Source organism: Andrographis paniculata, unplaced genomic scaffold, assembly GCF_009805555.1.
Source record: "Andrographis paniculata isolate CXL003 unplaced genomic scaffold, ASM980555v1 Contig46END, whole genome shotgun sequence".
Lineage (NCBI taxonomy): Eukaryota > Viridiplantae > Streptophyta > Magnoliopsida > Lamiales > Acanthaceae > Andrographis > Andrographis paniculata.
This window is the reverse complement of record NW_026137580.1, coordinates 3,584,377-3,654,723: the sequence shown is the minus strand read 5'-3', so window position 1 is coordinate 3,654,723 and position 70,347 is coordinate 3,584,377. Positions and strand designations below refer to the sequence as shown.

The following is a 70,347-nucleotide window of genomic DNA, read 5'->3' as shown; positions in this document are numbered from 1 at the left end:
TTTTAGGGGTTCTTTGTTTTTCTTATTTTGGATACAAATTTATATTATTTAAATATGATTTTCAATAAAACTATATTTTCTTTGTCTCAGAAGAATGTATCCCTTTGGGGTTTTGTAGTATATTAAAAAGTAATAGTATTTTATTGGTTAATGAAAGTATGAAAAAAGCTTTGATAATTTTGTCCTTTGACTTTATGTGTAAAATAATTGTATGTGTAATGGTATATTTGTAAATTGAGTAGAAGTTAAGAGTATTTTGGTATTAGTGTATTGACAATACGATTTTTTATATATATTCAAATACATGGAATTTTAGTCAAAAATTTAGATGTAATGGCTTATTGTGAGCGATAAGATATAGCAAAAGTTTGTGGTTGTAGACCCTGAATCGTTTATTATAATTATTTATACTTTTTAACTGGTGAGTTTCCAGGTCGAACACAGGGATTTTAAGTCGCAAAATCAAATCAGGTGCTAATCTAGTGAAAGCGGAGAAAAAACAATAAAGAGACTCGCTTGAAGGCGAGCCTGGATCTAAAACTACAGATAGCTGGAAAACTAAAGAAAACGGTGAAAGTGAGTGGGGGTGAGTGGAGCGGTGGTGAGCAGGACTGGTGCCAGTGATGGGTGAGCGAGAGGGGCATGAGAGGAGCGGCACAATATATTTATATAGATTGAGCAGGAGAGGGTGATAGAGAGGTGTTGTGTCTGAATTGTGCGTTCCTTAATGGCTAGATTGTCTCGGATGAAATGAGCGAGTAATGCTGGTCTTTAATCGAAACATACATGTATAATGCGAAAGCGGTAAGAGAGAGTAATGTAATTATATAAACTATATTATAAGGAACTTTGATCACTGGTACTTGACCTTAAGGGAGTTACAACAAGACTTCAATGACGTCCAGAATCATAATATTATATGAAAGAAACCCTACTGTCACTAGGAATTTCTGTGACCCAATAGACCACCGCCTATGCCCCGTTAATTATCTCAATTTCTGTTTCATTAGTGGTTTTACCCTCCTGTTACCTATTTTTAATCAAAATTGAATTTAGACCAGTAATTAAGCAGGTCGACAAGGCTCCCGCGTAGTTAACTACATTGAATTACCTTGAATTTGTTTGTGACAAAGAGACAAGACTTGGATAATCAATTTTTCTGCGTTCTTTCTCAGCGACCTAGAGTTCCTTACAACTAAAGTTTATATAAGTGTGAAAATATGGAATATGTGATGACGAAGAACAAATGATATTTCATTACTTACTACCAAAACAGTAAAGTTCTATTGCTACGAAAACTGTAACTTAAAGCGATAAATTAGAACTAAGTAAGCAGTAAAGTGCGGCCAAGGGAGAAGAGAGATCTCAACTCCCTTGGCCATTTCTGCTGAGAACTCCCTTACAGAGTTGGAGCTCTCTGGAGGCAGGAAGACAACTAAGAATGCACGTAAAAAAGAGTGCTTGTATACTCCTCTCGAAGTATCTTTTACAAATGAATATCTGGCCCTATTTATAGCTAATGAAAGTGGTAGTTGCAAGCAGCTAAGACGTGGTTCCAACTGCTGGGCAGTTAGGCAGTTGGCGGTAGTTATTCTGTTGGAGCAGTTGCTGGCCGTAACTTCCAGGGTGCTCGCTTCGCTTGCTTCGACTTGTAAGGCACAGATCTTCCTCGGTCACCCAGATGGTTGGAGGGCATCACCGCAGCTGAACGACGTCATCTATACTGGCTGGTAATGGAATGGCTGATCCGTTGCGGGTTGGACACTTAGGCATTAATTTCAGTGAGTTGTCGTCGCTCTGCTGCGGTGAGTGTCTGGGTCGCTGGCATGAGCGATGATGTCTTCGCTGGTGGAGCTGATGCGGTTGTCGGTTGCTTTTCATGCCTTAGCTTTTCTAGACCTGAATCACCTCTTAAAAGGGTAAAAATTGTTAATAATCTCAACAAACCAATTATGGATCATGCCAAGCGGGATAGATGAATAAAGTATGCCAAAATCAGATATTGTGATAATTTATATATAGAAATTCAAGTAATACAAAGTTTTGTTAAGCGGAGAATATACTCATATTTGGAGTCATCATGTGTGATTACTTTTACTAAAATAGAAAAGTGATACTTTTAAATGAGACGAATGAAATATATATTTTGCATTCATAAAATATCATATCAAAATACTATTTAAACTAAATATAGAATTAAATCTCAAACTCAAATCAAAATCAAACACATCCTAGTGTTTTATTCATTTAATGTAATTAGGTAAATATATGTAGTAGGTTAATTACATAATTAACAATGCATGTACAATTCATTACATATAATAAAATTAAATACAATAAAAATACAAAAATTTAATGAAACTTTTACATAATATATGTTCTAATTCACCACCTACATTACATATAATAATAATTAAAAAAATCCTAATTAACCACATAATACAACGATTCTTCCTAATTTAAGAAAAAAAAATTACAGTGGGAAACTTTTCCCTCTCCTACTAAACGTGTTCCCTCCAAAACACCAATAAAATCACTCCTAATTTAACCCAATTACCCCCAAAAACTTCCTATCAAATTTTCCTCCTGATAAACAACACATAAATCACAGCTATAAATACGCCATTAATTTCTATTCATACAACCTTATTTATTTCTCTTCATACACAGCTACTACACTAAAAAGATGGCAAATAAACACCTTACAACAAATGAGCACCACAAACTTGTCGAATTTATTTTGGGAAGGTGCGATCCATTCAGAGAGCTGATTAAAGGTACGTTTCTTGAAAGCTGCCAAGAGGTTTAAAATATACACCAAGACCGTTGCTAGGTGATGGAAATCTGCACAACAAAAAATATCAAAAGGTGAGGATTTTAGTGTCCAAAGAAAAAAAGGAAGTGAGAGGAACGATAAAATCAAACCTGATTTTGAAGCAATCGAGAAGTTATATGTGCTACCACGTTCTTCCATAAGAACTCTAGCAAAAGGGATGAAATGCTAAAAATTAACAATACACGGATGGGTAAAAGAGAAGCAAATCAGATCTCATACAAATGCAATTAAGCTAGAATTTACCGAGGCAAACAAACACGCATGGTTAAACTTTTCCTTACAATGGTTGATGTTTTCCGATGCATTGAAAATTCAGAATTTAAGAGCATGCATAACATAATTCATATTGATGAGAAATGGTTTTACATGTCAAAAGTTAGTCATCGATTTTAGTTGACACCACTAGAAAATAAACCACATAGATCATGCAAAAGAAAAAAGTTTATTACAAAGATCATGTTCATGTGTACAGTATCTCGTCCTATCTGGGATAATGATGGGAAATTATTGTTTAATGGGAAAATTCGAATTTTCCTATTTACTAAAAAAGTTCCAGTTGTTAGGTCTAGCAAAAATCGATTGACAGACACATTGGAAACAAAATCAATGCATTATGTAACAAAAGATGTTATAAAAAGTTGTTTAATTAATCAGATTAGCCATAATTAATATTTTCAAAGACATTAAATGTAAGAAAACTTAATATGGAAGTCTTATACTCTATGATTTAAAGTAGAAGACCCAATGTTTTCTTTCTTTAATGTTGCATCACATTAGACTGATATTTACAACAAACAAATATGTAATTGTCTTTTTTTTTGGGGGGGGGGGGGGCATGTCATCCCGAACATTAAAGAAAGTGGTCATAAAGTTTTTCAAAAATTTTATTCATCCAACAAGACAACGCTAAAACTCCACATAAAGGGAGATGACGCGGACTTTCACATGCAACAACAACAAATGGTTTCAATATTGTTCTTACTCAACAACCACCTAATTCACCCGATATGAATGTGAATGATTTAGAATAGTTTCGAGCAATTCAAAGTTTGCAAACCGAAAAAGCATGCAAGAATGTGGATGAGCTTGTAGATGTTGTCCAAACAAGTTTCAATCAGTTGACAACCGAAACATTAAACAATGTATGCTTAAGTTTAAAAAGTTGTATGATTGGAGTAATGAAATTAAAAGGAGATAATTGCTACAAGGTTCTACATTAAAAAAAAAAATAGTTATTTAGGAGTAGAAGTCTCCCAAATTAGCTAACAGTTCCAATGGATTTAGTTCATCAGTGCATTCACTATCTCATTGAAAAAAAGAGAGGTGAAATGAGTAATTTAGGTTATTAAAGTTAGAAACTTGTAGTTGAAAATCCTTTTGAGAATATTAACGCTGTAAATCATTTTGATTTTTTATATTCTGGAAATGATCACACAAATGCAGTTGTAAATACCGTACAATCATTGCCTAATCAAATGAAATTTGATGAAATGTTTGTTTCTCCAGATTTACTCAATTTGGTACTTAAACAAATTGGGGGAAATTGGTGAAACATGTTTACAGTGAGTATATGTCGCTAATCGAAAGCAAATTCAAGGTTGAACAATGCACATATCAATATACAAGGGTGTTTTCAATTTTCAACATAAAACGTTGATCACTACTCCAAACCCAACAATAATAGAGCATATATAAGAGTATGTAACAATACATTTATGCCAAATTAAGAAAATTCATGGTCGAAAACTTAAACAACCATGATATGAAATATATTCTTTTAGTGATGGTATATATTAGTTCACATAAAGCAGTCAAAGCCACACAGAGGCACCACAAGAGTAAAAGATTAAAATAGATCTCACCGACATCCTCAAAAGGGATATGAATGCGAGGGTACACGGAATCGGGAGGGAGTTGAGAACACATCTTCATCGTGCTCTTCCTCCGAATTAGGGACACACCTTAATTTTGCCCAAATTTCATCATTTTATGTCTTAACGGCAGCACCGCTTTCAACCCCGGCGACCTTTTCCGGCAAGGAAATAGGGAACTGACAGGCGTGAACTGTCAGTCAAATATTACAGGTTTCTTAATCAATTGTAGAATAATAAAAACATGGTCGATACTGCGATTGTGTTTCTTTAGTTGATTAGTTATTTATAATAAGGGGTTTTCAATCAAGAATTAAAATAGTTATCCTAAGAAAATTAATTAAACCAAGTAAAAAAATCAATCAATTAAAGAAATAAATAAGAACGAATTTAACAAGAAGTAGAACGCTATAGTCAAAGGGTTGGATGAAAAATTAGATAATGGATTTGATCATTGAATTAAGTAAGCTAATTCATCTATTGATAAATTAGTTATAGGTATTCGATACGATCAAACACCCAATATTTTTTTAACTTTGTCGGTGGAAAAGGTACGACCAATTGACCACTCTCTAATCAAAAGAACTAAACTAGGTATGACCATAGTAGAAATTCTTCAATTGAAAATAACACAAGAAAAACCTAATTCGAATATTCAATCAATTACAAAAGATTTTCTATTCGATCATGCAATTCTTAGGCTAAGCGTGTTAACTTATTTACTACTTTATTGAATAAATACACAATTACGGATGTATTTATTCAATTAGCGTGCAATCAATAGACAGACTTAAAAGTTGGCCACAATAATAAATCGCATATAATCATTGTAACCATGGTACATAGAAATCGCACTAATACCAATTAATTGAAAGATTTGATTAAAACCAAAATTATCTCACAAAGCCATAATCCAAGAATTCAATCCAACCTTAGACTAGAGTAAGAAATTAGCTATTAAACATGACTAGAAATCGAAAACAAATACATTCTACTTGAAGAAGACGAAGAAAAGTTGTGCAGCCGTCTTGATCACTCCAGCCATCACTCGCGTTCTTGCTTTCTTGCCAAGATGATTCTTTCTCCTTTTGTCAAGTGAAACGCCGTGCAACCCCCATAATAGGTTTTTTAAATATATCTTTTTTTTGGCTCTATCCAAAATTCCTCTTGATGCGAAATTTCAATTTTATCCTTCAAGTCTTGGCTTATCAAACTCTCTCTAGGCATGAGCATGCTTAAATCAAAGTGATAATCTGATTTTTTTTGCAAAAATCTTCAATCTATTCCTTTCCTAACACAATATCAAATTAGGCCAAAAATCAATAGGAACTATGCATACTTAAAGTCAATACGCGCAATTAATGTACAAAAAGTTACATCAACAATAAGTTTATCAATCCCCCTACACCTAAACTATGCTTGCCCTCAAGCATGTTACAAAATATGCATAAAACTAAACATGTAACACCATACCAAACACGAAAATCATATCTCAATGCTAACTTCATCAAGTCCGGATCATGCCAAATTCAACTAACATCACAAGGGAAAAGTGTATGCACTCAACACTCTAATAAAAAAGAAGCTAATTATTACTCGACTTTCATAATGGAAAATGATTAGTCCATAGGCTTGCATAGAAATCAAGTCTTCCTCGATTATTATAAGAATCAAATACAAAAATCAAATGGTCTTTTTAAGGGTTGTAACAGAGCTTTTGGTTGGGGTAGAAAATAGGATATAACGACTAAGTATCAACAATACATATTAAGTTCATCATATCGCATATGCATTTTCAATTTCACATTCAAAATAAACCACCTTAATCTAAACCAAGAACTAATCTCTCAAAGAAATCCCAGACATCAAAACGGTTCACTAGGCAATAGATGAGGGGTAGGAAATATATAGGCCAAGTGGGGTAATCCTATTGTGCCCTTATCATATTAATCGCATCGACTCTTTGAATCGTGTTCAACATGCATAACTACGTAAGTTCTAGCAACCAAATCCAAAAGCAATATTCACACCATCAAGGAATAAAAAGCATTTAAAATGAATGCTTATATAGGGTCAAAACTCACATAGGTATTCAAACTTGGCACAATCTAAACCTAAATTCATCGAAAAATCAACAAAAATTCCCGCACAAGCAACAATGCACATAAAAGTCTATCTACACATAAGGCAACATGCAAATGGCATAAAAAACTCCATCCACACCTAAGCTAGACATTGTCCTCAATATAAAACAAAGAGAAAAATAAAGCACATAAAATAAGGGGCCCTGAATTACGGTGCTGGAGGATGCATGCTTCTAATGGGTAGATTGGCAAGACATGGACCTCAAAACAAGTCCAAGGTCATGTCGTAAGGCTTGCAGTTCAGCCTCTATGGAGTCAAGGCGAGCATAAACACACGATCATGTGAGATCTCTGAATGTGTAGCAGGTTCGAGCGCCGGCAAAATGTGCATTTTCTTTAGAGTGGCCGAATCCAAAGGTTCCATCTCACAAGCAACCCTTTGGAGGTGCAATTGCTGCCGGAATGCAATGAACAGGGGTGCACGAAGGCTTCTTTGAATTCGGAGCCTGGTTTGGTGCCTATTTCTTCGTCATCCTGGAAAAAAAATTCAAAGAAATAAGTTCTTAATCAAGAATATAACGTATCATGAGAGAAGGAAAATTCGATTGCTTTAGCAAGACGCTGGGCGGAGGAGTGGTTGGCGGTCAGCGCAGCCGTGCGAGGCGGCTGGGTGATTCTGTGCAGCGGTGGCCGGTCGGTTGTGGATGCAAAGAAGGAAGTTGCGCAGTTCTTGGCGACCGAGGCTGGTGGCTGTGCAGAGGAGATCGGGGTGGCGGCGACTGAGCAACGGCGGTTCGGTTCGGAAAGAAACGAGAGGAAGAAGCGGGCGGCTGGTTCAGGAAATTGGAGGAAATTTTTTTAAAAAAAAATTAGGTTTAAAACCAGAAAATTGATCTTTTACCTCCAAAAATTATTTAACTTGTGTTATATAATGTGTTGTATATTATACTAATATTTACTACTTTCTTTATGGACATTTGCTGATTGGATCAAATTATATTTACGATGAAATCATAATATATATTGCTAAAATCAAGATTTATTTTACTATATAATTATATAATGTGTTACTCAAATATCTGTTATATATATTACATCAATATTTCTTATTTTTTTAATAAATACTCCATTCGTTTTAATATAATAGTCTTGTTTACAATTTTTGTTCGTTTCAAAATAATAGTTTCATTTCCATAAATACTCATATCACCATAAAACTTACCCTACTTTTTCATTATTATTATACAAATACCACTACTTTTACACTAATACACTCACAAGGGCAAAAAATCTTTTACTCATATTTTTTACCAACTATCAATATAATTGTTACGCACAAATAATAATAATAATAATAATAATAATAATAATAATAATAATGGTAGTAGGATCTTAAAGGAAGTTAAGACACGAAGTCGGGCGGAAAAGGAGAAAATATGCACTCAGGTCGGTTGGTCCGCGGTCGGTTGATCCGGTCAATTGGTCCGCAGTCGGATAAGCAGGTCGGAAGGTCCGCGGTCGGACAGGTGGATCGGTTGGTCATCGGTCGGATAGGCAGGTCAGACACGGAGGTCGGACAGGACAAGGTCGAGCACGGAGATCGGACATGATAAGGTCAGGCAAAGCAGAAGTATCGACAGACGCGAAAGTCGGGCAAAGAAGAAGTATCAGCAGACGCGGAGGTCTGTCAAGACGAAGGTCGGGCAAGGAAGAAGTATCGGCAGACGCGGAGGTCTGTCAAGAGGATAGTCTGTTGAACCAGTTGTCCATCTAAGGAGATAAGCCAAACAGAGCCGGTCGGTTGGTTCGCTGTCGGATGGTTCGCAGTCAGATAGTCCGTAGTCGGTTTGCCCGCGGTCGGACCAACTGAGGTCGGACGAAGAAGGACGGCTGATACGGCAGCCAGTCGAAAGAGTAAGTCGGGTGAAGAAGGACGGCTGATACGGCGGTCGGTTGAAAGAGGAAGTCGGGCAAAGAAGGACGGTTATTATGCAGGTCGGACCAAGTGAGGTCGGGCGAAGAAGAATGAGACGGATGATACGAGGTCGGACAAGAGACTAGATGGTGGTCGCTTGGTGGGGCGGCTAAGGATTCGTTTGGTCTAGCGACCAGTTAGTCTCTGGAATGGTCGGTTGGTCAATCGTTGGGTTATGCTTTTGGGTAAGTCGGTCGGCTAGCAGTGTGCCTAAAACATGCTGCGCGTTTTGGAGCATTCGTTCGGGACTAGCCATCCATTTAAAGAAGTAACGCGCCCAGAGGCGGTCGGTCGGGCCAGTTGAGTTCTGGAACTGGTGGAAGCGTTTGGCGAGACGGTTAAAGACTCGTGTCAATAAAGGAGGAATTGGTGGCCGGTTGTTGTAACCAACCAGACGATGGTTCTGAAACGTTTTCTTGAAGGAATATTTAAGGATTCGGGTCTGTTCTGAAAAATGATCTTCAATCATCTTCAAACGACAACAAAGTCAGTGATTTTGGGGATCATCCTTTAATTTTCAGTCTTTTATTTTCCAGTTTATTTCTGTACCGTACAGTGTTTAGAGATTCCTAATCTCAGGCACTAATTATATCAAATTCGAAGATAATTTCCTATTTTCGGATTTTACTTTTTATTGTTGAAAAAATACATCAAAAAATTGGCGACCACAGTGGGAGAAAGGCAAGATTGCTGATCCTACGTCAACAGAGAATTTTATACGATTGAGGTCTGGCCGAATCATCAGAAGGATCCATATAGCAGGTTCACAACCTCAAGCGTCTTCAACACCGGTGGGAGAAACAATTTCACCACCTGCTATGCCGAATGCAGGGGAAGCACCACAAGTACCTACCGATTGGGTGTCTTATGTTCAACAATTGAACAATCAGCAAATTTTGGTCATGCAAAACATGTGGCGTGAGCAGAAAAACCTCATGTTGCGTGAGCAACAAAATTTAATGTAAAACATGTTGGATCAGGCGTTCTCTAAATGCACACTACATTCAAACATGTCTACAGCCTTGTCACCTTCTCGCTTTCAGGCAACTTTTCCAAGATCAACGTTTGCAGGGCCATCATACGTTGATAGTACATTTCCAAGCGTCACAACTTTCAACCGAACAGATATGGGGAAGACCCCTCTAACTTTCCCAGATAATGTTCCTTTGGGACCGAGGGTTGATAATACCCAGCCGAATGAGAGGTTTGGGGGACAGGCTCATAATCCCATCCCAGCCGAGCCAATCGTCCCCGGAGAAGAAAGATTGAGAGATCAGATTCATAATCCCATCCCAGCCGAGCCAGCCTTCTCTAGGGAAGATTCTGTTCCACCCAGGGTAGATCTGGAGGATATCGCTCAAGTTTTGCGGGTGCATTTCGGAATGAACCCGCAAATGGTGAACCGACCGGCGTATCAAAGGCCATTTCCGAGAGAATCATCAATGAGTATCCTTTCCCAAGGAATTATCGACCACCAGACTTTCATGTTTTCTCAGGAGAAGACGGATCCTCCACCATAAAGCATGTGGGTCGGTTCACAGCACAGTTAGGAGAGGTTGGTAATAACCCTTTTTATAAACTGCAACTATTTGGTTTGTCTCTTACCATAACAACTTTTTCGTGGTTTGTCGATCTACCACCTGGACAAATACAAACCTGGGAAGGTTTGGAAGCGGCCTTTTATGCGAGGTTCTTTAATCCTCTTCCAACAGTCTCACTCACAGACCTTCTGGAGATCACGCAAATGCCGGAGGAGACCGCCTACCAATTCATAGAGCGGATGCTATTAATAAAGGGACGTTGCCCGACAATCATTGAGGAGAGCGAGATGACCAATTTGGTGGTCCGAAAAATGCATACACAACTGCGGGAGGCTTTAACGGCCCACGACGTTCAAGATCTGGCCAGTTTAGCATCCAAGGCAGGGAGGTTAGAATCCTTTTTCAGAGAAAACAATCACGACTTCTGTCAGGGGGGAGGTGCTGAAGAAATGGTAGTGCAAAATCGACCAACGTGGAGTCCAACACCAGTCTGCGATAAATGGAGGTCGGGTCCAACGTAGCCTCGAAAGATGGAGGTCGGATCTGAGGCTGACGTGGCCTCGGATGACGGCCTGCTAACTCCTAAACATCATGAGAAATGACGCTTAGGAGTCTTGCGGATGAGGCAAGTTGTTACACACAAATAATAATAATAATAATAATAATAATAATAATAATAATAATGGTAGCAGGATCTTAAAGGAAGTTAAGACACGAAGTCGGGCGGAAAAGGAGAAAATATGCGCTCAAGTCGGTTGGTCCGTGGTCGGTTGATCCGGTCGGTTGGTCTGCAGTCAGATAAGCAGGTCGGAAGGTCCGCGGTCGGACAGGCGGGTCGGTTGGTCCTCGGTCGGATAGGCAGGTCAGACACGGAGGTCGGACAGGACAAGGTCAGACATGGAGATCGGACGTGATAAGGTCGGGCAAAGCAGAAGTATCGACAAACACGAAGGTCGGGCAAAGAAGAAGTATCGGCAGACACAGAGGTCAGTCAAGACGAAGGTCGGACAAAGAAGAAGTATCGGCAGACGCGGACGTCTATCAAGAGGATAGTCTGTTGAACCAGTTGTCCATCTAAGGAGATAAGCCAAACAGAGCCGGTTGGTTGGTTCGCTGTCGGATGGTTCACAGTCGGATAGTCTGTAGTCGGTTGGCCCGCGGTCGGACCAACTGAGGTCGGGCTAAGAAGGACGGCTGATACGGCAGTCAGTCGAAAGAGTAAGTCGGGCGAAGAAGGATGACTGATACGGCGGTCGGACGAAAGAGGAAGTCGGGCGAAGAAGGACGGTTATTACGCAGGTCGGACCAAGTGAGGTCGGGCGAAGAAGAATGAGACGGATGATACGAGGTCGGACAAGAGACCAGATGGTGGTCGCTTGGTGGGGCGGCTAAGGATTCGTTTGGTCTAGTGACCAGTTAGTCTATGGAATGGTCGGTGGGTCAATCGTTGGGTTATGCGTTTGGGTCAGTCGGTCGGCCTGCAGTCTGTCTGAAGCATGCTGGGCATTTTGGAGCATTCGTTCGGGACTAGCCGTCCATTTAAAAAAGTAAGGCGCCCAGAGGCGGTCGGTCGGGCCAGTTGAGTTCTGGAACTGGTGGAAGCGTTTGGCGAGACGGTTAAAGACACGTGTCAATAAAGGAGGAATTGGTGGGCGGTTGCTGTAACCAACCAGGCGACGGTTCTGAAACGTTTTCTTGAAGGAATATTTAAGGATTCGGGTCTGTTCTGAAAAATGATCTTCAATCATCTTCAAACAACAGCAAAGTCAGTGATTTGGGGATCATCCTTTAATTTTCAGTCTTTTAATTTCCAATTTATTTATGTACCGTACAGTGTTTAGAGATTCCTAATCTCGGGCACTAATTATATCAAATTCGAAGATAATTTTCTATTTTCGGATTTTACTTTTTATTGTTGAAAAAGTACATCAACAATAATATTATTATTTCTTAAATCCCGTGTCCAAATAGGACTATGGTTATGGAACGGAGGGAGTATTTATTATCAGCACAGTAATCGGAACGTTATATATATCATTTAATATGTTAAATTTATTTTTTTATTTAAAATATCACGTAAAATTATTATTTCAATATAAAAGTTTGCTATTTCATAATTATAACAAAACCAAAAAATAAAAATAAAAATAAAAATACAACCATATAATAATAATAATTATAATATAATATAATTTAGAAATGTAGCCGACAACTTTTAGAAAATAAATTTAAAAATAGAAAAAATCACATTATCCAATCTTAAATATACTCCATTCATTCCAGATAAAATGTTCATTTTTTTGTTGTGATGCATCAACACGATGAATGAGGTGTGTTTTAATGTAAGATGAAAGGGTGATAGCATATGCGTCAAGGTAGCTCAAATTGCATGAAGAAAACTATCTGAAAATTTGGAAATGGCAAGTGTAGTGTTCTCTTAAGATATGGCAACACTACATTTACCGATCATATGAGGCAATAGAGATGGTTGAAGTTGGTGAATAACTATAGCTTAGAGATTTTATATCAGGAAGGTAAGACAAACGTGGTTGCTGATGATATGAGTCGGAAGTCAAGTCATGATGTATGTTCAATAAAATTACTCATAGAGTTGTGTCACAAGTTCGAGAAACTACATATTGAGGGAGTGGGTCTGAGGCGAGAAACTACATATTGAGGGAGTGGGTCTGAGGTGATTGAAGGGTACATGGGCACCTTGTCAATTGAGCCTGAGATTTTGAGGGAGATTTGAGAAGCTCAACAATGATGACTTAGTCGACTTGGCGATGAGGATGCAACAAGGCGAGGTAAGGGATTTTTATATTGGCTAGGATGGAAATCTAAAATTTTGAAATAGGTAGTGTATGCCAAGAGGTCGATTGTATATTAAGAAGAAGTTAAAGAAACTCATAGTTCCCCATATTTAGTACATGCGGATTGTGATAAAATGTATAAAGTTTGAAAGGACATTTTTTGTGGCGCGGTATGTAAAGATGCAGTGCGGAGGATGTCTCCAAGTGTTTGAACTATCAAAAGGTCAAAGGGGAGCATAAGAGACCTATGGGTTTTTTTAGACCCTTTGAGGTTCCAGAATATAAATAAAATTCGATTTCCATGGATTTTGTGATCGGATTATCCAATTTGAGATTGGGCGTGGATACTATTTGGAAGGTTGTTGATCGATTGACAGAACTAGCAATTTTTATTTCAATAAGCATGACTTAAAGCATGCAAAAGTTGAAAAAGGTTGTATATGCAGCATGCAGTGAAAATATATGAAGTTTTGGAGGTGATTGTTTCGGATCGTGACCCTCTCTTCCAGTCACACTTTTGGTAGAAGCTTCAAAAAGAGTTTGGTACTCAATTAAGGAGAACCACTGCCTTTCATCCAATGACCGATAGGTAGATGAATGCACTATTCAAATTTTAGAATATATGTTATGAGCATATGCGTTGGATTCTCAAGGTCAATGGGAGGATCAATTAGCATTGGTGGAGTTCTCCTATAATAATAGTTATCAAATAACCATTGGGATAACACCCTTTGAGGCTTTGTATGGGAGAAATTGTAGATCCCATTGTATTGGAATGACCTAAACGAAAGAGTGGTATTGGGACTTAAGATGATTGATGAGATGATGAATCATATTTGTAGCATCAAAGCTAAGATGAAAGCCGGTCAAGATCTTCATAAGAGCTAAGTGACTTTCCGCAGAGAGATGGGCATTTTGAGGTAGACGATCATGTATTACTCAAGGTCACATCGAGAAAGGATGTGAAGAGATCTGGTATTAAGGAAAAATTGAGCCCGAGGTATACGGGGCCTTACGAGATCATCGAAAGGATTGGAGAAGTAGCATACAGGTTGGCTTTGTCGGAGACATTGAAAAAGGTTCATTGTTTTTCATATCTCTCAGTTGAGAAGGTACGTGGCTAATCCATCCTATATATTTCAGCCAGAAGTTTTGGATCTTCAAGAGAATTTAGTATAGAACAACCTATTTAGATTTTAACTTTCAAAGTTAGATCGACATAGAACCATGAGATAAGGATGGTGAAAATAATGTGGTCACAACACGTGATCGAAAAAGCAACATGAGTAACTAAACAAGATATTCGAAAAAAGTATGTGAAGTTGTTTAAGGAAGCTCTTGGTGTGCAAATTGATTTCGAAGATGAAATATCCTAAAGGGGAGGATGTAATACCCTATAAAATAATTTTTGGAAGTTTTCCAAAACTTACCGGAGTCGGAAAATTTTATATTATTTTTGGGCTTTTGGTATATTTGATGAAGGAATTTGATTAAAATTAGAAGTGTTGATGTTTTGGCTATTTTGGGCCCAAGAGAATTATAAAAATAAAATAGTTTTGGCCGATGTCTATTTTATTCAAAGCATAAAGAGCAGGAATATTATATTCCAGCATGTTCCGATTCTCTCCAGCCTCCACACACCGCCTCTTCTTCCCCTTTGGAAGTTTTTCTCCAAATGTTATCTTCTTGGTCTCTTTTTCCAAAGTATGTAGGATGAATCCTAGTTAAATAATATGATATATATTCTAGATTTATTTTTGATTTTATGTGATAGTTTTTTAAATTTATTTTCAAATGAGTTTGTTCTAAAAGTATTAGATTTTACTATTTTCTTAATAGGAAGTTCTTTAGGGCTTATGTGGAGATTATTGTGGTGTTTTAAGTTGAAAAATGTAGGATTTGTGATATGAGTTAGAAACTCTAATTTTGCCATAACCTAGTTTATAGTTTTTGCAAAAGAGTTTGTTATTATCTTTAAATATTACTCCCTCCGTCCCAAACAAGGTGCAACATTTGCTTTTGGCACGGGTTTTTAGGTGGGTAGTATTAAGCAGAATAATTTAGAAATTAGGTGATGTGATAGAGAGAGAAATATATATTTTATTTTTTATTTGGATGATGTGAGGGGATAAAGTGCGGGTTAGAGATTAAGTATAATTAATTATTTCCAAAAAGGAAATATTGTAGGGTGTTTGGGACATACCTAAAAGGAAATATTGCAGGGTGTTTGGGACATACCAAAAAAGAAATATTGCAGGGTGTTTGGGACGGAGGGAGTATCATTTTTGGAGTTAGATTATATTTCTTAAATAGACATATTATCCAAATGTTTATTTGACAAAATAATACTACCTTCGTCACATAAATAAGTATTCATTTGTTTTTTGCGTGTCAAACTTTGAATATTAATATTATATTTATATATACATCTATTAGTGTTGTATAATACAAATACAATGATATTTGTATAAAATATTATAAAAGTATAAAAATATATTTAGTGTTAAGTACAATGATGCAAAAAAATAAATGTATACTTTGTTAAGAGACGGGGGAGGGACTATGAGATTTTTAATGAATTTGTTGAGTGTTGAATATTATCATTCTTACTTTAGCTATTAAATGAAAATGTTGATAAATGAAAAGTATTTTATGAGCAAACTTGAAAATGTTTGTTTAGATTTCGCTTATGTTGCAAATCATGATTCTTGATCGATGCTTTTTATTGGTTATTTGCTAAATATTTGTAAATGAGATTTTACAAGTTGAAATCCATTTTATTAAAATGTGCCTAATCGTATGTTGTGTATTGAGTCAAATTGTTAATTGAAACTATTCGTTGAGTCAAATCAACTCGTCGATCGTATGGTATGATAAGGCGTAATCTTCCACCTTTGTGCCTTGCAAACATGAAAGAATATACTGGTATTTTAGGATAACTAGCTAAGCTCGAACTAGAACTTGAATGGGCTAGGCCGTGGCATCGAGATGATAGGTTTCTTTTTGGTTGATTATGACGTACATGTTATCTACGATGTAATGCACTTTAGACCATCATCTGTAATGAAGAGATGGATTGTGTATGATTCTCTCTTGATATGTTATGTATGAGACTAGAGGGTTTGACTATTGTGCGTCTCTCGCAAGCTAAAAAATAAGTTGTCATACGCGTACTTTGTGTCTTGAACCCTTATGTACCAATTATGAAGCTCTTTGAGTATTATGATCCTATATTTATTATGTGAATTTATGTGATGTGTCAAGTGAAGTAATTAAGGTTGGAGACCCAGGTTGATATAGTCCTAATTAAGGCCTAAAGGTGTTATTTTCGTAATATATTTATCACAATTATTTAAGAATAAAAGGGAGACATAACTGGGCATTAAAAAACTTGTGTGTGTGAGTTTCCATTATGTGTTATGTATAATTTTACTTAATCTATCTTTTCCAAATGATTGTGTGGTATTAGCATGTGAGTCTTGGCATATACCATATTAATTTATCTTTGATTCATTGTGATTACTCAACAGTCATGTTGATCATCTTTCTAAAAAATTTTGTAGGTGATGGTGCTCCACATAAGTTTAAATAATACATTCATGTCGCATGATCCATTTAAGGGGAATAGAATTATTTCATCTATTATGATGCTTTTGAATTTACTACTAATGTTTTAAGAATTGATATTTTTGAACTAATTCTAGTCTTATGTTTTTTACTCAAACTTTATTCATTAATATAATAAGTTAGTGTGATTTATCTTTTAAGTTTCTATTTAGTTGTTTGTGTTGTATATTTTAGCCTTAGCGTTATAACGTGAGGTTCATTAGTTAATGAATGACCCTTTCGGTGTGGCGTGACGGTGGTACTCCGACTTGAGCCGACAAAGGTGTTACATAAGTGGTCCTAAGAGATGTTCCACCATTTATGCATATGCAATCCTAGACTTATGTAATAATAATCTAGAACATCTATTTTAGCATACTTCTAGTGTTGCACAACTCCTTGCTTAGTTATCCGAATGACACATTTCAAGCTCCAACGTGGCCTTCACTACTACGACACTCGATCTACGTAATCCATCAAAGACTCCATCAAAGACTATGTGAACATTGTAACATGGTCTTTCAATTGTACTCTGATCTTCCAATTTATTTATTAAGCCTTGTAAATTTTCAATATATGCTTTCAATCGAGCTCCAAAAACTAGTCCGTGTTGGGGCATCTATGTGATGAAGATGAGATCGTAATGGCATTCATTGAAAATATGACCGAGTTCAACAAATAAATAAACTTAAGTAGTTTGGCCTTTGTTTTATTTAATTTTTATCTTATTTTATTTTTGGGCTTTTAATAATTTGCTTAGGAATCTTGTTGAATAGAGATATATATATATCTATGTTCTCCATTCTTACGGCTACAAAAGAATTGAATAAAGAACTAAATTTCTCTATTGTTTTGCTCTTGATTTTCATTACATCAGTTGGTATCAGAGTCAGACGATGCTCTTGAACGATGTCCTCGTGACGTCCCCCTCCAGCCAACGCCCACGCTATTGCGGAGATGCATCATCAAATTGCCGATTTAACGATGGAAGTCACCCCTCTGTGTAACAATCAAGCCGCGTTCAGTGATGCAGCCGCCGTGGATGTCCAGCCCCGCCGCCGTGAGCCTACGATCAGCCCTCTGATTGTGCTCCAATTGCCCTTGATGCCTCCAACATTGAGTCAATGGATGAAAATACCCATTCAATTGATAATCCATTTGCTCCAATTGATCCAGCCACAACCCATGCTTCAATTGGGAATTTGGAATTAGAATTGATATCCCTGAATTTGCAAGCACCCTCGAACCGGCAGAATTGATGTCCAGACGCTTTCTTGAATAAAATGAGGAACCTATTCGATATTGATTCCGACAGGTCTAAATTGGTTAGCCTGTACAAGTCAATTTTTTGCGACAACAACTTTTTTTGGAATGCACTTACATAAGTGTTTATTTATTGTGTATTATCTGCTGTGTTTATGTATTTTATTCTTCAATAATCTTAATTGTCTGGAATAATTGTAATCAAAATTGATTAATGAATACAGTCGTCTTTATGGAATAACTTGGAAGAAATAGAAACAAAGGAAAGAGAGATTGAAGGGAAATAAAGAAGAATGTGATAGTATCTGTGTTCGATATAAAATGACCTTTTACCTCCATAATGTAATATTAATCATTAAATTACACATTAAATCCAATAAATAATATGCTGTTTAACACTGACCAACTGGCTTACAGTCACTCATGTAATAATGATAAAAACAAATGGAAAAAGAAAATTAAGACACATGAAGTAGAAGTGCTTGGAATAAAAAGCTTGGAATGTAAACGAAGATTCAATAATACCAAATTAGGAAGACATAATAATACAAAAATATATTCAAATTGGCATGTAGAAAAAAATGCTGAATAGTGTCATTATCAGCTTTGATCTTAACTTATTGTGAATTTACGGACAAATATGATAAAATTTTAATTCAAAAATGATGCAGAAGATTAAAGAGACAATTAGATGATTCAAAATAAATTCCTACGTCTACTAACATGATTAAAGAGACAAAATTAGATGATTCAAAATAAATTCCTACGTCTACTAACATGGTATAATAGTTTTACTAGTTAACAAGAGATTTCATACACAATATATGTCCAACTAATCAATAGACGACCAACCAAATGCACCAACAATATAATTACCGCTAATATATAAAATTGCAACATGCTAGACGACAAACAACAATCAAAGAACTTACACAACAACCAACCTCTTCTAACATACTTGTGTGGGGATGGACTCGTGACCGTGAGGTCATGGGTTCAAACCCCGAACGCCTAGTGTGACTTGCTTTGTCGGACCTAAAACAGTCTATATTCTATTCACTTTACAAAGATACATTATATCCCATCAAAGCAACGCTACCATTAACTACCTAATACCCTTCTTTTTGGGACATGTATGATAAATAGTAACTCGAACAAAGTATCATACTGTGATCAAATGATCCTCTACTATTACACCAATAGCTTCTTGATTGGACTTTATTTCAAACAATATCTCTTTTCCTACTAGTACCCTCAATAAATCCGAATGAAAGAATGAAATACATATCTTAATCGACCATAATCTAATAGTGCTCTAGCTATCAATTTTTTTTTTTTTTAATTATTATTATACCATATTTAACCTTCTTCATAATAGTCAGAGTTAACTCAAACCAAATGACTACACAACTAAACAACTCAAAAAAAACCAATAGCTCCGGCTTCAATTTGTTGCAAATTTACAGCACAAATACGATACTATAATCCAAATATAATACAAAAAGTTAAACTGACATAATTTATGTGGTTCTGGATATATCCCCATATTCTTATATAGGGACGACAATAATTCCATGAGTCAGCGGAAGATGAAACATTTTCAAATACAATATGAAATCAAAGGCCAAACAAATTCACCAACAATCCAATTATTTTTAAATTGAATATTACAACAGCTTGAAAAAATAATTCTGATCAAATGATTGAGAAGCACCGGAAAAAAAACAAGGAAAAAAAAAATAAAATAACTTTGGCAGTGAAAACAAACTAATCTAGCAATAATCAAACAACATGCACAACAGCAGCCCCTAGATTTTTGTCATATGGATGCGTATGTCGGCAGCTATCTTAAATTAAGTTGATTGAATTTGCGTTCAATTTCAAGTCACATGACAACAAAACAAAATATCGAGGCAGAAAATTGAGAAGAAATTGAAAGTTAAGAGAAAAATATATTATAAGAAAGGTATGAAAGTTATGGTCAGTAAAATAATATGTAGATAATGCATATGGTGTGTTGTATGATGTTGGCAGTGATTCATATGCATACAGCCTTTTTATGTCGGATGTGTTTGAATTATAGTATTTCTTTTGTCCCAACTGAAAGTACTTTTTTTACCATTTTAGTCTGTCTCATTTCAAAGTATTTATTTTCTATTTTAGTAAAAATAATCATACACAAATATCAAAATACCCTTTAACTCTTTTATCTAAACTACAAACGTACCATTATACATAAAATTAATTTTTACATAAAGTCAAAGACAAAAATATCAAAACCTCTTATACAACTCCACTAATTAAAATACTGTTATGACCAGGACGGAGGGAGTATATGTTATGCAAGGTGGTGGTGGTGTGTTTGTTTCTTTCTAAACTTTTGTGTTGTGTTGGATGCATAGAGTAAATTATAACTCCTTTGTATTTTAGTAAAAAATGCATAAAATAGATGGTTTATTTATTGTACGAAACACCTTCCTTGTTGTCCAGAACTGATGTCTGGTTTAAACAAAGACATAAATTACTCAAATTTTATACAAATAAAAAACGTAAGATATCTTATATATTTTTTTTTGAACAAAATAAATAATTGATCAATTATTTTTTTATAATTTTTGTAAAAATCAAATAACAATTTTTCTAAAAAAAATTATAAAATAAATGATTAATCAATTATTTATTTATTCATTTTATTCAAAAAAAATATTTAAAATATTTTACGTTTTTTATTTGTATAAAACTTATGCAATTTAGGTCTTTATTTGAAGCCAAACATAAGCTTTGAACAATAAGAATATTTCGTGCAAACTTTACATTAACACGAGAGGTTCACGCAATAAATAAAACACAGAATATTTTATGCATTTTTATTAAAACACAAAGGGATGTTATATAATTTACCCTTAAATTATTTATGTAAAGTGTATTTATTTCTTACTAGGAAGAAATAACTTAAATCAGATTCGACTGGATGTATCACGATTTTGTGAGTAAGCATGCAAGAGTACATATACACTTATTTTAATTGAAGTACAAAGCCAAGGACAAAAAGAAGTGAGCATACAATCGTAGTGTAATTTAAACGAGAAACTAAACGTTAAGTAGAACAGAACTGAGTGTGTCTGTGTGTGTATGCATATTTCAAACCAAAACAAACGTAAAAAGAGTGAAACCACGCACAAACACATGTATATACACATATTCATGGATTTTATTTTAATTTTAAAATTTTTACCCGTATAGAAGCAGGCAGCAACATTTTCCGCATGTGCCGCTAACAGCAAAATTTCTTCTTCTGAACATCATCCAGGTAAAGAAACTCAATTAAAATGTTGAAATCCAAGAATTCTAGTAAAATAAATGAACACCAGATGTGCACTTACATGAAACTTAGCTTCTCTTCGACTATCAATATAAGCATGAAGTTCCTCTTGCCTCATCAAGGCCTCGTGCAGAGCCTACTCATTTGAGCAAAAGACATAAAAATAACAAAAGAGTAATCAAACTGGATGCAGGCAGCAGCAGATGAGCACAAAAGATTAATTATCAAACAAGCATATGGTAATTAGTTCAAGTGATCACGGCCAAATTCTTGATTAGACACAAAATGTAGCCATCCATATATTGAAATATTAAGCCCAGTATAAAGAGGGGTGGTTACGTTACCTTCTTGGTGGCAATCAACTCTGCTTCTAGGGCATCCACTCGGTAAACTGCAGCATTGAGCAGCTCTTCTTTCTCATGGGGCATTTCCGAGGACTTAGCCTGAAGAGTATAGACCTTGTCTTCGAGCTCGCCTAACCTCTGCAGCACGGAAGTCCGGAATTCTGATTCGGTAAAAGATGATCTGGATGAGGGCAGTCTAACATCTTTGGAATTTGGATCAAAGGCAGAGTTGATATTTGTTTGCACATGCTGCGATGGTGCGCTATGAAGTTTCTTTGTAAGGTACAATATGGTCGATCGTAAAGCCAAGATAAAGGCCATGAAGAAGGCGATAAGAGTTGGTAAAAGTTGGCCGCGTCCTCCGGGCACCTTGCAAGAATCAGGTGACTGAAATACATCTGAATGAAAATATTCATACAGAGAGTTACAATCTGAGAACAGAAAACTGTAGATAGAAAAACAGACAAAAACTAAAAATAATAATTCGGTAAATATACACACAAATAAAAATAAGTAAAGCAATAGTAGAAGATCAACCTCCAGGATCAATAGCCTTGTCAACTACCGGAATAAATTCATCAAATCCTGAAATGTTGCCAGCACTGCGAGCAGGTCCCATAGCCTTAGCCTGACATACGGATGAGAATATTCCTTAAGAATAATCAAGGCCAATAATAATTTAAAGCTACTTGTGCTTCAGCAACAATACACCCTCTGCCCTATTTTAAGAAACCTATTTTGGCGGGAGGAGTTCATTTAAATTGTAACTTTGTAAGTAATACTATAATATTATAAACCCAGTGAATTGTATGGGAGTTAAAAATGAAGTGTCATTGATTTAATAGTAATCTAAGTGCTCATATTTCTATTTAAATAGGAGTTATTACCTTTAATAACTTAGGTTTCTGGTGGGGTAAATATACCCTACAAATAGTATAATTCTTTTTGTATTGTAGGGAAATATATATAGATATATATATATTTTTAGTTTCCATTAACTCTTAAGCTAAAATTCTCAACAGAAGTACAAATGGTAAAACTAAATCAAGCCATAATATTATAATTAGTCATTTGCCGATGCTAACAACAAGAGTGCAGGATGTGACTACTGGGTCAATGAAGTTCTACTGCAGACAAGCACTGGATTAAAGTTAGAGACTATCAGATAGTGCAAGAGAGAGACAAATTGGACTTCATCACCAAATCCAACAAAAACTACACACTGTTGGGACTCTCTTATTAGACCCCGCTTGGTTGGATGTATTTGAGTTAAATGTATTTCAAACGATTCAATCAAATTCATTAATTTTGTTTGGCAAAGCAATGGATTTCAAGTCTTCAAAATTGATTGTGGATTTAAAATCCATTACCTTTAAAATTTCAAATATTGTTTATACAATTACATTTTAAATACTTCCTCCACCAAATAATGGATTTTAGTTATGAAGTATTTCGAATCCATTCATTTAAAATCAACCTTCGAATCCAAATCCATCAAACCAAATGGACCTCAATAAAGTTCTTCGTATTTAGTATAGTAAACATCATAATTTAAGCATTATAATAATTTGATTCTGGTTAAACACACTGGTATTGATTTTTTTCGGTGTAGATTTTCCAAGCCCTAGTTTTCAGACAAAAATGTTCACACATCTATATTCTCAATGCTTCCTCCAAAAGAAAACATAACCCCAAACTTTAATACTTAGCGGTTTATTTATATGCAACACGAAAAATAGGAATTAAGGAACTTAACTAATCATAATCAAAGTAGAATACTAAAACTAATCTCAACCAAAGTAGAATTCTAAGTATCCTAAGAGGATTCAACCGAAGAGTGGACTCCACCTTTATACATCAGACACCCTTTCATTCTCTGGAACTGCCTTGTGCCTAATGCTGATAAGTCTGACCATTTTCAGCTAGAAGAACCACAAAGGTTTCATTTTGATAGCACTAGGACTTCGGAAAACCAAAGAACTAAACTTTATTTAGACATCTCCAATCCATACTTCTATTTTTGCAGGACTATCACAAATTTCTCCATTTTTGCGGGAGGTTATACAGCAAGTCATCTTCAGCCATTATCTCTATTTTTGATTCATCTCCAATCATACCCAGGGTCAAATAATATTCTCTCTATATTTTATTTTATACATATATTTTTATAAATTTTTAAATTTATAAATAACATCAAATATTTTATTATTTTTATATACTTAATTAAAATATTTTAAATATTTATATTAATAAATTAAGTTAATTTTATTATTATTTAATCTTAAAAAATAATAAATATTTTTAAATTAAATAAATTAAAATTTCCATATTATGAAATAACATTTATGAAAAATAGAAATAAAAATATATAACATATTTGATTAAATATAATATATAAAATATATAAAATATATTAATTATAAAATTAAAATATTAATATAAAAAAATAATTTACTTTATAAGTAATAAAATAAAAATCATAAAAAAAATAAAATAGATAAACAAAAATACAATTTTAAAATAATTTTTAATTAATTTTAAATTAAAATAAGATTTAACAATAAATAAAAAAGTCACCTCTCTCGCATGAGAGGAATTTTGCCTCACCCTCTCATCAGAGAGGGTGACAACCCCAAATTTGCCGGGTGGATTGGAGAACCCACCCTCCAAAAATAATAAAATTGTTATTTTTACAGAATGGGTTGAAGACGGTCTAATAACCAAGGAAAAACTACTTTTTCCGAACCAAGCCGAAGCCGTGTAACTGAAGCGAAATCAGAATGACTAATAGTATCTCAAATAATTCTTAAATATTAGGTCAAAACTACTCCAGGCCGAGGCCTAACTAACTTAACAATTTATTAAGAACAATTGAATAAGAAAATAAAGGCAGCGCTGCCTTGAGGCCTCCAGCAGATGCTGTGGTGTGTGACTCCTGAACAGCTGAGGTCGGCACAGTCAAGGTAGCGGTTGTGGTAGGTGTCACTACAGTCATCTACATATATGTTGTTAAGGCCACCAGCGATTCCAAAACCCTATCTACTTGCTTTTTCAAATGCAACCGTGACTACATAGCCATTTTCCTCAATCCAATCCATTCGAGAATCACTTTGTTGGAAACAAATCTTAACAATCATGTATCGTAGTGTTTAGGAGTCCAGCATGTCATCAAATTATTAAAACCAATTCAAGGGAACTTTCCAAGTTTTAAGACTTTTACAAAAACCTTCATAAACTTACTGCTTCATCCCGCAGGATAACATAACCCGAGCCCTAATAATGGCGATTTATTTATAGGTGCTAAGAGTAAAACTAAATCAAAATAAATAGCAAATGAGAGACATATTTGTAAAAATAATCGTAACCCAAGTAGAATACTAACTAATCCTGAGAGACTCAACCTGGGCTAGACAACACCTGTATGCATCACATTTTAGTTGGCACCGCTAATCAAAAGATGCTAAAAGCTCACTATTAAGAGGTTTGATCTATCAACTGACAAATGAAGCTCAAGTAAAGTTCAATCTGTATCGCTGAAAAATCAGGGCTCCATTTAGATAGAAGTTTTTTAAAGTTTTGGTGTAATGTAATAATTTTTTGGAATATTAAAAAGAGTTCGAATAAAAAATAGATATTAGATGTGATGTAAATAGATATTGAGTATGATATCTTAAAGAGGTTAGGAATTGTATGTAATAGACCCCTAGGTTATTGAGCATTCTACACCCTACACTTAAAAACACTTTAAAAAGTGTTTTTTATGGAAATACATCATTCTGGAATATTTTCCCTTAGGGAAGGTGTATCTTTTGAGTTCTTATCGAATTTTTTCTTATTTGGACTCCATGTTACCATATAAAAAAAAAAAAAAAACTTTTTGTCATCTCGCAAAACATCACATCAAATATTATTTAAATCAAAATCCAAACCTCCAAACAAATTCAGACCTAAAAGATACACACCAACTTTTTCTTTTTCTTTTTTGTCTGCAAGAAGAAACACACCAACTTGCCAAAGCAACCGTTAAATTTACTGCAAATAAGGAGTCTATAATAAGCAATGATACATCATACCTCCTCATGAACCGGTGTCAAATGAAGGTTTGAGTAAGTTTTAGAAGCTTTCGGTGAAGTAATATCTTCAGCTTCAGAACCAGACTCCGCTGTAGATGTATCACTGCCTTTTACCTGTTCAGGCAATCAAGATCACTATTAGATAAAACTAAACATTTGCCAGCAATGTAAGGAAAATTGTAGGTTAGCAGCCATGCCATGGAGTAATCAGGCTTTGCATATGCAACCTTCCCATCACTGCTGATAATTTTAACAATCTGTGTAGCACGTCTTGCTTCACCATTTAGTACCATCTACATTAATAAGAAAAGCAATAAACCACGATTTGAATTCTGAGGGTTTATAGCATGGGAATCATATAATCAACATCACCCAGTACCTTCATTATCTCTGGATTCTTCCAAGGTCCTTTATCAGAGCGAAGACAACCACCTTGACCGACACAGGTACATGTCCCCCCTAAAAACTCTGGCAATTCACTGTTGAGACTAAACATGTTAAGGCATGAACAGAAGGATTGAAACACTTGTTGAACAGGAGCAAGTTAACAGATGCATACACCCCTTTCACCTGGCATCAATAACTTCAAGCAACTTGTTCTGGAATTTATTTCCAAGAACCTAGGACCAAAAGTACAAGCAGAATTATAACTTCACATTCCAGCAAGTAAATCAACAGAATAGTGTTAAGCTTAAGAAATATGGAAATTAAAAACCAACACACATGAATCTTGGAAGTTGTCTTGGGATCTAGAAAACCCTTTACGCTATTCCACAGTAGCCTAAAACCTGGGCCCGCATTAATTATAAACATTTGATGGAGTGTCTGCATACAAGAGATGGTGTGATTTACTTGGCTGGATATTTAGAGCAACATAATATGACCAAGTTAAGAATCTGGAATGCTACTTCAGGATAATTATCGCTATCAATCTTCTGGAGTCGAATAAGAAGGTCTCGTGCATTCTTGGTAAAATTTTTCATGCCCTGTATATTAATCAGGAATATACAACAGAAATCAAATAATCCACATCGATTAAAGCTGATAAGTTTCAAACTGTAACAAGTAGCAAACAAACTGAACGTGTAATAAACATACCACACCATTAACATCCAAGATTGTTGTATTTGAATCAATGTGCCTTTTTGCAGCAATGGTACAAGCTGGAAACTTAACAGCAAAAGCCTCCTCAAATTCTTTTACATGGTATTTTATGTAGCGATCCATAGTCGTTATCTTCATAAGTTTGTTAGTGTCAATTTTCCCTAGTCTCTCAATGTATACAGGCCTTCCTTCCTTATCAACTCCATGATAGCCATGGGGACAATACTTCAAAACTTCATCCAACTCTTCAAATTCAAATTCCTGACAGTAAAACAAAATTCAAAAATTAAGAGAAAGTTTCCAATTAAAGTTGAAAAAGTAAGAACAAGTAAAACTGAAACAAAAAAGTTCTGAACAATAAGTAAATAACTTGCACATTAGATAAGGTTTACCTCCAGAATTGTGTCAGCACCAAATTCTTTTCTCCACTGAATCATATCAGCCCACATGCACTTTGACTTTTCAATGTCGAATTTCCTTGCTTTTAGAAACCTGCATGCAAGTTTCTGACTTATAAATGAAGTGAAGCTTTATTATAAAACTCACCTCCAGGTAGAACTTTTAAGAAATTATTAAAAGGTGATGATCCATGATGATGATGATAAATCACAAATCATGAATATAAATGAAAAACTCTAATGCACACCTGAATTGGAGCAGGAAACTAGGTTGTAAAACCTTCTAGGCTGTGGTGAACATGTTGTATAAGACAACTTCTCAGGTTGAATATTTCTAATAAAGTACAACGTTTTCCCTAGACTTCTGGTTCATCTAGTGGGTTTGGGAATCTACTTTTAGGACATGATAATGTTGATATAACCTTTGTTCTATCAATGTTTCTAGTAAACATCAAGCTTAAAAAAGGACATTAGTGAATTGAACTAAAAGCAACAGGAATCAAGAAGATTGACCTTAACATCATATGGTAATCATCAAACTTTTCTGGCAACAGCTCTTCCAAAATCAAGGCTTGTCTAAATGACTCGACAGCTTGGAGTTCCTCAGCGTCCCTGACATCTTCAATTGAAACTGAACTCGCTTGTCGGCACTCACTTTTTCTTCTACTGCTCTTTCTCTTGAGAGAATGTTTGAACTTTGAAGATGCGTTCAACGCTTTCTTCTTTAGAGAACTTATCCTTGTCTTTCTTTCATCCTCCGAATTCTCAACATCAGACTTCCGTTCCTTCTTCTCATCATTACCAGATAATCCCTCAAAGCCTGCACTCCATCCAAAATTAGTGAAAGCACAGGGTAATAGTTATTTTGATATTTGCAAATTTTCAGTTCTATTGCACATAGAGGTTTCTAAAGGCATCAAATCAGCATTCTTTAAATTTAAAATCATAATGCGACGTTACTTTGTGAGCAAGTGCAAGAGTAACTTCATATCATCAAAAATCAACACTGAGAGCATGGCGATCCTACCACACATGATGACATGAAACATGGATAAGAAAATCTTGACAAACTCAGCAGCTAAATTTCAAGAAATTCTCCCGTGGCTGAATGTAAAAGTAGCAATACTGTAATATAAAGATACAAGCTTGCAAACATGTACAAATGTGAACAGAAAGGCGAAGAATGACATAATTTGCAATCGTTGCTGGGAGAACATCAGCCAACAATAACACTTGATAACCAATTCAACTCTTACACCAAACTACAACAATTATGGCAAAAAACAACCCAAGGAACAAGGTGAAACCGGTAAGGACATCGAACCCAGCCCTAGGTAAGAGAATTTCAACCAAACATATAAACAAGACGCCAAAATGTAAACTATCGACATCAATTATGTTTCCCACTTTTCGTTCATAAATTCAGTAGAAAATTATACCCTAATTCCAGGTAAAACCGCATGTAGCTAAACGTCGATGCAAATCACCAAAATTCAATCGAGGGAGCGAAAATAACTCACAAGGCCTCGCGAATCTGTCCAAGTGCCCCGACATCCCAGCGGCCAATCACCAATAACCGACCGAATATTGATGATCGAACACCTAGAGATTAAATCAATCTAGCATCACCAAATATTGACTGACTGAACAAAAAGCAGCTCCAATAAACCGAAACAAGCAAAAGTAGAGTAAATTGATAGCCAGCCAGCTAGCCAGCAAACCTCTCAATTGGATCCCCCGAGGCCTGGAAGCTCGTTCAGGAAAACAAAACGGCCAAACCTCGGGAATGTATGCCACGACGGTGGTTGATCCGAGGGCAATAACTGCCCCAAAAGCAGTAACCGAGGCCGTAAGCAATTCGGATTTCAGAGGGAAGGGATACACCAAATTATGGAATGTGTTGCGCCTATGGCTATCTGTGCGCCAAAAATAATAATAATAAATAAATAAAATATTATTTAGATATAGGAAGGAGTATGTTTGTATGTCACGTGTATGTATGCATCAGCATCAATTAGAGGACGATAAGAGATGACGTGACAAGATCGATCAAAGTGCTGTGCTGTGATGTGTGCTGTGTGCTGTGCTGGGCAGGGCAGGGCAGGGCAGATGAGGGCAGGTCAATGCAATGGTTATCGCTATTAAGAAGCTTCAATTATTACGTGACCCAATCATCTATATATATATAAAATATATATTTCATCTGTCTATATTATAATACTCCCTCCATCCCATAACAAAGTATCCATTTTTTCATTTTAGTCCGTTTTATAACAAAGTATCCATTTTTTTAAGTAACTATACTATCTACCTAACATTACAAATACCCTTACAATTTACAATATATTACACAAATGTCATTACATTTATATCACACATACTAATAAGGTTATTTTAATCATTTCTACTTTATTCCTACTATTATCTCAATATAATACTAATATTTATAACTACGTGCAAAAAGCAAATTGATATTTAGTTCCGGGATTGAGGGAGTATTTTACTTTTTTGTTTGGCACGTTAAACAATTATTATCCTATTTTTTTTAAACACAAATTTTATATTTTTACCATTCATTTATTTATTACTTTTAATCACCATATAATTAAGAATAAATATATCAATTCATAACAAAAAGACAATCACCTAAAAAACCGTACAAATATACTTTAGGACAATAAAAATTAAATTGAATGAATATATATTTAAATCAAGTATTTCACAATGAAAAAGTACACAATTATTTCTCTTTTCTTTCACTGTTTGGCGAGGTGAGGCCCCGACTCCACGAAGCTTTTCTATTATGACTCCAAATATTCATTTCAAAAATTAAGTCACTGAAAACATTTGTTTTTTTTTTTACGTAAACTTGACAAAAAATTTTGATTGCAGAAAGAAGATCGTCAATGTAAAGATCATTACACATGCTCTCACAGGCACAACTAAGTAGCAATTGTAAGTCTACTACACGTGGAAACAAACTCCTTTGGGTAGGTCTTGTAGTATTACTTTATCTCGAAATAATTGATGTGTTAAAATTTATAAATTTGTAATACACCTTTGAGAGAATTATAAACAAACTAATAGTGGAATGGTACCAGAGCCACGGGTTGATATTCCTGCCCCAGGTTCTCAGCTATAGTCTTATGTATACGAGCCTCTATCTTGTACGGCTAATTAATGGCATATATCTTAGTGCAAGTACGTGTTCCGCATTATTCTACCATACTATATGATATATCTCGGGCGTGTTGCATACAGAGGACGGCTGGTCTGGGCCTCAATGCGCGCGTGTCAGCTTCTGGACACGTTACATATAGTATCAGAGCGAATCTTGACGCTGGTGGCGAACGAACCTACAGAGTGGGGCATTGCTCGAGTGAAGGAACATGTCTGTGGCACGTCAAGGATGAGCATGTCCTAAGGGAGCTGGACATTCCAAAAGAGAGTACTCCTAGGATGGGAGAGTATGCTCGACGTTGCTGAAGGGCCAAGAGGGCCGAGCTTTGTTCGGAAAAAAACCACGTTAAGGACGATCTTCGGGCGAAAATCGCACAAGCCGCAACAAAGGATGCCCCATATGGTGTGTGGCGGAGGAATGTGGATCGCATGTGGATTGTATATAGCAAAAGACCACGCTGGCTATTGGTGAGCACGGAGAATAAGGGTATGCAGAAAAAAGTCAACAGAGTGACGCCGGAGGCATACTGAGGGTGTAAGAAACAACGTTGGTACACTTAAGTAGCATCGCACGAAGGCGTTTACGACTTGAAGTGGGGGAGTATTGTCACGGGTTGACATTCCTGCCCCAGGTTCTCGGCCATAGTCCGTCTCATGTGTGCGAGTCCTTGTCCTGTACGGCTAATTGATGGCATATGTCTTAGTGCAGATACATGTTCCGTATTATTCTCCCATACTGTATGGTATATCTCGGACATGTTGCGCACAAGGGACGGCTAGTGTGGGCCTTAGCGCAGGCGTGGCCTAGGCGTCAGGCGTGTAAGCTTCCTTACACGTTACACACTACTGCAAAAAAACCACATTAACTCATGAAAAGTTATTTGACCGGCATGATTGTATGTTATTCCAATAAAAATATAATTTACGAATCTCTCATTTCGCATATGTGAATGATGTGATTATTTTCACCAATGCTGCTAGCTTGGGTGTCAACAAGAATTGCATGCTAACTACTTTATTTTCATATTATGTGTAGGTAAAGCTTGAGTGGAGATTCAAGAGTCAATCGATAACCTTCGATCTGGATTTCGAAAAAAAAAAAAGGTTAGTGAATTAAATTTTAATTTCATGTTTCCTATAATTATAAACTAATATTTCTTTTATATTTTGTTAGATGCATTCATGCAGACATGGGGGACGAACGAACCCGAGATAAGGATTATTTTGACACTTTTTCTCTTACATTCTTGCATTCATTTAAGCATATTTGAATATAATAATAGGAGCATATTTACGTCCCGGAATATAAATGAATCAATTTTATTTCTTAATTTCACACTAACTACATTGTTTTTATATTTTGTGTAGGTAAATCTTATGTGGTGACTCGGGAGTCAATGAATACCCTTCAATCTGAATTTCAAATACAACATAGTTGGTGAATTAAATTTTATTTTCATGTTTCTTATGAAATATATACTAGGTCTCTTTTTATATTATTTTAGATGCATTCGTGGGAACGTGGCGGGATAACCAAACCCAAGATACAGAGTATTTTGATATTTTCTTCCTTACATTCCTACATTAATTTATTACATTCATTTAAGCACACTTGCATCTAGTAAAAGGAGCATATCTACATCCCATACATGAATACATCGATTTTATTTCTACATTGCCGTTAACTTCTTTGTTTTTGCATTCTATGTAGGTAAAGCTTACGCAGAGACTCACGAGTCAACAACGACCATTCAATTTGGATTTTGAATACAAGACAGTCAGCGAATTAAATTTTATTTTCATATTTCCTTTAAATATATACTAATCTTTCTTTTAAATTTTTTTAGATGGATTTTTGTGGAGCGTGAAGGGACAACCATACCTAAGATAGGGAGGATTTCGATACTTTTTCTATTACATTCATGCATTCATTTATTGTATTCATTTAAGCATACTTGCATCTAATAATAGGAGCTTTTTTACATTTCGGGACATGCATGTGTCGATGTTATTCCTAAATTGCATACTAACTACATTATTTTTGTCTTTTGTGTTGGTAAAACTTATGTGAAGACTCGAGAATCAATAAAGCAACTCCGACCTAAATTTAAAACACAAGACGATCAGTGATTAAATTTTATTTTCATGTCTCTTAGGAATATATACTAATATTAGTTTTAATATTTTTAGATGTCTTCATGGGAGCATGGCGAGATTACCGGACCCAAGATAGCGAGTATGTCAAATTCTCTTGCATTCTTGGATTCGTTTATTGCATTCATTTAAGCATGCTTAGATCTAGTTATAGGAGTATATTTACATTCTAGGCATGCATGCATCAATTTTATTCTTTAATTGCATGTTAAATATTTTGCTTTTGTGTTTTGTGTAGGTAAAGCTTACGTGGAGGCTTGGGAGTCAACAAAGACCCCTCAATCTGGATTTCAAACACAAGGCAGTCAGTTAATTAAAGTTTTATTTTAATTTTACCTATGAATATATACTAATATTTCCTTTAAATTTTTTTATATGCATTCGTGGGAGTATAGGGAGATAACCGAACTTATGATATGGAATATTTTGATATTTTTCTCTTTGATTTTTTATTTTATTTAAGTATATTTACATCCCGAGATATGCATGCAATGATTTTGTTCCTAAATTGCATGCTAAATACCCTGTTTTTGGTATTTTTTATAGGTATAGCTTACATGGATACTCGGGAGTCAACGGAGACCCTTCGATCTGAATTTGAAATACAAGACGACCAATGAATTTAATTTTATTTTCCTGTAACCTATAAATTTATACTACTACTTATTAAAAAAAATAAAAAATAGAAGCATTCATGGGAGTATGATGGGACCACTGGACCCAAGATACGAAGTATTTTGATACTTTTTCTCTTATATTATTGTATTCATATATTGCATTCATTTAAGTTTACATGTATCTTTTAATAAGAGCATGTTATGTTCCGGGACATGCATTGATCAATTTTATTGTTAAGTTGCATGTTAACTATTTTATTTTTTTATTCGGTGTAGGTAAAAGTTAGACTCGGAAGTCAATTGAGACCTTTCAATATGAATTTTGAACACAAGAAGATCATTAAATTAACTTCTATTTTCATGTTTCCTATGATTGTAAACTAATCGTTCTTTTAAAAGTTTTTATATGCATTTTTAGGAGCATTGCGGGACGACTGGACCCATGATAGAGAGTATTTAAATATTTTTCTTACATTATTACCTTTATTTAAGCATGTTTGCATCTAGTAATAGGAGCATATTCACGTCTCGAGACATGCATGCATCGATTTCATTCCTAAACTGCATGCTAAATACTTTGTTTATGTATTTTGTATAGGTAATATTTACGTGGATACTCGAAAGTCAACAGAGACCCTTCGATCTGAATTTCGATCATAAGATAGCCAATGAATTAAATTTTATTTTTATGTTTCATTTGAATATATACTAATAATTCTTTTATGGTTTTTAGATGCATTCATGGGAGCTTGCGAGACAACCGCACCCAAGATATGGTGTATTTCGATATTTTTTCTCAAACAATCCCACATTCATTTATTGCATTCATTTAAGCATATTTTATCTAGTAATAGGAGAAAATTTACATTCCAAGGCATACATTCATTGATTTTATTCCTAAATTGCATGCTAACTACTTGGTTTCTGCATTCTATATAAGTAAAGCTTATGTAGAGACTCGTGAGTAATTAGAGTCATTATGATCTGAATTTCAAACACAAGACGATCAGTGACTAAAAATTATTTTCATGTCTCATATGAATATATAATAATATTAGTTTAAACGTTTTTAGATGCCTTCGTAAGAGCATGGCGAGATTATCGGACCCAAGATAAGCGAGTATTTTGACAATTTTTCTCTTACATTCCTGCATTTGTATATTGCATTCATTTAAGCATACTTGGATATAGTAATATTAGTATATTTACATCCCAAGACATGCATGCATCAATTTTATTATTTAATTTCATGTTAAATACTCTGTTTTTGTGTTCTGTGTAGGTAAAGCTTATGTAGAGACTTGGAAGTCAACAAAGACCCTTTAATATGGATTTCAAATACAAGACAATCAGTGAATTAAAGTTTTATTTTAATTTTTCCTATGAATATATACTAATACTTCTTTTATATCTTTTTAGATGCATTTGTGGGAGCGTGGCAGAACGACCAAACCCATGATGGAGTATTTCAATATTTTTTCTCTTTGATTTTTTTCATTCCGTTTAAGTATATTTACATCCCGAGACATACATGCAATGATTTTGTTTCTAAATTTCATGCTAATTAGTTTATTTTTGTATTCTGTATAGGTATAGGTTACATTGATACTTGGGTGTCAACGAAGACCGTTCGATTTGGATTTTGAACACTAGACAATTAGTGAATTAAATTTTATTTTCATGTTTTGTATGAATATATACTAATAATTATTTTAAAATTTCTAGATCCATTCGCAGGAGGGTGGCGAGATGACCGGACCCAACTAAAGCAACGAAGACTGTAAGGAAAGTCTAGATGTTGCATGTGAAGTAGCATAATCCATCAACTTCGAGAAAGATGAGGGGATGAGGAAAAGAGAAAAAAAAATGGAGTGAAACCCATCAGAAGTGATAATATGGATAAAAATGAAGTGAAGGTTGCTTGGCAAGGGCAAATCGAAGGAAGAAGGAAAACCAGAAAATATCGTTAAGCTAGAAATGTAGCAATCCCGAGTCAAGAAAATGATTCATAAAAGCAAGAGCCCACCTAAAGGAGCTACTAGGGCAAACAGAGAAAAAATAAAAAAATAAAAAAAAAAGTCTAAGGCAAAGGAGTCTGAACATGAGAATATTTTATAAGACTAATTTCGAGCATGTTATCTAAATGATTTTTATAAGCATATGTCGTGATTTCATATTAAATCTATGTTTAAAGAAGCCAATGTATATTGGAAAATATGCTTTTACTTTTTTTTTTTTTTTATCATTTGATATGGCTTAGTATTTTGAGAATTTTAGTTATGTTTGGAAGCAATAAAATGAGGATAACTTGTTCGCGTAGAAGATATCTGACAAGGTCACATGTTAGTTTGTCGTGTTGTCTGATCGCGAGCTCTATCATGTTTGAAAGAAAATTATGTGAATTTTCAAGAATTAAAGACGAAAGAAATATTTATGTTCAATTCTTAAAGATCCACGTGAGAATGACTCTAGAATTTGAAATTAGCATATGGTGGATTGGACGGATTAGAAGCATTGTGCTAGATGAAAAAAGTGTAACTATCATCCTTCTAGAAGCTCTGTCTGTGCCTATAAATAGGGGTTAAGTCGAGTCATTTATAAAACATTCACTGATTGAAAAATGTGATTGTGTAGAGAGAACTCAAGCTGTAAGAATTTCCACCAGAAGTCTAGCTCGGATGGTTGGCAACACTTGTGACAAAAGTCGTGTGTTTGCCACCTATCTTATTTACTATACTTGAAATAATTTATTTCTTTTTTAGTGTAAACGCGAATGTTTAATTCTTAATTCCCTATTTGAATGAAATATCAATTTTCTCCATATCACTATCATTCTCGGATAACTTTAGCAAAAGATAATTATCTTACGACGTGATGAGCATGAACTTTGGTTAAAAGTTAATATAAGCCATTTAATCAAATCTAGTTATGAGGTTTTGAAAGGATTCTAGCTACTAGGTCAATCTTGGATCCATCGCAACAGCGGCTCCTTGAATATAATTTGACTTAGAATAATTGACAATAGGTAAGAGCAAACTAATCTCTTGATTAATTAGTCATAAATATCGAGGAGAACAACTTGTAGGACATCTAATAGTGAATTTAAAAATGAATGATTAGCGGAATAGTTGAGGATTTAATTAATATTTTCACAATTACCTCTAGGTTAAGCTAACCATTGTAAACGTGATACACTTAGAAAAACAAGACTCTTATGCGATAATTTGCACATAACACTCTACCGCACAAAGTGTATACATACATCACAACTATATCTCAATTTCACTGACTTATCACTTGTACCTCTATTCCACAATAATATATTGACATGAATGTCCGAACATCAAGATTCACAATTTTTAAAACTTCCTATCGGACTAGCTTCGAGAACCTGAGACAAAGCATGCTTTGAAAAATTACGAGGTTTGATTATGAAGATTAAAATTTGGGGAGCAATTGAAGCCCATGTTGCAATAGCCAAAATAATTGTCGAGGAATGCCGACGTTGGAGTTTCAAATGTGTCAATCAGAAAACTAAGGAAGAAGTGCTATAATACTAGGAATATGCTAAAGTGGAGGTTTTGTTTCATTATTATATAACTTACCTAGGATTGCATATGCACAAGTAGGGGGACTATCTCTTGAGACCACTATATGTAATAAGAAATCTTATATGCCTCTCATATACATGGGTGGACCATTAGACTAGTTGCCTCACAAGACGGCCTTGGAGGACAGGCCTATTCAGCAAGTGCCTTATCAAGTCCACACATTGCAAAATACCTTTGTTTATGTCGGCATAAGATAGTACTCTAATTTGGTGCATGCATTGTAGAGTAAAAAACAAAGCTTCTCGATGGTGAAGTATCGAAATTCTGCCTTATTCAAAGTCTTGCTTAAGTAATACATTATTCTTTCTTGCCCACCAACATCACTTTGGTCCAGCAAACAACCAACGGTATCCTCTGTGGCAGAAATATATAATTTCAGCTCTGACAACTAAAATTTTGTTATTATTGCAATTTGCATACATATTCACAGGGAATTTTTATTCGAAAATCAATGAATAGAATTTTATAGGGAAACGATCAGATATAGCAATTTTGTGTGGTTGTAGACCCTGAGTAGTTATCACAATTATTTATACTCTTTTTACTGGTGAGTTTCCAGGTCGAACACAAGGATTTTAAGTCATGAATTTCAATGGTGAAAATCTTGGAGAAAGCGACGAAGGATACAAGAAAGGATCCGCTTATAGCGGGCCTGAATTTTAACTACTGAAAGCGGTGAATAAAACAATAAAGATGAGGTGAGCGGAGATGAGCGAAGCGAAAACGAGGGGTGGAGTGCTAGTGGTAACCAGATGATCGGCACATGAGCGAAAGTGGGGACCAGATGATCGGGGCATGGATGAATCGCGGTTACCAGAGGATCGGGGTGTGAGTAAGCGGCATATTTTGTATATATATGTAAATGAGCAAATTAGAGTGAAGGAGATGTGTTGTGTCTGATCTGTGTGTTACTAAATGGATAGATTTCCCTGGATGTAGTGAGCAAATGATGTAAGTGTGTTATCAGAAGAATATATGTATATTATGGAAATGATAGGGGAAAGGTGTTGTAATTATATAAACTAAATTGTAAAGAACTCATCATGCTGGTATTTTTGGCCTAGGGGGATTTACAACAAGACTTCAATGACACCCAGAATTAAGACATTATAAGAAAGAAACCCTACTGTCACTAGGAATTTCTGCGACATAATAGACCCTCATCTATGTCCCGTTAATTTTCCCAATTTCTGCCTCATTAGTGGCTTTACCCCCTGATGTTACTACTATTTAATCAAAATCGAATTTAGCACAACAGTTAAGCAGGTCGACAAGGCTCCCGCGTACTTAACTACATTGAACTACCTTGAAACCGCTTTTGGCGCATAACAAGGCTTAGATAATCAATTCTTCTCTCGCTCTATACCAAGGATATGAAATTCTCTAAATTTGATTTATATAAGTATGGAAAATTGTGAAAGAATTTAATTTGAAGAAGTGAATGATATTTCTTTATATACTACGAAAGCGTGAAAGATTAGAACTACAAAACCGTAAATGAAAGCAGTAATCTAATCTAAGAAAGCAGTAAAGACGTGACCAAAGGAGAGAGAAAACCCCTATTCCCTTGGCCATTCCTGTGGAGAACTCCCTTACAGGGTTGGAGCTCTCGGAAACAGGAAGACGACGAATGCTAAATGTATGTAGAAATCACCAAAAATTCGATTCTTTTACATAAAGATATCTGGCCCCATTTATAGCAGGTGTAAAGAGACGGTTGCAAGTAGTTGTTAGGCAGTTCCAACTGCTGGGCAGTTAGGCGGTTGCTGGTAGTTACTCTGTTGAAGCAGTTGATGGCCATAACTCCCAGGGTGTCCGCTTCGCTTGCGTTGAAGGTTCAGGGCACAGATCTTTCTCGTTTGCTGGAGAGCTGGAGAGCATCAGCGCAGCTCGGCTCGCTTATGCTGGCTGGAATTGGAATGGTTGTACCGCTGCAGTTGAAGTACTTAGTTGAAATCTGGTGATAGTCTGCAGCGGTGGGTATCTAGACTGTCGCTTGCAAGTGGGAGAGGCTATCGGTTGCGGGCTGTGAAGGTGGCCGCTTGCCTCTCATTCCTTAGTATTTTCAAAATATGTTCTGGGCGCTTGTGAGCGAAGGTGGTTGTCGCTTGCGGTGTCTGCCTTAGCTTTTCTGGTTTCAGATTACCGCTTAAGAGGGTAAAAATCGTTAATAATCTCAACAACGAACTCTGGATCATGCCTAGTGATATAAATAAATATTGTATGCCGATTACGAATTATTTTGATTGTTCTTATGTAGAAATTCGAGTAATACACATTTTTGTCAAGCTAAGAATATGCTCATATTTGGAGTCATCAAACCTCCTCACACTAAACCTTTGTTCGTCCTCGAACAAACTGCATAAAAAGATCAAAAGGTTATTCCGTTCACGGCAATCAAGAAGTGCTAATAACCAGTGCCATGATTGGGAGTAAAGTGAATCTCGGATAGGAACAAGTGAGCCACAAGTATTCAGCATGTCATTTGATTTAACAAGATTGAAGTTATCCAGGTATTGTCAACTTTGTTTGCTTAGCAGGGATTTTTTTTTTTATTAAGGAAACCTTCAGACGAAGGGCGCGGAGAATATATATATATATATTTTTTGGATCGTGAGTTTCAAACATATATTGTGTCTGCTCATGATCTTATTTGATTCTCGCACGCCTAGGCCTTTTCAGTTCCTTTGTAATGATAGATCCTCCCTGCTTCGCTCGCATCGTATCTTAAACCATTTTTTAAGGACTTCTCTTTTCAAGTTATGCCTTATGAGCAAAGTCAAAAAACGTGGTCATTTGCCTTCCTGAGTATGGAAAAGTTGAAACGAAGGGGGCACTAGTTTTTCACAAGTCTCGTTCATTGTTACTTAGTCTAACACTAGTGTTCGAGTTATGGTGAAGTTCGAAGGACAAGTACTTAGTCTGATGTGCTTAGATTGTCTAACTCTACTCTAGAACATATCACAAAGTTAACCAAGCAGGATATCACAGGTATTTCACATAAGAGCACATACTTCAGGTTATGTTAGGCATACAATAAAGAAAAATTGTCACGAGTTACCAAAAATTGTTGTTTCCTTGATTTATGTTATGTACAGCCCTTGCTATTCTCAAATTTGTGTACATGGGGGAGGATCTTTCTTTACTTCTTCTTCTCGCTTGTTGGTCCTCGCCCTTGAGGAAGGTTGCGTGATATCTGCCGCACTAGGTCTTCCAATCGTTGGAGACTCCTGGCTGTGTCAAGCTGTTGTTCCATCAGGATGGCGTTTTTTTGGGTAAGAGCTGCGAGAGCTTTCATAATTTCCTGCAGCGTGGTACCCATGCTTGCAGCCAGAGTCTCCAGTGCTTCAACTCGCTCTTCTAGTGCGGTAGTCGCTTTCTTTCCAGCAGTCAGTTCAGCGCCCATACTCCTAGCATATGTGTCCATTAATGTGTGAGTCATCATGTATTGGGTGAGGATAGCTGAGTCGAGTTCATCCAGTCTTCTCTCAATATTTTCCAGTGATGAGCAGGGGGCTGATGGTCCAGCACCCGCCGCTTCTGGTGACTGTCGTTCGCTCTCAGCTGAACCGATTTCCACTGGCTCTTTCTCTTTTTGGGAATCGGGTGCTGGCTCAGGGGAGACATCCCTGAGGAATACTAGCTGCCTCGCTGCTTCGTACTCCAGCTGCTCTGCTTTCTTCTGTTGTAAATACCTTTTGAATCGCAGCTGGAGTTGGGTCAGTGGTTTCCAGTATTTTAGCAGCTTGACCAGCACCTTCATTTTCCTTTTTCTTTCTCGCTCAAGCTGTTGCATTCGTTCAATCCGTTGTACTGCGGCAAGCAGCTGAGCTTTCTGTTCTTGAAACTTCCTATCATGTTCCTCATATTCCTCATCTATAAGTGTTTTATCAGATTTGGTTGAGACAGGAGTAAGAATTTCTGCAGGTGTCCCGATCATGGCAGGTGTTCCTGGGCCGCTCGTGGATACCTACAAGATGGGAAGGTTTAAGATCACTGCCTCAACATCCTCGGCTTTATTGGCAGTTTCAGCAGTTGTGGCAGCGGGGAACTCGGCGGGATATTCTTTGTATGATTCTATGGTGACATCGATTCCGCTGATAGTTTCTTCGGTCAGTACAGTCTCCCGCTCCTCCTCTGCTCCAGCAGCAGTAGGCTCCGCCACTCCCGGCTGGTTAACGGGTGTGGCTTCCTTGCCTGTTCCAACAACAGTTGGCTCACCTGCCCCCTGTTGGTCGAAGGGAACAGGTTCATTGCCAGGCAGGCTCGGCAGCCTTGGCAACACCTCCTCCGTCGCTGGCCGTGCCGGCAAAGGTCTCTCGCGTTGGGCGGTGGGTTCTCTGATGATGATCCCCTTCCGTAGCCTGGAGAGGGGAATCGTGTCTTCGCTTGACTCAATATCCATCGCTTTCCCCTTCCCTTTCTCCTGCCTTGTCGCTCGCCGAGGGGGTGGTGGATTTTTTTGCAATGCTTCCTTGACCCTTGGCTTCTTGACAGGTGGTGGAGTAGGATCTTCTTGCTTCTTTGACCTCTTTTCGCCAGCGGCCGCCTGCGGCGCCTTTCCTCCCTTATTGCTCCTGACCGCTTCAGCCCCAAATAGATCTTCCTCAATCTCCTGAGCGAAGCGGAGGGCTTCCTCTTCCTCATTGCTGGGAGCTTCATTGGAGACTGTTCTCTCAGAGTTGGGCTCGGTATGAGGTGTCACATCTTCTCTGATGATTCCCCCCCCCCCAACAAATCTCATCTTTCTTTTTGGTGGAGGGGGCGCTGCCGCTTGTGCTTTCCTCTTTTTTTGTTAGGGGATGAGAGTGAACCCCTTGGACTCCAGCCAATTTTTGTGGAAGGCCATTGGAAACAGCGGCTTCATTTGGAGCTCTGGGGCTGGAGTGGGCAGATCGACGCCCGCGCGGCGGCAAAGTTCTGTGATCAGGGTCCCGTGACCCAGTGTTCTGTCTCCACTTCTTCGATCCCAGATATCTAAGCCGATGATCGCGCCCAAATCCACATCATTGGATTCCTCCAGAATTGAGCGAAGGGCAACGAGGTAATCAGGACGAATGTCGATGGTGTGAGCGGTGATCATTATTCTGCTCAACGACCACTTCACCCATTCCTTTTTCTCTTCGTCCACCGACCCGAACTTCAGGTTCCTTTTCTCATATGCAGGGGTGGTGGCGAAGGTCCTATACAGCGACTGCAGTTCAAGTGAACTGCAGACCTCCGTTGCCTTCAACTTATCTTGCATCTCCTGGGCGGGGTAGTGGTGTTCCCATCCTAGGAGTCGGTTGATCTTTCTGGTTGAGCAGTCTACCCATTTCCCCCGGATGTAGACATGCTTTAGACTCTCAGCCTGGTTCAGATTTGCGTAAAACTCCCTCACCAGTGATACATCCACTGGTTCATTGGGGTTTCTGATCAACCACGACAGGCCCCGCTCCTCCAGCCATTCAGAGAGCGGGCCTGTGATCTTTTCGGGGTCGAATCCTCTCTCATAGAGGATCCCCATCGCCTTCATCCGCTCATACGTCGCTGCTGCATCAATGTTGGAAAAATGTAGTTTGTCATACTACTTGGATCTTAACACATCCTTTGCAACGTCGGTAGCATTCTTTCTGGAGATATTGCTCCGAAATGCCTTCATCTTCTTTGGTGGTGCTTCTAAGCAGGCGAATTTGTCGTTGATCTCCTTCAGCTGGTACTCCTTCAGCTGCTCGTATTCCGATTCCTCTAATTCCAGCCACCAGTCGCTCACCGGATACCTCTGCTCTGTTTCCTCAGTGTATTCAAATCTGAGGTAGTCCTCTGGGAACTCTGGGATGAACTTTTGGAATGGCACTGACTTCAGCTGTCTGAGCTTTCCCCAATCCTCTGTTAACTCTAGCAGTCTCCTCCTCTTGTAATATGCCTCAGGCGGCGCTGGCTCTACTAATTCTGCCCCTGAAGTTGTTGTCACCACCTTACGCCCGTCCGTGGATTTGATCATTTGGACTCTCTTTTCGATCCTCTCCTCAACCTTCTTGAACTCCTTCTTTAACGTTTCTCGCTTTGCTGGATCTATTTTGCTAAGCTTGTCCTGAACCTAGGGTTTCCAAAATTATTGTTTAACATACGAACTCTATGAATCCTGCCTCATTATTTTCAAATGTAAATAACATTCATATATAGGAAATCACATTCAAAGTTCGAGTGATTTTAACCCTAAATCCTCCCTCTCACAACGAAACTAAACACTACTGTAAGTGTTACGTTGTGAAAAAGGGAGAAAATCACAAAACAGGACCTAACCTACATATTAATGTGAAATTGAACCGTAGAAAGCAAGTATATCAGTTATTGTATCTAAATCTAGCATATAATAGACTTAGATTCACAGAAATCAAACAGACAACCATTTTCGCAAAAATGAAGAACAGTAAAATATTGCGAAAATAATTTGCGATTCTGTGTTTTTTAATGCTAAATCGGCGAGAATCAACCATAAAATAGAGTTTATGTACTAAGGTTAACCTAGATCTTACCTTAGATGAAGCTATTATTGGTTGAAATTGTGAGATTTTGAAAAAATTTTCGCTTGGAAAGTGGCGGTTACTAAAGCTTCGGAAGGAAGTTACTGTAGATCAAAAGTGGAAAAAATGGTTGTGGACTGGGGTATTTATAGATTTTCTTATGGCTCTCTGGAGGGCAAGCGGAGCGATGCCAAGTCCACTGTAAATACTTATAAAGGTATAAGGGAGGTTTTTTTTCTTTTCAGGGCGGGTGAGCGGGTAAAGCAACACTTCTATACACCTAAGATTGACACAAAACCGATGATGAAGGCGGTGCTGAGTGAGCGATACTGCTCCCTCAGTGAATATCAGGGTGAAACAAGCGAAGCGATGGTTAACTTCGGTCAGGTTTAGGTAAGAAGTCAAAATGCTAACATTAAACTACTCCTATAAAGCGGTAATCTTATTCTAATAAAAGCGATAACAACATTGTAAACCTATCTAAAGAAGCGATGAAATTATGAAATCTATGTATGAAAGCGATAAAGGAAAGGTTGTAAAATTTTAACTATGAAAGCGATAATTTTTAACTAGGAAAGCGATAAAAGAAAGCTATAAAATTTTAACTATGAAAGCGATAATTTCTAACTAGGAAAGCGATAAAAGAAAGCTGCAAAATGCAGATATAAGATTAGGCTTCTGGATTCTTTTCACGAAATTCTATCATCGCTTGAGCTTCTGAACCTTCATCAGATTGATCTCTGCATTGGCCTGCTCCAATACAGGCCCTTCAATATATGGTTTCAGCCTCGCTCCATTCACCAAGAAGGAACCTTTCTCTCCGGGGGTTTCCACATTGTTAATCCTTATGGCTCCACTTGGCAGCACTTGTCTGACAATATACGGCCCAGTTCACCGTGACTTCAATCTCCCTGGGAACAAGTGAAGCCTAGTGTCATATAAAAGAACTTTGGATCCCACCGTAAACTCTTTCTTCTTCAACTTCTTGTCATGATAGAATTTCATCTTTTCCTTATAGATCTTCGCGCTTTCATATGCAAGGTATCGGAACTCGGTCAGATCGAGCAATCTTTTAGCGCGCTTCTCCTGTGCTGGGAGAAGATCAAAGTTGAGATACTTGATAGCCCAATACGCGCGATGCTCTAATTCCAGCGGTAGGTGGCAGGCTTTTCCATACACAAGCCGATAAGGGGACATTCCAATTGGGGTTTTGAAGGCTGCTCTATAGGCCCACAGCGCATCATCCAATTTCTCTGCCCAATTCTTGCGACTCTTATTTACTGTGGTCTGGAGGATGTGTTTGATTTCTCTATTTGAAACTTCCACTTGACCGCTCGCTTGTGGATGATAGGGGGTAGTTAGATGCTGGCGAACACCATATTGTTGAAGGCTATATTGCAGTGCCTTATTCACAAAATGGGTGCCTCCATCGCTTATTATCGTTCTGGGGACCCCAAACCTTGGGAATATGGTATATTTTAGGAAACGGATCACTGATCAAGCGTCATTAGTGGTGAGCGCTTGCGCTTCAACCCACTTACTCACGTAATCCACCGTCACCAGAATGTATTGTCTCCCATTAGAGGGCGGAAAGGGACCCATAAAATCTATCCCCCATACATCAAATATGTCCACAAACAAGACTCCAGTTTGGGGCATCTCATCTTTCTTCGAGATAGATCCCAATCTTTGGCATTTGTCGCAAGATTTGGCAAAGGCATCTGCATCTTTTTGTAGGGTAGGCCAAAAGAAGCCTTACTGCAATACTTTGGCCGCTGTGCGCATGCCAGCGAAATGCCCTCCTACATGGGACCCATGAGATTCGTTCAAGATCAGCGGGATCTCAGACTCCGCTACACAGCGACGGATTATCCCATCTGAGCCGATGTTGAACAAATAAGGTTCATCCCAAAAATAATCTTTTGCCAAACTGAGCAATCTCTTCTTTTCCCGTTGTATATGCGCTGGAAACTGTCATGTAGTTAAAAAGTTGGCCAGGTCAGCGAACCATGGCTCTTTCGCTTGCACCAGAAACAGCTTCTCATCTGGGAATTGTTCATTTATCCCAGGAGATTTGTCCTCCTCTTGTCGCAACCTACTGAGGTGATCCGCCACATGATTTTCCTTTCCTTTTTATCATTGATCTCTATATCGAATTCCTGGAGCAACAAAACCCATATAATCAAGCGGGCCTTTGTCTCCTTCTTCCCCATCAAATATTTAATGGCTACATGGTCAGTGTGAATAATGGTATTGCTTCCAATAAGATACTGTCTTAATTTCTCAAAAGCGAAGACAATAGCTAGCAGTTCTTTCTCGGTGGTAGTGTAATTCTTCTGAGCAGAGTCCAGCGCTTTACTTGCATAATAAATGACATTAAGCTTAGACTCCACTCTTTGTCCTAATACAGCGCCGACGGCATAATCATTTGCATCCGTCATCAGTTCAAATGGCTCACTCCACACTGGTGCTGAAATTATAGGAGCAGAGGTCAGCTTATCCTTTAGTATTCGAAAAGCCTCCTCACACTCGCTTGACCAGTGGAATTGAGAATCCTTGCACAGCAGTGATGTGAGTGGTTGTGTGATTTGACTGAAGCCCTTGATAAAACGACGGTAGAATCCCGCGTGGCCAAGGAAACTTTGTACTCCTTTCTCATTCGAGGGCGCTGGCATTTTTTCGATTACACTCACTTTTGATCTATCTACCTCTATACCGGTAGACGAGATCTTATGGCCCAAGACAATTCCTTCATTCACCATGAGGTGACATTTCTTCCAGTTCAGCACGAGATCAGTCTCTATGCAGCGGAGAAGTACTTTTTCCAGATTATTCAGGCATCTGGAAAATGTCTTGCCATACACCGAGAAATCATCCATAAAAACTTCAATACAGGAGTCCAGAAGATCACTGAAGATATGGTACATACATTGCTGGAAGGTGGCCTGAGCGTTGCAAAGCCCAAACGGCATCCTCCTATAAGCGAAGGTCCCATATGGACAAGTAAATGTTGTCTTCTCACAGTCCTCCGGTTTGATGGCAATTTGATGGTAGCCTGAGTAGCCATCGAGGAAACAGTAGTATTCGTGACCTGCGAGCTTCTCAAGGCATTGATCAAGGAAGGGAAGCGGGAAATGATCTTTCTTTGTGGCTGAATTCAGTTTCCTGTAGTCGATACAAACCCTCCATCCAATGACAGGTCTTGTCATGAAGACCTCCCTGTCGTCGCTTGTCTGTTCAACGAACCCTCCTTTCTTGGGAACCACCTGGGTTGGGCTAACCCACTGGCTGTCACTGATAGGGTATATGATTCCTGCATCGAACAATTTGATCACCTCCTTCTTGACTACTTCTTGCATATTCTCGTTCAAACGCCGGTAAGGCTGTCTACATGGCTTTGCATTAGCTTCCAGCCTTATATGGTGCATACACACCGCTGGGCTGATTCCCTTTATGTCTGAGATTTTCCATGCAAACGCCGCTTGATTCCTTTTGAGAAGTGAGATGAGCTGAGCCTCTTAGTCCGGCAATAGTAAGGCGGAGATTATCAGCGGGTAACTCTCCTCTGGGCCAAGGAATATATATTTGAGGTGCTCAGGTAATTTTTTCAGCTCATCCTTATTGTTAGTGTCGCTCGCTGGTTCCCTTGCTGCTTGTTCAATGGATTTAGTAGGCGCTTGAATATCGTCGTTTGCCTCAGCTGAATTCTTTTTATCTTCCAGCTCGAGCGATCCATTATCTGAAATTCCTTCCAGGTTATCAAGTGTAATATGGTTCTCAAAAGTTATTATTTCATTTAACTCATTAATAAAATCACAATTTTCTTCCTGAGGTTGGCGTAGTGCTGAGTTCATGGAAAATGTGACTTTATCGCCACCAAAACTCAATGATATTTTTCCTTCAGCAACATTTATTGTAGCTTGAGCGGTGGCTAGGAAAGGTCTCCCTAATATGATTGGAATGTCGCGGTCTTCACTCATTTCCATAATAATGAAATCTACAGGGAAAATAAATTTGTTGCCATCACCATGCTCTAGCCTCTCGAATACACTGTGTCTTGTTTGCTTCCACTCTCGTCTCCATGTTTTTCACTTGTTGAGGCGCGGTTAATCCAAACAAACTCCCACCACATTGATCGGAGCTAGGAATAGGTTGGTATCAAATTTTATGTTTTGCTTGTCTATAAGCTTCAACCATCCTTCCTTTATAGCTCATTGTACTGCATTGCAGAAAGCTATACAGTGTCCAACCTGGTGACCGTAAATATTGTGTCGCTTGCAAAATGATTTGCCCTTCAATTCTTCGTCACGAGGAATTTTGTCTTTCTTTCAAACAGATCTGATTATCTCGCAACAAATAGTCAAAGATTTGTTCAGTCTTGGTAATATCGAAAGAGTACTTCTGCCAAAGATTGGCCCCTTTCCGCCGAAGACTGTCGTAGAGCTGGGCAAGTATACAACTTTTCTTGCAAAATTTCCGTGAGGCATGCCACCTCCAAATCATCTTCCAAATTTGGATCATCTTGAACTTGCACACAATGGGCGCCTGCATGGTATCTCTAATTTCGCGATGCCTGAGCATCCTTGAAATGTTGCTCTGTCTTGACCGCCTTGGATGTCAACTATCTCTGGTCCTGGTAACCCTGCAAAGCAAGCTATTCCCCAGAGAGTAGGATGCATATTGTCAATGGGGACATTCACCATTTGATTTCTCGAGAATATGGACTTTACACTTGTTTTTCGCCCTCCAGAATCGCTTGAGGAACTATTCCACTTACTCATTCGCCTTCTGTTGTAGGATGGTCAGATCTGCAATCGTCACAACTAGCGGATTGTAGAACCGCTCATGGAATGCTCGTTCTAGATATGTCCAATTATGTACTGAGTTGGGTCACATTAAAGTATACAAACTAAACGTTGGCCCTGTTAGTGATAAGGAAAAAAGATTTCATTTATATCGATCATTATTGTAGTATTCTTTGCCGCACTGAGCCGTAAAATGGCTCACATGCTCAATAGTTTGTAATACCCCCGGAGTTGGGTCGGTGCTAGGCCAACTCCCATGGATGAGCTGGTGTCAGGCCATCCGATGTTCAGTATAAGTTAAATGGATTGAATAGACTACTCGTGTTAATAAAGTGTACATTCCTTTTCGGAAGCCCTACTGAATGAACTCTAGAGTTAAGTGTGTTTGCCCTAGAGTAATTTGAGGATGGGTAACCCCCTGAGAGTCTCCAGGGTGTGCGTAAGTGAGGAAAGAAACGCGCTGGAAGGATTCGTGTTGACTTGTGGGGCCAGTCTACGATCCCGACATGCCACGAAATGACCGTTGATACTGCGGCCTGGCAGGCATTTGCAGAGGATCTCCATAAACTTTGTGTATTGCTTCTTCTAGAGCCTCCAGGTCCATCGACGGATTCTACTGCACTCCTTACAGTGCGAGATTTGGTGGAATCCGCTGAGGCTGAACTATAAATGGACGCACTTGCTGGGGGTGGAGGATTTGCCATCAGAGGTGGCAAATTTTGTTGTCCGGGCCCTCTGGCCAATGGCGCATATGAACTCCAAGGGTTTCCATAGTATAACGGAGAAACATATGGTAGTTGATTCCATGGATTCCAATTCCCACTGGGCATATGGGAATGATGACGGAAGATTTCCGTTTGGGCCGTAGTATTCTACTGATGTTCCGCGGGCCACTTTTCTCCCGAAGCAGGTTGGCTAGGCTGATGACTGAAGCCTGCGGGAAATCCGATTCCCTTTGTTGGTAGCACATTTTCTGATGTGCCTGCTGATGCTCCACCTCGCTGAATGATAGAAACATGTTCATATTGCAATTGGGGAGAAGATGGATTTGTTACCTGTGGCGGCTAATATGACGAAGTAGCATCGGTAGGTTCTTCTAGCGGTGTTTTTCCTTTTTCTAGCTTCCTTCCCTTATTAACAAAGCCATTTTATTTTGGATAGTCGGCCGTATCACACCGCTAAGTATTTAGACAACAATAAGGCAGAATCATGTAGAGATGATTGCACCTCATCCCTGTTTGTTCTCTAATGCTTCCTTCGGAAATAAGTAAGGCCATTGTTTGCCCCTCACTTCCGTCAGGGGCTACTGTGTTCCCGGTAATGGGATCGGTGTCACCAGGTGCATTTTTCTGACCTCGACTACCAACGGCGCTGACTCTTGGCAGCATGATCGGTGGCAATCGTCGATTCCGCAGCTGCATTCACAATAAGTGAGGCACGAAGTGATCGTGTCCTACTAGGTGTGCCAGTTTGTTGTATACGGAAATCCGTATATCCGAGTCTCTTGATGGCTTGATGAAGCCGGTTGAAGTGTTGCTAAGGGTTTCCTAAAGTACTCCCTTAGGTGATTGCTTCGTGTTTGTTGAATTTGGGATCGGTAAAAAATCCGCCGATCGGAGTTGAAAAAAAAAAAACTTAAAAAATAAATTTTCATTAAACTGAAAAGTAAAGGTACAAGTAGAATCGAAAGAAATCGATAAAGAAAACCGATAAAGTAAGGAATAGTAAAATACTAGAAAGGTAAAATATTAAAAAATAAAGATAAAAATATAAAAGCTGAAAATTGAGTTGGTCGGGGCTTCTTTTGCTTTGATGTGCATCTCTTCTTTGATAGCTTCTTTAAGTCTCTTCCATCGACTTCATTGAATTTCCTTATTTAATTTCCTTCGTGACAACCATTGTAACCTCATCTCTAAATGATCATGATCAAAGAACTACAACTTATGATTATCCGATGGTCGAAACCTCCCAAGGCATTTAAGTAGTCATTATTATACTTCTTAGCTCCCTTAATTAACACCTCCTTTATGCTGTAATTATTGCATCAAGAGTTACAAAGCTCATGATCATAACTCACACTCCTTTCTTCTTTAATTTCCATCAGTCTCTCGAATTCTTTCGATTCCCACGGACCTTTTCCGTAGTCCCCAACTTATGCTTCTTGTGCTGCTGCAACCAAGCTATTGTTACCTCTTCTAGGCTTTGTTTTCGGCCAATCATTTGCTCGTTAGGCTGCTATTTGGGTCTCGGAACTACTGCCTTTCTTCAACCCGGGCCACTGCTCCTTTATGAGGCCTTACCTTGGGCCTAGCTCCTTTCCCACAATTTTGGATTCAACACAAATCTATAATAGAACCTCGTCTCTCTCTCTATATATATATCATATATAAAAGAGTTTAGAGTTTTATCAAAATACTACGGCACTTTTGAAAATTCATTCAAAAACTCACTTCTGAAATTGTCTCCTCTCAGTACCTTTAGTCCAAGAGACCGTAGCCTCCCTCAATATTACTGCTCTCTTCCAAAAATTCTCCCCCACGTCTATTCTAAAAATACAGCAACAGTCAAAACAAATATAAAATAAAATAATATTTTTTCATCATCCGTCAAGTTTACGAAGTTTTTTCTTCCACTTAATTTACCCTAATCACTAATTTTAATAAAATAAAAAAATCAATATTTAACTATTATATTTGATTCAACTCTAATTTACAATAAATATCATTACATTTATCACTTTTATTCTCTTTTTTTATTATTATAATTTTTAACTAAATTTTCAAAAAAGTATAATTATTTTTTTTTTACTGTTATTACTATCTCAATAAAATATATATTTTTTAATCGGTCCTGCTACCAATACAATTTTGCATATCTACCATAAATAAATTCGTCGGAAAAAATAAAATAAAATAAAAAAACATATATAACAACCGTTTTTCTATTCTATATATAAGGGCATTTCCAAGGCCAAATTTGACGCCATTTTTATGCAGCGCCAATTTTGGTGTGCACTCTCTATTTTTTTTTTCATTTTTTTTTTTAAATTTATTTGTATTTTTTTAATCTTCTTTAAAATTACTGTAAATTATAAATATTAAAAATACTGTAACAATAGTATCTTTTGAGTTAAAACAGTAAAAATAGCATTTATGAGTTAAAAGATGACCTAAAATCATTGTTTTCTATGCTTAAAAAGATATATTGTATATAAATTCATTTACAATTTTCATTGAAGTGATTTCAGTGTTCAATGACAAATTGTTAGCAAATAAAATGATGTTCAGTGGCATCTTCGGACGTATATGTAAACATACACTTAAATTGGCAGTGCTATGTCAAATTATATGCAAAAGGAGCTCAAATTCACCTTTAAAACACCCAAAATAAGAGGGACATTTTTTCTTTTTCTTTTTCTTTTTTTCCAATCCACCAACAAAAACAAACACTCATATTACTAGTGCCGAGTGAACTAACTGGAAATGAAGATAGGAAGCGTAAACTAATTAACTGGAAATGATTTAGGAATGAACAATTGTTTCTTTGATTAAAACTTGACAGGAGCAGAGCAGAGCAGACACATGTTGTATGTGAGTCTCAGATGTAGATATGAGTGATAGATTGATGCTGTTTCTCTCCTTCAAAGGACAAATGAGATTAGATAATAATACTAATAATGTCCTTTTTGGGGAAGAGAAATAGAAATAAGGCATGGGCGAATGAATGTGGTAGGTGTACAAGTGTGTAGTGTTTGTTTACATACAGTTTAGATTACTTTAGTTTTGGTGGTAAATCAAAAGAATGGAACCTGCCTGCCGGCCAACTTGTAATTATCAATCAAGCAGTAGGTACATAAAAGGGATTGATTGCCCACTCCAGCACCAGCACCAGCACCTGCAAACAAACAATTAAACGGTAGTAGCAACTTAGGATTGATTAGTAACAATCACATCTATTGACTATCATCATCACTATTAATATTATTATTATTGTGGTCTGAAACTGCAACATCTCTTACTCACCTTAACAACTGTCTCCAAAGTCAAGTGAAGGCAAAAATCCTATCTTCAATCTTTGTACGGCAGAGGGGGCATTCTGAACATGCCAACGAACATGACTTGCATACTGCAAATTAAAACCACAAATAATAATAATAATAATCAAAACTCGTACACAGTACTGGTTTCTTAGGACTAGTGTTGAAATGCAATGGAACTTACAACTAAAATGACGACATGGAAGAAGCATTGCAGCTGTAGGGGATTCAAAACACACTTTACATACATGAGAATTCACATCTCCATTCCCAGTATTATACTTGAGTTCTTTCTCCTTCATCTCCTGCATTCGAGCCTGAAACAACACACAACCCATTTGACTAGACAGTTACTTGTTTTGGCCAGATTAACATAGCGGTTTAACCGTCACATGCACATACTACTCTGCCTCTGTTTTGATTTTGAAATGAAGCTATGTCAGAGAATCCTAGCAAACAAGATTTAAGATACAATAGTAATAATGCAAACTAATAAACCTTAAACCCAAACAAACAAGCAATGACAACCAATAGCAATCAAAGAGTCTAGTCTAGAGGTGAATATGATTTTGTAATAAACAGAAAATAGAGTTACAAGTACAATTGTTAAATGATAGATAATTTACCTTCAAGCGAACAACCAGAGGTTCTTCCTTGGTAGTGTTTGAAGTCGGTGTGGCATGATCTCCGAGGGCTCGGTCCTTTTCACCATCACCAGGAGCAGCACTTATGTGTTCCCTCTCCTCATTGACGCTGCTGTTCATCTTCTGCTCATTTCCGTCTTTCTTTAACTGAGCAACAAGCACCCACATGTTTGCAAGATCATTCTCTAAGGAAGCCTCCCTCTTCTTGGCTTCTTCAATCTTTTTGAGGTATTCATCCTCCAAAATTTCTTTCTCAGCCAACGCAGCCTCCAGAGTGGCCTCCCGTTGTTTCCGAGCCTGTAACTCCAATTTCAAATCATCTGAATCCAAATTCCATGAGTCAAAATCATCATTTGATCGGCTAGAAGCCCGGCTTCTACGACCGCCCTTCTGGATCTCTGAGTGCCTGCGACTACCACTGTTTCCAACGGGAAAGCTGGAATTTTTGGAGCTCAACTCCCGAGCAGCCTGTAATTCTTTTTCTAATTTGGCATTTTGTAATGACAACTTGGTAACTTCACCAGCTAAATTTTTTAGCTCTACAGCAGCAGCAGAAGCTAGTTCTTTAGCATAAGAAGCTTCCTCCGATAGTTTCTGGTTTTGTACACGTAAACCACTATTCTCCTCCACAGTTTGAACATGTTCTAGCTTCATTTTCTCACTGTCAATTTCCTGATTAAAGTAGAAAAGGAAGCAATTAGATTCAGAATCTTTCAACTTTGTGTAGTTTGCACCTTATCCACAATTAAAAAAGTGTCAAGGTATCTTCGCTTTTACAAAGCACCGAAAGTATCCACCTTTGACTTTGCACCATAATTTTTATAAGTTGGTAAACAAATTCTGCCTGTTCTCCAATCATAAGAAGAAAAGTATAAAATTTCCTGATAAAGCCCATCTTAAATTCAAAGGTAGTCACCTAGCCTCATATGGAAAAGTATGACAGAGTAAAGACTCGCACTGGTCCACTGGCCAAGATGATAGGATACTACAACTGGCTATTAAGCCTCTCCTTTGTGGTGCGAAGAAGCTTGAACTATTACCATAGAGTAATGTAGTAGTAAAATGAAAAAGAAAGTATTTACCATTGACTGCATCCTTCTTCTCAACTCCTTATATTCATCGGACATATGGACTTCAGATGGAATCTTGTCACTGGAAACTGAAGCTAGTTGCTGCTCCAGGTGGAAGATTTTCTCTTGCAATTCTTTGTTTTCAGCACACTGACAGTAATGAAAACTAAAACATCAGTAAAAATTAGATGTAAATTATCATGAAAATTTATGTTATTTGACCTTGTTCTGTAGCTGATCCTGAAGAACACGGTTATCCGCAGTTTTAATCTGCATTACAAGATGAACGTTTAACAAATTCCATAAGTACAATCGATGAAAACAGAAAAAGATAGTATAGTGTAAGAAAAGCAATTGTAGATGCAAGATAATAGCCTTATAAATACACAATAGTCAATTAGAAGAGTGTCCAGAAAAAGGAAAAGTGAAAAATAGACACCTCAAGCTCAAAGCCTTTCTCACTACATTGTGCTGTTAATTTCATGACCATCTGCACAAGAAAGGCAAGAATAATAACTTTCAAGTAGGTATTAACGTTTCTTTCAAGTATCCAGTAAAAAGATTAGCAGCATGATTTGTTAAATGAAATGGGGATGACCTGCTGCATTTCAACCATAGATGCATTGGCAACTGAAGCTTCACCACTCTCAACTATTCGCTGTTCTAATATTCTCATCTGAGTTCTCTTTTCATGGATTTCATGTTCCAAGCTTTGAATCTGTAAATAATAAGATCAACGATCAACAAAACCTAAGATGGATCATGAAGGTCATGTTGATACTAAACAAGTCATAGGCTAAAAGAGTCTGTTTTCAAGGAGGGTACTCATAGCAATTAAGGAAATCAAGGACCATCAACTTATAGGGTAAAAAAGAAAGACAGGCAATATAATGATTTATATAGCAATTGCAAATTACCTGCGTCTTGAAACTTTCAGGGTCATTAACAGACTGCTCAACCAGCCGCTTTAGAGTACTAGAGTTGAATGCAATCTCTCCAGCAAGCATCTTAACTTGCTCAACAAGCAGGTCCATTTCATCTGACATAGTTACTCCATCCTAAAACCACCATGAAAGCAACAAAATCACGCATTGACAAGATTTTCAATTAAAAAATTGTTACTCCTTCCGTCAGCGATAATTATATTAGGTTACTTCTTTTTAATTGTCCGTTGAACTTATGCACAATCTATTTATTTTATTGCAAAACACGTTATTCACTATCATTTTATTACCCCTACTTTTAATAAATAATAACCAATTTTTCACAATTTTATTTTAACTTACCCCATTACTTATTTATTAACTATTTAATAGATTTCTCATAATACTCATACTTTACATTTTTCCTAACCCACTTTTATATTAAAATAATATTATTTCTTAGTCTCCATGCCCATGCAAACAAGCTTAAATATTGTGGACAGAGGCAGTATTAAAGACCAAGGGCTTCAAAAAAAAATTCATATGATCGGAAAACACGTTCAACATGAAAACACAAGATCCTCAAAGTGAATAATGAACTAGATCAACTCATCTCAAAGCTTTCCGGTGCTTTGTGTTTTGATACCATTATTAGCTAACATCTCTAAATTATATCAGGCAACACTGAAAGAATCACCAATCAATTAACAAGACAGGTGAGAGCATACCATGGGCAGCTTTGACACAATGGAAGAACCACTTAGTTCGCCCACATGAGTTGTCTCAGTCATGGTGCTGCCAGCTTGCGATATATCATCAGTCCATTTGTTGAAAGATCTTATGTGTTTAAACTCGTGTGCATCAGATGTGATGGTTAAAGCAGAAGATGGAGAAGACTCTTTCTGATTTTCGTCATTGAGTTTTACAGAACTATCCCGCAGAACATCCAACTTCTGTTAGAGAAAACAGTAAATGGTGACTAAACAGTTGACAATAGTTGATGTACTGGGAGAGTAGGAAGCACTGATTCACAGAATCATGAAAGTCGTGTCTATTATGAACAAATTGGCAAAGTTGCAAATATCATGGTAAATTTTTGCTAGCCCCATTGATAACAAAAATTACATACCAATGACCAATGATATCTTTAGCTTAAACAGCTATATTAAAGTCCAACTTTAAAGCAATGAAAAATAATTCATGCAGAGAAGTGAGGACAACTGTTTAAATGCTTCTTTAATATATTTATAAGTAAATAATGAAAAACTTACGCCATCCTCAGACGCAGAATGAATCCGTTGACGAGATGGTGTGTCATTCATATATCCTGGTAATGTATTTTTAGACGAAACAAGTATTAATTTGGTTAGCCTTTGAATTCTGCTCATTAAAGCAGCCTTGGCTTCTTCTTCCTCCTCCAATCTTGATTGCATTTTGAATTGCCCTTCTTCCAACTACACATAACAAATATATGCAGCAAAAATAATCATGAGCTTAGTAGTTCCACACGTATAAATAAATTATTAGGAAACCAAACCACCAATTATGAGGTGCACCCTGGAAACCCATCGCAAGCAACTAGATGGCCATTTGAAAGTAAGAGTTACAGATACCTGCTGCTTTAAGACCATAATTTCCTCATGGTTGACACCGACAAGCATTCCCCTCCTAAGTTGATTGAGCTCTTCTTTGAGACATGATATTTCTTTTTGATACTTCTTAATCAACGATTTTTCATCAATGATCTGAAAATGAAATATGTAACAATATATTATTTCTTTGATAAAAATGTGCACCAACATTGAAGCATCCATGATTTCAAGCTCACCCTATTGCGGGAGGCATATATTTCAACACGTTTTGCCCTGCTGGCAAATTTCAAGGTGTTGTGGGTTTCTTCTGTATTGCTAGATGCAGGAGTAACTGTACATATAAGCTGCAGAAACAGAGAAAAAAAATTTGTTGAACTCACACTGCACCGATGCAGAGAAAGAAATGTGGGAGGAGGAGGTTGTAAAGAGAGGATGACAGATAACAAGACTTTGATCAGCAAGAGAATAATATAAATAGATTGAGAACGAAGGAGAACATTGCTTCAAATATTATGTGTAATCATGCTCACCGAAACATGACCACGCCCACTTAGTGAGGACTGTAGAAGTCGGGTAAGCTTTGAATCTCGGTAAGGAACATGGGATGCCTTGCCTTCACTAAGTTTTCCTATTACCTTTGAATTGAAGAAAATTGCAAAGCATCAGACCTGGATTAGGAATAGTATATAACAATAGCCTATTTTAAATGGTTACAAATCAGAGCAGAAATAATATTTTGATGCCAAAATTATGTACTAGCAGAACAGCTTGGCTAAAAGGAACCTCTGTAAGTATTCACATCGTAAGGAAAACGTACATAGTACTGGTAGGATTAAAAAAACATAAGATAAAGAGAGAAAACAAGGAAAATTCAACTACTGGAGTTTAACAAGGAAAAGTAAATTTATATACGAACTGTTCCAAGTGTCAGAAGACTTTTATTGATGTAAGATCCTTCCTTTCTCCTTAAACCAGTTGTTTCAGTTTTAGAGCTTTCAGATCCCGCTAAATCAATTAAGTTCTGCACAAAAATGACTAGGGATCAGTGAAAAAAAAAAACTGTTATGCATGGGATAGTAATGTAAATCTGTCTAGTTTAGAATGAATATACTCTTTTATATTCTAAATGACGAAAAGATACACATACCAACTGTGAGAATATCACACCATCATAATCATCACCATGTGCACTACTTTCAATCATCTGGGACCACCAGCACGAGCATTTAACAATTGGGTTGCACACAAATAAAAATTAGATAGATCAGAATGCAAAAAACAACAGGAGAAACAAAAGAAACATGCACCAATCCAAGAAACACATAATGAAATAATAAAAAATCTGTACTAAGGGGAAAAGGAAGGATGTAAATACACAGTAGTCAGAAAATTTTCCAAATAGAAGTAGACATGCCAATAGAGGGATGTTAAGCAATAGACAGTACAGCAGAATTCTGATTTAATATTAACGAAGCATTGCCACTGGAATTTTGTGATTCCATTCAGTAATCTATTCTAAATATTCAAAAACCAGTGCAATTTCCTTCTGCTGCCCATTCAGTGTGTGTTTCTGACAATTTTTCACTAAATAAAAGTTTCCATATAGATCCAAAAACCCTTGATTCAACCTTAAACAATCAATCAATGCAAAAATTAGGTCATGGAAAGATCTGTATTTCCCTTTGTTCACTGGTTCAAATGTATACTAATATCACCTTAAAACTAGAGTTAATGGTTTAAGTCAATTATGCATTCAAAGGAGTAACAGCGAGCAATCTAAGTTCAATAAACTGATCGCACATGCAGATGCATATATTTGTAAGTTCAAAGTTAGTATTAAAGCTCCGGTATTGCTCCAAACAGAACGTACCAATGTGAATATTGTATGGCTACGGCTGCTGAATAGGTTAAAATTATTTGACCCAACGTGTCGATGCTCTGCCATTGATAGTAAAACCAAATTCATCAATTGTAATAATGTCACTCTACATGAGACTTGGTACCTGCAACTAAGATAATCTCACCTTCTCCGGCAGCAATAAATGAAAGGGCATGTCCAGGGGACAAAACAACCTCTTCCTTTATGCCCTCAACATAAGTTCCCTATCCATATTTAGCAAGGAAAAATAAGCAAGAATAGAATATAATCGAAAAAAATGAAGAATAAAAGCTGCTAATTAAACAAATGCAAAGTTGTTGGACAATGCAAACTTATGAAAGTGTGGATAAAGGCTCAACCTACATATCAATCTACATAAAGTAATGCACTAGAACAGTTTCAAATAAATATAAATCACTCATTTTATGATTAAAACAAATAGAGTTCTAGTCATGTCCCTTAATTGTTTAGGAATCAATGAAATATTTGGAATATGCTGATCAAAGAAAATGGCATGCAAAAAGAACCACATAGAACAACAATGACCTGTGCATCCTCCCTCACACGCAAATTCTGTCCTGTTGGATCCAGCAAGTCATTAATCACCTGACAACAAAAGGTGAAAATGATATATCAATCACAGAGCATGCTAAAATTGAAGTTTTAATTCAGAGATTAAATTGACAACAATGGAAAAATAGAAAGGCTGTAAAAAAAATTCCTTATATGAACTTTGCAAGCAATAAACAACTTTTGTAAGACCTATAGTCAATGTACTAAGGATGCGTTCGTTTGAAGGATTTCGGAAAAATCTTACTATTCATCCAAATTTTTCCCCCAAAAAACATCAAATCAAACATCTATTTTTTATTTTTTATATTATACTAAAAATTAATTTTACATTTAAAACATCACATCAATACCTATTTATTTCAAATCATAGAACTATTACAATTCAAAAATTTTACTATTCAAATTTCAACTCAAAATTCAAACCCCCAACCAAACACACCCTAAATAAAAAAAAAAAAAAAAATCTTAAAATATTCAGAAATTACTCAACAATTGATATTATGTGATAAAATTCTACTAACCTCATTGTAGATTTCAAGATATGACACACGAAGTAGGAATTCACGGCCTGGAGTCTGAAAGGAAAATCACAGAAAATCAGCAATCTCAGGCTTTGTAGTATAAATACACAATTGGACAAAAGTATGAAGGAATAAGCCAAAGTACAGCCATATGTCAACTGAAAGGTTCACAACCCTCATCTGAATTTCATACAAGCAAACTTACATCTTGAATTATACTGAAAACATCCTTTATAGCCAATGGTATAACCCCTGGAGAGTTTTGATCTCCCTGATAAGAATAGTAGAAAACACCATGAGGAACACATAAGCACAACATCATAGTGTCATCAAGGTATGAAGCCTACTTCACTTAGAGACTCCAAGGCAAGTAAAAGTGACAAAACAGCAGCAGTACAAAATTAGATAAACCATACTGAGATGTGCATACATGCAACTATAGCACAGCGAAGGTCTATATACTAGACTAGAGGTTTCTATCCAATTAAAATTAAACAAAGGATATCATGCATCTGTCACGAAAACACTCACTTTATTCCTTGAAAGAAATTGATGAGACTGGCACCAACAACAAGACAATAATTGTAATACTAATTGTAATTCGATTGCCAATTTGGGATTCAATTATGCCAAATATAACTTTGTTCCCCTGAATCATACATTGTGATAAAAGTTCACAGAGAATCAAAATAACCAGGGTGTTACCTACATGCATAGTGTATGTCTTTCCACTGCTGGTAACACCATAAGCAAATACAGTTCCTACACATCAACTTCACCAGTGTTAATTTGCAAAAGCATTTATAGCTAAACTTAGCCAGTGTTCTCAAGGTTTTATGAGTTCTACAATAATTACATAAACAGGAAGTAGCATGCAATGCTGGCCATCACTCAGTAGAGTCTTAAACTGTAATGTGAGATATCAAGAGAAGCGTCAGGTTGGGGGTACCATTTACTCCTTCCATTGCAGCCTTAACAACAGGTCGTGCAGCAACTTCATACACTTCTTGAGTGTTTGTATTAGGCCCAAAGACTCTATCTGTTGCACAAAAATCAAATAAACTAAATGCGCAACATACCTAAAGCACGGATTATTAAAATTCTTGTACGGGTAATTCAAAATTGAGTATGAATAATTCAAAGTCTATTTGCTTGGTGCAAATTATGGTAATAATAACCATGCATATGTTCCAGCGAGATTTCTAACATAATGAGAGAACTAAGCTTACCAAATCCATATGCAGTCATTGGATTATACTCATTCCGAACAATTTTATCACCATCTGCGTACCATGTGATCTCATCTCCTCTTTGATATTCCCTTTCACTGTCACCACAGCACAAGCAAAAATCTATTCTCAATTCTCTAATTCGGAAGATCTTAAATCCTACCAACTTGGCAACTCAGATCTACATTAAATACATAATCACCTCATAGGTCGAAATCTAATCGTCACCGAAATGCTATCCCCCGATTTTGACACAGTTTCAGTTGGCTCTCCAACCGCCAGCTCTTCCATCGACGGATAACTCACCGGCGTCCGGCTTCGAGAATAATCACCTCTACTTTGGTGCGGCACCATGGATCTAGAGCCGCTAATGCCGAAGGGCGACGCAGAGTTTGAGCTTGAGCGCGGTATTAATCGACCATTCATCATCGAAGATGAAGACGACGTAGATGAGTAAGGACTCGACGGCTTCCGATAACCAAACGGCGAACTGCTCCTTCCTCTAGAAGACGAAGCCGCCATTTTACCAAAAAATCAACAAATTAACTAAAACTCCCAACCTACAATCAATTACAATGTGTACGCTCTTAATTCTCCAAAATTTGTACGCATCTTCCGACTCAATACAACATAAGTAAGAATATTCAAAACCACGTGATGCGAATCCGTAATGTGGCGAATATTGTCCAATTCCCAAATCCTTTAATGCCTCCCTACCTCGCCCGAACAAGAAGAGAAGAACACGCCTGCCTGCGTGAGGTCTTCGAGAGAAAACCTGGTTCCTTCTCCTCAAAGACAAAAGCAAAAAGAGAGGAGTTGCAGGGCGGGGGCGGAGGGGAGCGGAGCGGAGCGGAGGAAGGGAGCGATGAGTGAAAGACGAGACGTGGACTGGACCGGTGAGGAGTGAGAACGACGGCAGGGCTTTTATATTTTATTGTTATTTTATCTTTCTTTTTGGCATTCCCCAACCCGATTTTGAATTTAAACTTTTTTGGGTCTCCTGTTTATTTGTGTGATTAAAGGGTTTGTTTGTATGGTGGTGTTTCTGTTTCAAGGGTAAATTTTTTATCTAAAGTATAAATAATTGTATAAATACTATAAATCCCAATTAATTCATCTTGGTTAAAAAAATAAAAATAATAATAATGAAATTTAGGGTGTGTTTGTTCGGGGATTTGGATTTTGAGTTGAGATTTAAATAGTAAAAATTTTGAATTTGAATAGTTGTATGATGTGATATAAATAGGTATTGATGTGATGTTTTTAATGTAAAATTGATTTTTAATATAATATAAAAAATGAAAAATAGGTGTTTGATTTGATATTTTTTGGAGTAAAAAATTAAATGAACAGCAAAAATTTTGCAAAATCTTACAAACGACCCTTAATATATTGAGATTTATAAAAAGAGTTCAAAATTCTTAAAATGAAAAAAAGATTTCGATAATGAAGTACCATGTTACTTTAAATTCCTATTTCTATGGAATTTGAACTTTTATTTATATATCATTCTATATAAAAAATAATAGTATTATATAAATATATTTATATAAAATAAAATTTAAATAATTTTAAAATTAATTATTATTTGAATTATATATTTAATTAAATTTATATTAAATTTGATGGTATAATATTAATCTTTTAAAAATAAAAATTAACAAATTTGTTGTTTAAAATTTATTTATTTATTATAAATTTTATTTGAATGATAAAATCATAGGGATGGAAATGGGCTGGTTCATTCGGAATTGAGATCCGACTCGAATATATATTGTTAGACCCGAGACTTAAATTGAACCCGATTATATCGATCCGGCCCGAACTATACCCAGTAAGACCTAATGGATTCGACAAATTCAAATTTTTGTTAACAATTCTTAAATTTTAATTAAAATTAAATATGTATCGGACCTGACATATTAAAATGTATATATTTTATTAAAAATTATTATAATAAAATAATAAATAAATTAAACTCAAAAATATTTTTAATATAATTATATTGTTAGAAATTATTTTTTCATAGATATAGTGGATATATTATTAATATTATAAATTGAGTCTGGTCCAGATGGGGTCCGCCCTAAACTCTAAATCCAATTCAGACCCAATTAGAATATCTGAAATACGAACCGGACCCGAGTACAATATTCGAATAATTGGATCTAACCTCAAATAAATAGCTCGGTCGGGTCTTGGCTTAAGTTCTTCTTACATTGAAAATTGCATGGCACTCCTAATATTAAAAAAAAAAAAAAAAAAAAAAAAAATTGTCCTTTGTCTTTAAAAAAATGCTGCATGAAACCTCTTTTTAGATTTTTGTGTGATAAATAGATGATTTCTTATTTATATTTTTTTTGCATAGCTGACGTTTCATACAATATTTTTTTAAGTATAAAGAGGTGTTATACAATTTTTAAAATATAAAGTATTTACTCTAAGTTTCGAAATCAAATTGGATTAAAGATAATTTTGCCTAAAAATAATGAGTGTATATATATTAATTTTTTTGGAAATACGTTGAATATTTTTTGCTAAAATAATACACCCTTTGTTTTTTGGTCTAATAATAAAATTTTAAATAATTATTTGATATGATATTAATCTATATTGATACGATATTTTAAATTTAAAATTAAATTATGATTTAATATAATAAATATTTAATTTAATATTTTTTGAAAAAAAATCAAAAAAATAAAACAAAAAGTATTTCACAAGTAAACACACTGGCCAAAAACTTTCTATCCCTTTAGGTCTTGCTTGTCACAACTTAACATTAGTTACAGCTGCAATTTTAATCTTTATTTTATTTGATAACTTTTTATATTTGATAAAAATTAGTAAATTAAAATATAATAAACATGTACTCCTTCCGTCTCTCTCAATTAATTACGTCACATTTCTTTTTTAATTGTTTCATTTAATTATGCTGTTTTTCAGAAAAAAAGTAAAGATGAAAATAAATATGATCCAAAATATGAATACTCACTCGGATATGATATGAAAAATAGGACTTAGGCTGGATGTAGCTGAATTTTTTTTTCAAAAAATAAAAATAATTTAAAGTTTAATATTTTTTAAAAAAATATATAATTAATCAATTTTAACAATGTATTTGATTTTAGATTTTGGTTTTGCGAAATAAGTTGAATAAAATTTTAATTTAATATAAATATTATTAATATGATGTTTTGAATGTGAAATTAATTTTTGGTATAATATAAGAATGATAAATATATGTTTGATTTGAATATTTTTAAAAGAAAAAATTGGTAAATAGACTCTAACGGGGTGTGTTTTATCAGAATTTGGATTTTGAATAATAGTTTTTTCTAAAAATTTAATTAGATTGTTTGATATAATATAATATATATTGAGATGATATTTTTAATGTAAAATGATTTTTTAATATAATATAAAAATAAAAAGCAAGAGTTTTGATTTAATATTTTTAAAAGAAAAAAATCAAAGAACAAAGTTTGACTGTGCATTTTGTTGGAGGTTTAAAATTTGGATTTGGATTTTGAGAAGTTAGATTTTTCTTAATTTAAATATTTTTATGTTATATAAATTGCTATTGATATGATATTTTGTATAAAATTGATATTTTTAGTAGTATAATATAAAAAATAAAAATAAAAATTAAGAATTTGATTTAATATTTTGAAGTAAAAATTCAGTGAATAAACTTAACAATATGTTTGGGCGAGGTTTGAATTTGAGTATTGATAGTAAAAAATTTTAATTTAAATAAATTATTAGATATTACGTTAACATGTATTAAGGCAACTTCCAATAAAATCCCTATTTTTTATTATAAATTCTTATTTACTATCTTATTCTTTACTTCCTATTTTTATAATTTTATTCTTTTTCATTCCCTACCTATTTCAAAAAAATCATAATACCCTTCAGCAGTGTTTTGGTTCAAGTATTTAATGGGATTTGGATTTTAAAATCAAGTCCATGTTTGGTTAAAATAAAAAAGATGAAATTTAAAATAATGGAATATAAAAATGAGGTCAAAAATCCTGCAAATGAAAGATTTTTTTTTTTAATAGGGGTACCCCTATTACTTTTAAATCTTATTCCTGCAATTTTAATTTTTACTTTTATATCCTCCTAAAAGAAAATACTCCTTCCGTCCCATATAATTTGTCTCTATTTTCTATTTTCGTCCGTCCCACAATTTGTCCTTTCCTTTTTTGAAAAATTAATTATACACTTTAATCATATTTTAAAATTTAAATTTTAAATTTTTTTAATCTTAATTAAAATATTTAGTTATCTTAATCTTAATCTATAATTATTTTTACTAAATAATAATTATTTTTACTAATACATTTCTTAATTACTTACTAATTATATTTTACCTAAATTCTCGTATCTACAGTAATATACTCATATTATATGGGACGGAGGGAGTATTATATATTATAAATATATTTATATAAAATAAAAATTAAATAATTTTAAAATTAATTATTATTTGAATTATATATTCAATCAAATTTATATTATTTTTTTATGGTACAACATTTTTTTTAAATAAATTAATAAATTTATTGTTTAAAATTATTATTTATTATAAATTTTATTTGAGTTATAAAATTTTAGGGATGACAATGAGTCGGTTCAACCGGAACTGAGATTCGTCTCGAATTTATAATGTTAGATCCGAGACCCAAATTGGATTCGATTATACCGGACCGACCAAAACTATACTCGGTAAGACCGGATGGATCCGAAAAATCCAATTTTCTTTTTACAATTTTTAAATTTAAATTTAAAATTGCACATGTACTCGACCCAACATATAGTAAAATTTATATATTTTATTAAAAAATTATTGATATTTTTTCAATTTATATTAATAATAAATTAAAGGTTTAATTTATCAAAATAAATAAAATTCATTGGAGGACAATTATGTTATTTAGAATATAAAATTTCAAATCTTCAACTCATATGGAAAACAAACAAGATGTGAGAAATATAAATCTCACATAATTTTATGAACCAAACGTAAGATAGGATTCAAAATCCTAAACATAATAAATCTCATCACATATAAATCCTATTGTAAAATCTCAATCCCACCATTTCCATTCACTTTTTTCATCATTCTTCACAATCTCATAAAATTGATCTCTAATTTTATTTTAAATTTATTATTGTGAAGGAAATAAAATCAACCACCATAAACAAAATACCACCGACGATGGAAAAAACAACTAGGACAATCACAATATCTGATAATGAAAATTTTCATAGCTTTAGAGTATGTAATCTCTAAATTATACAAATATATTTATTTATAAATTTTATAGTGTTAGATTTTTTTATTTTCCTTAACTTAATTGTTAGATTTTTTGTTTTGGTTATGCAACAAATAACTAAATTTCATAACAATGTAAATATTGTCTTTTTAATTTATTGAGAGTGATGTATTTTGTTTGTTAACAGTATTTGTGATATTTAATTCATTATATTTCAATTCGAAAAGTACAATTTTTTTTTTTAAAAAAATATTGTTTTTCTCATATAAAAAATATAAGCGACATCATAACTTTATTTCAATTAAATGAAATTCACCATTGAGGTTTATTGTGCAATAGTAGAATATAAGAATCAAGTAAACACCAATATCTTTGAAATAAAAAATGTGTAGTGTTCAACTTTGAATGTATCATCCGACGATAACATATTGGAACTTGTCAGGAATTTAACCCTAAGTCCGGGATCTACCGTGTTATCATAATTGAGATAAAAATAAAGCAAAATAAATCTAACATTATTCCATTAGCATAGTCGAATTCGGATCTGCTAACAATGGAGGGTTTTGTGTTCTTTAAGCCTATGACGCAACCCCTCCTGAGCAAACCGCTAGGGTTTCTGCCGTTACTCCCACGATGAGATATGGAACGTAATGGTTGTTGCGTCTAGACCTGGGATCACAACCCTATTTATATCCCTTATTATTAATTGGCCTCATCACCCAATTAATAATTTACCGGGTTTCTGCACATTGGAGGCCCGCACTTACTAAATACATTTAAGCCCAATAAATTTATATATCACTTAATATAGGTTTAATCTGACTGATAGCCCAAATAGTTACATTTAACCCACTAATGGATTTTTAATCCAACAATCTCCCACTTGGGTAAATGTACACTGAATAACCTTATGAGCTCATGAATGTTTTGCTATCAGGTCCTTAATATATATTACCAATCTTATCTATAAATCACGTCAATGTGGATCAAAGCGGCCGTCACTGCATTTATCGCAATGGGACCGATCAGTAGTCACAACACTAATATAACCTAAGATTCGATCAAGTGCGGATGCACAACATGGAAATTTCATGTAATGTGATCTTAACATGCCTATTTCCAACTGATCCACCTTAACTTTAATTCAGAACTACTTAATACTGAATTAAAACTGAATACTGGACACTGAATATTAAACATTGAATACTGAATTGTGCAGTGTAAACCAAAGTAACTTTAATAGTATTTGGACACTACTAATTAGCTCCCACTAAACCGAAGTATCTTATATGGTTCCACTCTCATATGAGCAATATGCTCACTATAGAACTTATGCGGAAACTCTTTACTAATTAAGCGGATCCGTAATCGTGGAAGTTATATGAATATGTTCAATAACTAATTCATGATATGAAGTCAGACTATTAAGTAAATGGTGATTATTATTATCAAATGATGCACTAGTTCCAATCGATTTTGAATTCTGGAAGAGACAAAACTTTATATTCGAATGAACAATAATAGCTGAATTTGTTCAAAATAGAGATCGAAATTAAATTTTGACTGAAGATGGTACCATAAAAAAAAATGTCTCATCCAAATTCAAATAGTAATGAGTACTCAATAATAATCTAAAATTATCAATGACTTCAACTTGAACTTTCTTTTCGTCACCCATATATATGTATCTTTCAACATCAATTGATTTCAACAATAAAGTAGTATTGCATAGACACACTGATGTGTGTTGTTACACCAAAATCCACCCCCAAGTGTGTCTATGAACTGAAATTAATTTAATTTCAAGAGCAAGACTAATAGGACAAACATGTCCTCCGAAATGTCTAACTTAATTGCGCTCAATTTAGTAGCAATAGTAGACATATTCCTTATGTTATGTTTGTCGTTATACTTTATGGTAATGAGACTCTTAAAAGAGTACGCATTTTTGCCTTATCGCTTTTGGTAAAGCGTTTCTTAATTTCGACAAGGAATCTATATCATCATATATTGTACTCCTAAAATTTATGGAATGTTTTTCTTAATGATAATTAGACTTAGGCGTTAGACATATCCCACTTATCAAATAACTACGTTAATATGCAGTGTTTTTCGTCGTATGAGTTGGTTGGTCTACTCTTAATACCAAGTCAAGATTCATGCAACCAAATGACTCATAGTGAAGTTCAATAATAATGCATTCTCATCCCAAGACACTAAGTGCAACATCAATGTTTAATCTTTGGATCAATAACATTGATTGCTAGCAGTCATCTTGTTGCAATAATCATATACAGATAATAAGGTAATGTCAAACAGCAACCAATCTTTGGACTGATTTACTATTCACATAAGTTAAATCCATATAATCATCCCATACATATTATCGCAGATGTATATTTCATTATGTCAATTATCGACTGCCTTTGGGCCGAAGAATAATCACATGAATTAAAATACACAGAAACACTTACGTTATCAAGAAAAAACTTATATAAGAGAGGTTACTTTGGCAACGTCAAATACTTGATCTTCACCGTCAAAACGCAGCATGCATTATTAATAAATTTATAATTTTCTTAAACTAAATTATAATCAGAATTATGTTCAATATATACGGGTCTGATTCCATAGAATATAAAGAATGTTTATTAGCAATTGAATGCACATGTCTATAAGCTACTGAATGTTTCGTATGTGAATTTATAAAATAAATTAGCAATCTTATCACAAGTTATCGAGCAACATCAGCAAATGTCGTTGGACAAATTACTGACTCACTAGTGATAAACTTGTTTTGACAATCGAATGTTGACAATACAATAGTGTGTCAAACAACATCCTATCTTTGGACAGATCTATTGTTCACACACAAATAACTAAATTATTATCACCACATTCAATGTCACTAAATATGCATGTAACTACTTAATGGCTGAGTTGTCTTTAGGTCAATATGCAGCCTTATATGTCACACACAACTTTCTAATACACCAAATAAACTGATTTACACAGCAGAGGCTGCTTTGGCAACATAACTGTTTCAACCAATTCATAAAATATATTATGTTATTTATTGCTAATTCAATTCACCTTAAATAAATTATATATGTATGTCCAATACATATTAAAACTATAACAACAACAATTAATTTATGGACTTATTAAAATAATCTAGTCCAAGAAAGTAGTAAATGCAGCGGAATTATATAGGCAAAAATATGCCACCCAAAGAGACTATAAATTTAATATAATGAATATTTATAGTCGAATTTGCACAAATAAATACTGTCGAAAATATATGCTATTGTATTCCAAATTTAATTTAATCCTCAAATGGATCATAATTAATTTGATTTTATAAAATCAACAATAAATTAAATAAATATTATCTGGACTAGTGCAAATAATCTGAATTTCATAAAAATAATTCAATAATAATGAATGAATAAACAAATTCTGCACGTATATGCATATTAATTAATAAATTATACAATCATCAAATTGAATGCATGTACATCAAATAAATGTCAATCTCGACCAATGGACATGGTGTACATATGAATAACTGAATGAATAAATATGAAAACAACCAGATTTGCACATATACAATTATCCCATATATAATTCCAATTAAACCATTAACGGTTTGGAATGATCCATTAATTCTATAATTAAATAACCAATATATCATTGAACCCTTTACATATGTATATATATCCTAAATTCAATGAAGGAAATACAAATATCTCCACAATCGGCACGGCACACGTAACATGTTTATCCATTAAAACAAATTATAAAATAAATGGAATAACCAATCAAACGCCGCACATATATATTTCATTACAGTGCATTGGTTATACCTTTTCCACTGAATCATTGCGTCAAGCAATTCAAACATAATAAAATGCTCATAACCCAAGCAATTTCTTTTGAAAGAATAAGAAGCAAAAAAAAACGTATTCTCAAGACAATAGTGATTTCTGTATTACAGTCAAATAAATCTGATGCAAACATCTCGATATCATGTCAATCCGTCAAGATTAAATATATAAACAAACACACACCCAGATGTAAATGAACAAACAGACCGTGTATGTATTAATTGCAAACAAATAGCAGTACGCAATGTATATCATATCGGTTATGATAAATCGGCCACAAAAAAAATCCAGGCAAATTTAATTTGATCTGATTCCCAAAAATTATTTATAAATCCAAGAATAAGTGGATAAATAAATAAAATTAAAGTAAATTAAACACACGCAACTAATGTATTTAACACATAATCAAACATACATACAGATGTGTACGGATTGGGTTACATGCAATTTATATTGCAATATAGAGACACGACTACGTAATCATGTACCAGAACATATTTATTCAAATCATCGCATATGTTCCGCGAATGGGCAAATTGCTTTCAATTAGCAAATTCTAACATATAATTATAGGAAATTGATTTCCATTAAACATATGGTTCTTA

The 70,347-nt window shown here is 35.6% G+C and overlaps 2 protein-coding genes and 1 long non-coding RNA gene across 4 annotated transcripts; all 3 read right to left on the bottom strand.

Moving 5' to 3' along the window:
• Positions 1-2,464: 2,464 nt before the first annotated feature.
• On the bottom strand, positions 2,465-4,822 carry LOC127252440 (uncharacterized). The gene is made up of 3 exons (XR_007839086.1): positions 4,699-4,822; positions 2,926-2,981; positions 2,465-2,844 (listed from the first exon to the last, which is right to left on the bottom strand). It is a non-coding gene; the product is annotated as an uncharacterized LOC127252440 (long non-coding RNA).
• Positions 4,823-17,518: 12,696 nt separating this feature from the next.
• LOC127252439 (phosphatidylinositol/phosphatidylcholine transfer protein SFH8-like) lies at positions 17,519-29,171 on the bottom strand. 2 transcript variants are annotated; one of them, XM_051276610.1, is made up of 16 exons: positions 28,952-29,171; positions 28,751-28,832; positions 27,744-28,050; positions 27,225-27,324; positions 26,827-27,093; positions 26,637-26,714; positions 26,452-26,553; positions 26,299-26,348; positions 26,108-26,207; positions 25,926-26,021; positions 25,729-25,842; positions 22,193-22,283; positions 21,656-22,053; positions 21,373-21,447; positions 21,225-21,284; positions 17,519-18,018 (listed from the first exon to the last, which is right to left on the bottom strand). In XM_051276610.1, the coding sequence occupies exons 2-15, from the start codon at positions 28,782-28,784 to the stop codon at positions 21,264-21,266; spliced, it is 1,833 nt and encodes a 610-aa protein (XP_051132567.1). In that variant the 5' UTR covers positions 28,785-28,832; positions 28,952-29,171; the 3' UTR covers positions 17,519-18,018; positions 21,225-21,263. The 2 variants fall into 2 exon arrangements, with proteins under 2 accessions (XP_051132567.1, XP_051132566.1); XM_051276609.1 differs by lacking the exon at positions 17,519-18,018 and having other exon boundaries at positions 21,045-21,284; positions 28,952-29,170.
• A 22,629-nt stretch (positions 29,172-51,800) lies between these two features.
• On the bottom strand, positions 51,801-61,507 carry LOC127252546 (kinesin-like protein KIN-7D, mitochondrial). Its single transcript, XM_051276763.1, has 25 exons — positions 60,773-61,507; positions 60,571-60,668; positions 60,291-60,380; positions 60,051-60,103; positions 59,547-59,612; positions 59,342-59,395; positions 58,794-58,853; positions 58,393-58,471; positions 58,239-58,306; positions 57,516-57,572; positions 57,285-57,389; positions 56,899-57,003; positions 56,605-56,712; positions 56,390-56,521; positions 56,048-56,230; positions 55,505-55,729; positions 54,771-54,911; positions 54,452-54,571; positions 54,293-54,343; positions 54,076-54,123; positions 53,866-54,003; positions 52,766-53,455; positions 52,324-52,456; positions 52,126-52,228; positions 51,801-51,997 (listed from the first exon to the last, which is right to left on the bottom strand). The coding sequence occupies exons 1-24, from the start codon at positions 61,090-61,092 to the stop codon at positions 52,146-52,148; spliced, it is 3,207 nt and encodes a 1,068-aa protein (XP_051132720.1). The 5' UTR covers positions 61,093-61,507; the 3' UTR covers positions 51,801-51,997; positions 52,126-52,145.
• Positions 61,508-70,347: the final 8,840 nt, after the last annotated feature.

Excerpts from the sequence above, each read along its gene's own strand:
- LOC127252439 (XM_051276610.1), bottom strand. The coding sequence starts at position 28,784 with ATGTCGGGGCACTTGGACAGATTCGCGAGGCCTT. Across the intron at positions 26,208-26,298 it reads CTTGAAGTTATTGATGCCAG|TGAATTGCCAGAGTTTTTAG; the intron begins GTGAAAGGGGTG and ends TAGTCTCAACAG. Across the intron at positions 21,448-21,655 it reads AGTTGATTGCCACCAAGAAG|GCTCTGCACGAGGCCTTGAT; the intron begins GTAACGTAACCA and ends TCAAATGAGTAG.
- LOC127252546 (XM_051276763.1), bottom strand. The coding sequence starts at position 61,092 with ATGGCGGCTTCGTCTTCTAGAGGAAGGAGCAGTTCGCCGTTTGGTTAT. Across the intron at positions 60,669-60,772 it reads ATTAGATTTCGACCTATGAG|TGAAAGGGAATATCAAAGAG; the intron begins GTGATTATGTAT and ends CTGTGGTGACAG. Across the intron at positions 54,124-54,292 it reads AGAAAGGCTTTGAGCTTGAG|ATTAAAACTGCGGATAACCG; the intron begins GTGTCTATTTTT and ends CTTGTAATGCAG.